The sequence below is a fragment of the Heterodontus francisci genome, chromosome 7 (assembly GCF_036365525.1).
Source record: "Heterodontus francisci isolate sHetFra1 chromosome 7, sHetFra1.hap1, whole genome shotgun sequence".
Classification (NCBI taxonomy): domain Eukaryota; kingdom Metazoa; phylum Chordata; class Chondrichthyes; order Heterodontiformes; family Heterodontidae; genus Heterodontus; species Heterodontus francisci.
Genome location: NC_090377.1, coordinates 40,806,853 through 40,878,941, shown reverse-complemented (window position 1 = coordinate 40,878,941; position 72,089 = coordinate 40,806,853). Strand labels below are relative to the sequence as shown.

At 43.4% G+C, this 72,089-nt stretch overlaps 1 protein-coding gene and 1 long non-coding RNA gene across 7 annotated transcripts in view; one reads left to right on the top strand and one right to left on the bottom strand.

Moving 5' to 3' along the window:
• The window catches only part of thsd7ba (thrombospondin, type I, domain containing 7Ba), a 953,049-nt gene extending 950,023 nt beyond the window's left edge, over positions 1 to 3,026 (top strand). For all 6 annotated transcript variants that reach the window (XM_068035032.1, XM_068035036.1, XM_068035034.1 and 3 more), the window contains one exon: positions 1,610 to 3,026. In XM_068035032.1, the coding sequence (XP_067891133.1) occupies positions 1,610 to 1,691 (82 nt within the window). In that variant the 3' untranslated portion in view covers positions 1,692 to 3,026. The remainder of the gene's footprint in view (positions 1 to 1,609) is intronic.
• Positions 3,027 to 30,898: 27,872 nt separating this feature from the next.
• LOC137371695 (uncharacterized) lies at positions 30,899 to 51,216 on the bottom strand. The gene is made up of 4 exons (XR_010975272.1): positions 50,474 to 51,216; positions 35,080 to 36,785; positions 33,318 to 33,337; positions 30,899 to 31,167 (listed from the first exon to the last, which is right to left on the bottom strand). It is a non-coding gene; the product is annotated as an uncharacterized lncRNA (long non-coding RNA).
• Positions 51,217 to 72,089: the final 20,873 nt, after the last annotated feature.

Below are 72,089 nucleotides of genomic sequence, written 5' to 3'. Positions count from 1 at the left end.
CTGGACACACCAAGTGGATCCACCTGTACAAATCAAACTGTTGAACAATATCAGGGAGCTTTGATAACTTTGTCAATCCGAATCTGCCTGTGACACACCACACTTCCATTCTTTACTTTGATTTTAAAATGTAATCATTAATTTATTAATTATACAGCTTCCTTTAAAATAAAAAAGGGTGTTAAACATTGATTAAATCTCATTGTTGAAAATTCAAACTAGAGTTAATGTGAAAAAGTTGAAGTCTACATTACATCCTGTCTCAGAATTCCTGCAATTGCAAAGAAATACATTATATTTATATATAAATTTAATGTGAGTGAGAATATAAACTTCCTACGCTCAATGGAAACCAGGCGGTACAAGAATTAAAATCAAAGCAGATCACTTACCACTATTCTTCCCGGCCCAAAACTATCCTAAAACTGAGTAGCTAAGTATCCCACCTGGCTAAGGTGGAAACCTCAAGAGTATAAGCTAATTGGGACACTGTTAAAGAGGTATGTTCCCAAAGCTATTATGAAACCTAATGTGTGTTCCACTCAGAAGAAGCTGTCAGATCCTCCAAGGTAAGTGAAACAAAAGAAAAACATTTTTGTCACAGGAGGAGCAGAAGTGCTTCCACAAAAATAGTTAGAGCTGCTCCTGACCCAGACTCCTTCTCTTCCGTATTCCTGAAACCCTCCAAAACCCCCAGAGGCTTGCCTTGCTGCCAGTGAGCTGCTTCTGGATGCCTGTTTGGGGTGCATAACTCACCAGATCCATTTAACTGAGGCCTGGCCAATAATATAGACCAGATCTTCTTTGGCACCATAGGCTGCTCTCCCAGCCTGGTCTGTCAGTCAACTTCCCCTGTGGTTCCATACTGTATTTTATTTATTTTTATTTATTTTATTTAGAGATACAGCACTGAAACAGGTCCTTCGGCCCACCGAGTCTGTGGCGACCAAGAACCACCCATTTATACTAACCCTACAGTAATCCCATATTCCCTACCACCTACCTACACTAGGGGCAATTTACAATGACCAATTTACCTATCACCTGCAAGTCTTTGGCAGTGGGAGGAAACCGGAGCACAGGCGGAAACCCACGCGGTCACAGGGAGAACTTGCAAACTCCGCACAGGCAGTAACCAGAATTGAACCTGGGTCCCTGGAGCTGTGAGGCTAACCACTGTGCCACTGTGTAGTATAACTCCATTTCAGTGCTAAGTTTAAGAAATGGCTCTGCAATTGGTAAGATATTTGTTAAACTTAATATGGAATTTTTTACTGTTGGGAGAAATTTGACACTCCTGCCATCTCATTCAAAAAAAAAGTTAGCTACCTAGGAGTGCAATCCTGTGTATGGATGCAAACTGGTTAGGCAGATTGCAGTATAACTTAGATCTGCACGATCGAGGTACCAGTCTCCATACAGTATCTGTAGTATAATATAAGCCTTCAGAAGAAATTTGAGTAATAGATAGATACTGTTTGTTTCTCTTAGTTAGGATTGATGTACCATGTAGGTGGATCTGAGTTATATTTGAGACATGTTTCTGATATCCAGCAATATTGAAGTTTGAGCAGGATTCGTCATTATTGCCATTGTTTATCTTTTGCAGCAAGAAAACAAAGCCGCAGACACGTCCAGCTCCCCAGCAGAAGCCTTTGACTTTAGCCTATGATGGAGATATGGACATGTAATGAGTTCAAGAGAAGAAACTCCTCCTTTGTTCTGTTCATATTAATAGGATGACAGAAGCCTTAACTTTACTTCAATGCCACAAGCATGAGCAAAGAAGACAAACCTCAAAAGCAGCTTTGAGAACAGTCTCATAAACTACTCTAATTCTGAGGGGAGAAACAATTATCAGAAACTCCAAATGTGCTCTTATATAGAAATTTGAAAGTCAAGAACCCATACTTATTGAAAATGGTTATTCGAATTGTATTCATTAAAATATTTAGTATCTGAAATGAATACCAAGACTGAATATACAGCATATTAGTAAATGAGAGTAAAGTTTGCATAGAATTTCTAGTACAATGGTATGAAGACAATCCAAAAGAAAGCATATTGCATTTACAATCTGCAGACTGTAAATGCATTTCTGAAGGCAAACACTGCTTATTGCTCAACAAGTACTCTGGCCGGAAAGGGACTTTTGAACATTCTGTGGAACACTCTGCACTATATTAGTGTATAATGATTTCTTGCATTTATTGAACAAACAAAAACCTACTATGTACAGTGTATGTATCAAGGATTTCAATATCACATAAAACTTGGTCTTCTCAAGTGACTTCTGTACAAGTCTTATCAGAGAAGAGATGCTAATTGCTACATTGTGGAGCCTTAATGAGTATTTTGTAATGAATGTCTTTTCTCAGATGAGATAAGACCTAATATTTAATTAGAAATTAAAGTGCTCCTGATAAAATAGTAAGAATCCTCAGCAGGTGAAGATGTTCTTTCAATAGAGAATAATAAATGGTTCAAATATTTCTGGCTTCCATTCCATTTCTAACTCTTATGCTGCATAAGACATGACCAAGTGTAAATAATGTGCTGGCTCTACACCAAATGAGATAGCTCAATGAATGATTAAACATTTTGTTCACACATTTTCAGGATTTCCTATTAAGCCATTGTTTTCCATTCCACATGGTCTATCCAAAGTGGCAAGGCCAGTAAGTTATGATTTTCATTTTCCTTTGAAAGTTTATGATAAAATAAAACAATCTCGTACTGAGGGTTGGTACTTTAATGATGCTTTGATTAAATTTTGAGCTCAAAAGATAGCATACTTTAAATTTGGTTTGGTGAATTTGGCCAGCTGCCTGGAAAACAATTATTTAATTATTACATTGGTTGTGCTGTTCATATAACAAATATTAACATAGCTTTTATTGATCGTCATTTGTGAGCCTCAAGAGAACAGTATTAACTGCTGGTAAAGCGTGTTTGTTATTTTGGAATGTATTCATTGCTCCAGTTGGGAACAGATTCAATGTATTTTCTTGAAAATAAACCAGAAAGCAGGTGGTTAGAAGCTGGATGCCTTGTTTTCTCCTGTTACACATTACATTATGGATTACATTAATGCATTTTAGTGATCAATATGAATACTTTGAGTTTCTGATCCTCAGAATTTCGAATTCAGAGAAAACACAAAGTCAAAATTTGAAGTCTGCTTTGGACCAGCAGAAGCTAAAGTGTATGTTATGAAGCTTCTTATTGATACAAGTAAATCAGTTCTTAGAAAGTCATTAGCGAGTAAAATCACCCTGACCTAGAAAATGGGAACAATAAAAAAAAACAAAGTTTTGGGACAGTCTCAATCCACTGCCTAATTGACATGGGCCCACAACACCAAATTGACAATCTCACTCTGTATTACTTCAAGATAGCTTACGTAGGAAATTAGAAGATTGCACATTGGTCTAGTAAGTGGTACTGTGTTAAATTTGAGGCTGGGGCCATTGCAGGAATATAGGAAAGGGAGCTTCACTCCACATCCTTTGCCTGACTTGGGTATCAGCTGAAAGTTATTTACCTGGACTAAAAGCTCTTCAACTTGTTTAGTTCATTGTAGCAGTGACACAATTAGGGATGAACTAGTGCATAAAGTACCAATGCTGCTTTTTAAAAAAAGTTGTACTGCGCTGAATCTCTTGGGAGGAAGAGGCATAGTCCTAATACTTGTTCACGAAAATATTATATTTACTGGGTGAATTCTTACAACAAATACATATTATTTTCTGAATTTAAACATTTAAAATATGAATTTAATGTAGGCACTAGGTAACACTAAAATCCCATTTAACTTCTTGTTGTATATCCTACTTATTTTTGGCTCCCAGATGTCTAAGCAATTGTTTAACTTGTTCCTCAGCATGGTTATTTTCCAACTGCAAACTTTAAACTGCCAAAGTTCACACCTTGTTATGTGTAGCAGGGTCTGTTCTAATTTATTAATTATTTCATCTAATAGCCAGCTTTGCATTATGGTAATAATTTGCCAGTGACTGTTAAATTAAGGATAATAAAATTTCAGTCACTGTTACCAGCTCAATTTCCTTCATGGAGTTAACACAGTCAGATCACAAATAACTGGAATTGAAGACTCTGTCACGTGTAACGAAAAAAACTTCCCTAGATGGTGATCTGTGATATTACTCAGGTGTTACAGTTTGCTGGGAAGAGTACCTAAATAATTTCGAGATCTGGGAATGAGAAAGCAACGCCAATAGTATTAGGGATTTGAAAAATGGAAACACAAGATACAAGAGTAAAGATATTGGGCCGGGTTTTGCATCCAGCTACAAACAAATGGCGCCAACTGATCGCTTCACTTGCATTTTCCCATAGACTTTTTAAAAGAAAAGAAAGACTTGCATTTATATAGCACTCTTCATGACTACTGGATATCCCAAAGCACTTTACAGCCAATTAAGTACTTTTGAAGTGTAGTCACTGTTGTAATGTAGGAAACACAGCAGCCAATTTTGCACACAACAAACTCCCACAAACAGCAATGTGATAATGTCCAGATAATCTGTTTTTGTGTTGTTGATTGAGGGATAAATATTGGCCAGACCCCAGGGATAACTCCCTTGCTCTTCTTTGAAATCGTGCCATGGGATCTTTTAAATCCACCAGAGCAGCCAGTTGGGGCCTTGGTTTAACATCTCACCCAAAAGGCTGCCTCAGAATGAAGGCATCGTGGCTGCTGTCAGAATAGCAGGCATTCACCGAGATTATCATTTGTGCATGGTCGTACACCCACTGCAAATTGATGGAGTGGTAGCCTTTGAGATTCCTGTACCTGTTCTCATTGACTCGGGGGCCCCGCAGAGCCATGTGCGTACAGTTGATGGCTCCCTGCACTATCGGGAATCCCGCTATCCTGGCAAAGCCACATGCCCTCTTATCCTGCTACTCCCTGCTGAGGAAGAAAACAATATTTTTGCCTCTTCTGGCATTGACACCCTCTGTGACCTCCCAGATGCTCTGATGGATGTAATACTTAGTTGGATATGTCGCTTGTTTCACCAAAAAGTTACAAACGTATAAAAGTTCAATGCTTCTTTGACCTTTGCAGCACTGCTCCTGGGTTAGATGGATGTAAGAGAAGTGCTCATGAAAATCCATGGTGTGTAGGACCTTCTGTAAAGAGCCCTCCTCCTCTTACCTTTTCACAAAGCTTCATCTGCTCCTTTTCTTGATCGTGTTGCAGATCCAGAAGCAGCTACAGCTTCCATGCCCCATGCAGAATTGGGTCATCAGATCCTGTGGCCTCCCTGAATGTTTGCAGCAACTTACCACAGTACCTCCAAAAACAAAGGAATAGCACATCCTGTATCTTTGCCACAGCAGAAATAGGTCAAAAGCATATCATCTGCAAGCTGGATGGCAGGCCCTTCGAATAAGAGGGAATAGCATTGGCATTCAGTGCACATGCAGAGACCAAGTTTCTGAAATGTGCTTGAAATCAGCTGACTGACATGATGATATAACTTCTCCTGACCTTTCTGGCATACGTACATATGATATGCACATGCTGCCCTTTCCATCATGTGCACTGCACAGGCCATACCGAACATGGCCGGAAGTGAAGTCTGCACTATTTTTGCACTCAGAGCTTCGCTAGTGCCAGCACTACGCAGCCTAATTTCACCGCCAAGATGTCTTGTTACAGTTGTATAGGGCCTCAGTGAGACCACGCCTACAGTACTATATACAGTTTTGGTCTCCTTGCCTGAAGAAGGGTCTACTTGCCTTAGAGGGAGTGCAACAAAGAGTCACTAAATTGATTTCTGGGATGAGAGGGTTGTCCTGAGGAGTTATTGAGTAGATTCGGCCACATTATCTAGAGTTTAGAAAAGTGAGATATTCAAATATATAAAATTCTTAAAGGGGCTTGATGGGATAGATGCTGGGAGGATGCTTCCCCTGGCTTGGGAGTCTGGAACTGGGGGTCACCATCTCAGAATAACGGATCAACGATTTAGGACTGAGATGAGGAGAAATTTCTTCACTCAGAGAATTGTGAATCTTTGGAATTCTCTGTTTCAGAAAGTTATGGATTCTCGGTCATTGAGTGCATTCAAGACAGAGATCGATAGATTTTTGGATACTAAGTGAATCAGAGGATATGGGCATAATGTGGGAAGATAACATTGAAGTAGAAGATCAGCCATAATCTTATTGAATTGTGGAGCGAGGGGCTGAATGGCCTACATCTGCTCCTGGTTCTTATGTTCATGTGCAGTTGCTGTTAAAGAATTGTATTGTAAATTGTACTATGCCACACTATTACAGTTACCGAACTACAGAATAGTCCTGTATTGAATTAAATTCAAATTACTCAGCATGAAATTTGATTTATTCCAAGACATTAAAACAATGCTAGCACTAAAAGTACTTAATTGGCTGTAAAATTGCTGAGATAATGAAAGAGTCTCTATAAATGGAAATTCTTTCCTTTCTTTATTCAGGCTTGTATTTTTCTGAATTCCTTGTGTCTATTAATTATTGGCATTTAAAATGTGAGAGTAGATTAGGATCAAAGATGTTGCTCACATTTATTGCTGAGGATGACTTTATGTAAGTGAGCTGCAAAACAAATAACAATTTGCTCCATAAGTTCAAGATTTTGTTACGCTCCCTGGTATGTTTTTAGATGATTATCATTTATGAAAAATGACTGTGCTTCCACTTAAGCAGGAGGCTTCAAAGTCTTGGATATTATTTTGAAATGTAGTACCATATCGGAAAATCATCCCAATAACTTGCTTCTACTTGGAGTGTCCTTTGTTTCTTGATACTGTTTACTACCAAATGGTGGCCTGGTGCTTCAATTATATTATGATTGGCATAGCCGGACTCTGCACTGTTACACAGTGAAAAATAAAATCCAATTTTCTGGTTGAAGCACGTTCTTAGTGCAGCTATTCCTGTAATTACATGGATGCAGAGTAAAAGACTTCAAAATTCAGCTCCGTCGCGCCCAGTTTTTTGGCACTATGGATGCCACATTCTTACGTTGCAGACCACGTTGGGCATGATTTTGGTGAGTGTGTTACCATGTGTGCAGGGCCCATCTAGCAGAGGTGTGTCGAATAGACAGATCGTGCCATCAGTGTGTAACACTGATTTGACGCCAGAAGTGCAAATCTGGAGCTCAATGCCTCAGCTAACACCCTCTCTTAACCTTGCACAGCTGAAAACACATTCATCAGCAGGAAAGACAATATGATCATGGCTGATCATCCACTTCAATGCTTTTTTCCCACACTATCCACATATTCCTTATGTCATTTGTATTTACAAATCTATCAATCTCTGCTTTAGAGATACTCAATGACTGAGTTTCCACAGCCCTCTGGGGTAGAGAATTCCAAAGATTCACAACCCTCGGAGTAAAGAAATTTCTCCTCATATCTGTCCTAAGTGGCTTCCCTCTTATTTTGAAATTGTGTCACCTAGTTCTATACTCCCCAACCAGTGGAAACATCTTAGCTGCATCTACCCCGTCTATCCCTTTAAGTATTTTGTAGGTTTCAATGAGATCACCTCTCATTCTTCGAAACTCTAGAGAATACAGGCCCAGTTTCCCCAATCTCTCTTCATAGGACAGTCCCGCCATCCCAGGAACAAGTCTGGTGAATCTTCGTTGCACTCCCTCGAGGTCAATAATATCCTTCCTAAGGTAAGAGGATCAAAACTGCACACTGTACTCCAAGTGCGGTCTAACCAAGGTTCTATACAATTGAAGCAAGACTTCACTACTCCTGTACTCAAATCCTCTTGCGATAAAGGCTAGCATACCATTAGCCTTCCTAATTGCTTGTTGCACCTGCATGTTAGCTTTCAGTGACTTATTGACAAGGACACCTAGGTCTCTTGTACATCTATACTTTCTAATCGCTTACCATTTAAGAAATACTCTGCATATCTATTCCTCCTACCAAAGTGGATAAATTCACATTTTTCCACATTATATTCCATCTGCCATGTTCTTGCTCACTCACTGGGCTGAATTTTATTCGGGTGCCTTGCTTTGTGGCAGTGCCCTTTGACCTAGGCAGGGTGCCCGCATTCAGCGGCCACCATGGAGCCCCTGCGATATTTCACGTAGGGGCTCATTTAAATGGCATCAGGGACCAGTAAAATTCAGCCCACTAAGTCTGTCCAAATCCCCTTGAAGCCACTTTGCATCTTCCTCACAACACACATTCCCACCCAGTTTTGTGTCATCCGTGAACTTGGAAATATTACATTTGGTCCCCACATCCAAATCATTGATATATATTGTGAACAGCTGAGGCCCAGGCATTGATCCCTGCGGTACCCCACTAGTCACAGCCTGCCAACTCAAGAATGACCTGTTTATTTCTTGCCAGTATATTACCTCCTATCCCATGTGCTTTAATGTTGCTAACCAATCTCCTGTGGGGGACTTCATCAAAAGCCTTCTGAAAATCCAAGTATATCACATCCACCGACTCCCCTTTATCAATTCTGTTAGTAACATCCTCAAAAAACTTCAACAGGTTCATCAAACATGATTTTCCATTCATAAATCCATGTTGGCTATGCCCAATCAGATCATTATTATCCAAATGTCCATTTATCACATCCTTCAGAATAGATTTTAGCATTTTCCAAACGGCTGATGTAAGGCTAACAGGTCTGTAATTCCCTCTAACAGGTCTGTAATTCCCTGGTTGGGGATGAATTTCTACTGGCTGTTACTGTGATTGTAGCATTGTTTGGTGGTTTCCGGAGTTGCTTAAAGTTGCTGAAGTCTACAGGGAATGGTATGATACATGCTGAAGGACTTCAAGGATTTTGCACAAACCACCAGATATGGATGCAATAGTTTGCATCCCCTAAGCCTACAACGTGACAGGGAGAATGAGCAAAGGTGACACAGAGCAGGACATTCTGCCAGAAGAGGGAAGAGGAGGAGAGGGAGAAGGGCTCTTAGCAGGAGGCCATATCTGCCCAGAGTGTCCAGCTAGTAATTGTCCTATCTGAACCTAAGGGAGGAACAGTGTGTCAGATGTCACAGCTTCACTAAGGAGGTCTTCATTAACATCTGCCACCTGCTGCAGCCACAATTGCAGTCTCAGAGCAAGGCGAGGACAAAATTACCAGTGGCTGTGATGGTTCTCCAGTGTGATGGAGTCCTAGTGTGCAGATTGCATTCTATACAGCTGACCTGTTGCATGGACTGTTAGCTGCTATGACTTTGGATTCAAAGCTTGTGTTTTATTTCGCTCTGAGACAGTCATTCACTGGAAATGAAACTGAAAGCGACAGAGAGTTCTAGGAAACTAAGGCTGGCCCTAACCAGTTTGAAGCACGCAGTCTTACGATCAGAGACATGTGGGTGGAGCTCAGGTTTCAGTTTAGAAGAACTCTGAAGTGGATGGAAGCAAAAACAGGCAGCTTTTCTTTTAAAGAGACAAGCTGGGAGCTGCAGATTGTTATGCTTCCAGAGAAGCTGCTTGGAATTGAAACAATCTACAAAGCAGCAGGTTGGAGCAGTTGTTTTGGTTGCAAGCAGAGAAGCCTGGACTCTGAGGGCTGACCATTGGTCAATGACTTATGGTCAGCTGTCTTCAGTGACTTAAAGTGTTATCAGTGGAACCACACCATCAGGATGGTTGTGAGCAAGGCTGAGGTTGGTCAAGAGGCAACAAGACAGTACCGTTAAAGGGAAGATTGCATCGCTCACTATCGACAGGGCATCATTACTTCTGTATCTGCATCCTGGAAGACAGGACTTGGAAAACTACCTGAGGAAGTTCCTGATTTTATTGTTTAGGGCTGTTCAGGGCCATCTTGCTGATAGGACTGAGCAGAGGATTTGTAAGAACTATCTTTGTTGCATCTGATAATTAATGAGTAACCTTTAAGATATACATATATCGAAAGTGATTCAACTGTTAGTTCATGTTTAATTTATGTTGATTTCGTTTTGAGTATTAAAGTAAAATTTACAAAAGTGAAATCTTGTCTGTTTGGTTTTTGTTTCCTAAATTGGGGTCAGTCAGTGCTTGGTGATCTCCACAGGGATCATAACATATGGTTGTCATCTTTTATGCGTCTGGCTCCTTTCAAGCTGCAGCTGGTGATATTTGCAACATCTCCCAGTTTGCTGTCGACTGAGGCATAAGGGAGGACATTGAGGCTCTGTATGCAAAGAGAACTGAATTTATTTCATTCTGTCTTGGCAGAGAGAAGCAGGTAGAGTGAGCATCCCACTTTGTGAGGATTGTATGCTTCCCCATGGTGCAGGGTGCCATTCACTACAAGCACAACACTTTTTAGACACCACATGTTAACTCTGAGATGTACTATAACTGGACGGGATTCCACTTCCTCAAAGTCCACCAGGTGTGCGACCATTCACAGTGTATCATGCAGGTCAATGCCCAGTATCCTGGCAGCAGTATGAAGCCTTCATTCTGCAGTAGTCCATTGTACCATCTGCATTTAAGCCACCGTAACCAACCAACTCAGTAGTAAGGTCAACCAACTGATCGCATGGCTCATGACTCTGGTGCACAACCCATATGTGCCTGGGCAGCATGCATACAGGCATGCTGTCACATGGAATGTAATCAAACAGAACACTGGTGTTCTTAAGCAATGTCTCTGCTGCCTGGAACCCTCTGGTGGATCCCTGTAGTATTCGGCAGAGCGCTGTCAAGATTCATGGTGGTCTGCCACATGCTCCACAAACTGACCATCATGAAGGCATAACCCTGTCACCAACTGTGTAGTGATCAGCTGAAGAGGAGGAGAAAGGGAGGAGGCAACCAACACAGCCCCTTTCTGATTGGACTGTCAGTGCTCGTTTCATTTGACTGCGGTACCAGGGAGCGCAACCCTAATTCCCCATTCACCAAAAGTCCCATACATTACCTTCCCTCTGTAACTGACCATCTCAGTATCACCTTGGTCACAATGCTAAAATAAAAGCTATCACAAAACAAACATTCCAAACCAAATTTATAAACCAAACCATCCAATATTCTAAACAAAAGTCAACTTATCGCTCTTGTGCATTCCATTAATACTTCTCTTCCATGTGCCTTTGTCTGTCGTAGTACTGTTATGCAGTGCTGCTCTAGTTGCTGCAGCATGGCTGCTGGAAGGATGCTGATTTTCAGTGGGAGAGACAGCAGATGGCTTTGCAGGATGATTTCGTGCAGCTCTGGCCCTATAAGGCCCGGCTTTGGACTGCATCACCTTAACATGGGCCGCAGCAGTCTGGGATCGTTGGCTGGCAGGCAACAGCAAGGTCACTGGAGGAGTGGCAATGGTGGGTGAGCAAATGCTGTCATCCTGAGAGAGGACAACAGGTTTGTGCTCCATGGTACCACTGCATTCCCCCAAGGCGGTGCCTCAGCAATCCTAGCAACGTGCTGAAGGATGGATTGCTGGAGTGTTGTGACATTCTGCAAGCCCCTTTGCACATGAGTATCTTCAGCAGTCTGAGCATTTCTGGCAGCAAGCTGAGCTTGCTTGCCCTCAGTCTGAGCTTCCACTGGAACACCCAGACGTTGCATGGCTTCTGTTTGTGCTTATGGAAGCTGAGAGATTGGCCGTTAGATGCTACATTATGGATATGTCAGCAAGTGTTCTCATGGAGTTGGCCACCATTTCAATGCTGGAGACTATGGGCTCCAAGCTGTGCAAAAAGCCATACATTAAGTTGGTACCGGGCTCCTCCATGCTCCTCAACATTGATTGTAGGCTTTCGGGAGGCCTGCCAATGCACCAAGCATTTCAGTGTGAAAACCCTCAGATTTCTTCTATACCCTGCCCCATCAAAGTCCTCATCTGGGTCTTCTGCAGCAGAACTCATATACAACCATGCTCTTCAGCGAGCTGGCACCTGTGCTACCCTGTTCCCTACCCTGGCTGAAGCCTGCTCGGACCTGGTGCTTCACCATGTGGAAATCCCACCTTTTAGCTCTTCCCTAAAGTACATGCAGAGTCAGTATCTGAGCTGGTGTCAGTGAGTCTGAGAGCAATTGATGGTGTTTCTTCGACATCATTGTCTTCTTGCTCTTCCACCTCTTTCTCTTCCACCACTGCCTGGCCAGATTGTAGTTCCTGGGTATTTGAAAAGAGAAAGGCACAATGGTAGGGCTGTGGTGAGGGGAGGGGTAGTGGTAGCGGGGCATGGGGGTGGGGGTGGGTTGTAAGAGATGCCTGCCTGCTTACACAATCAGCAACTTGTAAATCAAAGTGATGGATGAGGGGGAAGTGGAATGTGAGATGGAGGACCAGCAATGAGCATAACATCATCTTCGATGGTTTCAGCTCCACTGCTGGTACCGGCCTCAGCCATGGCTATTCCAATGATGGTGAGCACCGTCTCCTCCATGGGGGTGAGGACATGTAGCCACGCCTGCCACCTGCTGGTTATGTGCTGCTACCTCCTGTTATGCATCAACTTATCCTGCAAGAGAAAAGAGAGTCTGTTCGTGAGTGGTGTGCAATGTTTTTGAGTGATGTGTCTATCATGGGTGAATAGCTGGCATTGTGTGCAAGCTGTGAGATGTGGGTATGAGCCTTACAGCAGTGCTAAGTGTGAGATGGTTAGGTGAAGCTATGAATGTTAGGTGTGAGTCGTGATTGATGGAGATTATTGGTAAGTGAGTGAACAGGGGGTAGTGCATTGAGCAATGTCTGAGGCTAGTGCTGTAGTTGGTGGGGTTTGGCATTTGAAGATTCAGGGGGAAGAGGAGCAGAACATTAGTCATTGGGGACTCCATAGTTAGGGGAACAGATAGGAGGTTCTGTGGGAACGAGAGAGACTCACGGTTGGTATGTTGCCTCCCAGGTGCCAGGGTTCGTGATGTCTTGGATCGTGTTTTTGGGATCCTTAATGGGGAGGGGGAGCAGCCCCAAGTTGTGGTCCACATAGGCACCAACGACATAGGTAGGAAGAGAGATGGGGATTTAAGACAGAAATTCAGGGAGCTAGGGTGGAAGCTTAGAGCGAGAACAAACAGAGTTGTTATCTCTGGGTTGTTGCCCGTGCCACGTGATAGCGAAGCGAGGAATAGGGAGAGAGAGGAGTTGAACACGTGGCTGCAGGGATGGTGCAGGAGAGAGGGTTTTGGTTTCCTGGATAATTGGGGCTCTTTCTGGGGTAGGTGGGACCTCTACAAACAGGATGGTCTTCACCTGAACCAGAGGGGTACCAATATCCTGGGGGGGAGGTTTGCTAGTGCTCTTCGGGGGGGGTTTAAACTAATTCAGCAGGGGAATGGGAACCTAAATTGTAGTGCCAGTGTACAGGATGTTGAGAGTAGTGAGGTCAGGGATATGGTTACAAGGACGCAAGAGGGCACTGGCAAGCAAGAACCTGGTTTAAAGGGTGTCTATTTCAACGCCAGGAGCATCCGGAATAAGGTGGGTGAGCTTGCAGCATGGGTTGGTACCTGGGATCTCGATGTAGTGGCCATTTCGGAGACATGGGTAGAGCAGGGGCAGGAATGGATGTTGCAGATTCCGGGATTTAGATGTTTCAGTAAGAACAGAGAAGATGGTAAAAGAGGGGGGGGTGTGGCATTGTTAATCAAGGAGAGTATTACAGTGACAGAAAGGACGTTTGAGGACTCGTCTACTGAGGTAGTATGGGCCGAGGTTAGAAACAGGAGGGGTGAGGTTACCCTGTTGGGAGTCTTTTATAGACCTCCGAATAGTTCCAGAGATGTAGAGGAAAGGATAGCGAAGATGATTCTCGACAGGGGCGAGAGTAACAGGGTAGTTGTTATGGGGGACTTTAACTTTCCAAATATCGACTGGAAATACTATAGTTCGAGTACTTTAGATGGGGCAGTTTTTGTCCAGTGTGTGCAGGAGGGTTTTCTGACACAGTATGTAGACAGGCCAACCAGGGGCGATGCCACATTGGATTTGGTACTGGGAAATGAACCCGGCCAGGTGTTAGATTTAGATGTAGGTGAGCACTTTGGTGATAGTGATCACAATTCGGTTAGGTTTACCTTAGCGATGGGCAGGGACAGGTAAATACCGCAGGGCAAGAATTATAACTGGGGGAAAGGAAATTATGATGCGATTAGGCAAGATTTAGGATGCGTAGGATGGGGAAGGAAACTGCAGGGGATGGGAACAATCGAAATGTGGAGCTTATTCAAGGAGCAGCTACTGTGTGTCCTTGATAAGTATGTACCTGTGAGGCAGGGAGGAAGTTGTCGTGCGAGGGAGCCGTGGTTTACTAAAGAAGTTGAAGCGCTTGTCAAGAGGAAGAAGAAGGCTTATGTTAGGATGAGACGTGAAGGCTCAGTTAGGGCGCTTGAGAGCTACAAGCTAGCCAGGAAGGATCTAAAGGGAGAGCTAAGAAGAGCAAGGAGAGGACACGAGAAGTCATTGGTGGATCGGATCAGGGAAAACCCTAAGGCTTTCTATAGGTATATCAGGAATAAAAGAATGACTAGAGTTAGATTAGGGCCAATCAAGGATAGTAGTGGGAAGTTGTGTGTGGAATCAGAGGAGATAGGGGAAGTGTTAAATGAATATTTTGCGTCAGTATTTACAGTAGAGAAAGAAAATGTTGTTGAGAATACTGAGATTCAGGCTACGAGGCTAGATGGGATTGAGGTTCACAAGGAGGAGGTGTTAGCAATTTTGGAAAGTGTGAAAATAGATAAGTCCCCTGGGCCAGATGGGATTTATCCTAGGATTCTCTGGGAAGCTAGGGAGGAGATTGCAGAGCCTTTGTCCTTGATCTTTATGTCGTCATTGTTGACAGGAATAGTGCCGGAAGACTGGAGGATAGCAAATGTTGTCCCCTTGTTCAAGAAGGGGAGTAGAGACAGCCCTGGTAATTATAGACCTGTGAGCCTTACTTCGGTTGTGGGTAAAATTTTGGAAAAGGTTGTAAGAGATAGGATTTATAATCATCTTGAAAAGAATAAGTTCATTAGAGATAGTCAGCACGGTTTTGTGACGGGTAGGTCGTGCCTCACAAACCTTATTGAGTTTTTCGAGAAGGTGACCAAACAGGTGGATGAGGGTAAAGCAGTGGATGTGGTGTATATGGATTTCAGTAAGGCGTTTGATAAGGTTCCCCACGGTAGGCTATTGCAGAAAATACGGAAGTATGGGGTTGAAGGTGATTTAGAGCTTTGGATCAGAAATTGGCTAGCTGAAAGAAGACGTGGTTGATGGCAAATGTTCATCCTGGAGTTTAGTTACTAGTGGTGTACCGCAAGGATCTGTTTTGGGGCCACTGCTGTTTGTCATTTTTATAAATGACCTGGAAGAGGGTGTAGAAGGGTGGGTTAGTAAATTTGCAGATGACACTAAGGTCGGTGGAGTTGTGGATAGTGCCGAAGGATGTTGTAGGGTACAGAGGGACATAGATAGGCTGCAGAGCTGGGCTGAGAGATGGCAAATGGAGTTTAATGCGGAAAAGTGTGAGGTGATTCACTTTGGAAGGAGTAACAGGAATGCAGAGTACTGGGCTAATGGGAAGATTCTTGGTAGTGTAGATGAACAGAGAGATCTTGGTGTCCAGGTGCATAAATCCCTGAAGGTTGCTACCCAGGTTAATAGGGCTGTTAAGAAGGCATATGGTGTGTTAGCTTTTATTAGTAGGGGGGGTCGAGTTTCGGAGCCACAAGGTCATGTTGCAGCTGTACAAAACTCTGGTGAGACCGCACCTGGAGTATTGCGTGCAGTTCTGGTCACCGCATTATAGGAAGGATGTGGAAGCTATGGAAAGGGTGCAGAGGAGATTTACTAGGATGTTGCCTGGTATGGAGGGAAGGTCTTACGAGGAAAGGCTGAGGGACTTGAGGTTGTTTTCGTTGGAGAGAAGGAGGAGGAGAGGTGACTTAATAGAGACATATAAGATAATCAGAGGGTTAGATAGGGTGGATAGTGAGCGTCTTTTTCCTCGGATGGTGATGGCAAACACGAGGGGACATAGCTTCAAGTTGAGGGGTGATAGATATAGGACAGATGTGAGAGGTAGTTTCTTTACTCAGAGAGTAGTAAGGGCGTGGAACGCCCTGCCTGCAGCAGTAGTAGATTCGCCAACTTTAAGGGCATTTAAGTGGTCATTGGATAGACATATGGATGAAAATGGAATAGTGTAGGTCAGATGGTTTCACAGGTCGGCGCAACATCGAGGGCCGAAGGGCCTGTACTGCGCTGTAATGTTCTAATTCTAATTCTAATTCTAATTCACTGACCAAGACCACCCGTGTGAGGTCGTTGAACTTCTTGTGGCACTGCATCCAGCTCCTCAGGGTTAGAGTCCTGGCAATGACTTGTATGACTATCTAGTCCCACTGTTTTCTCAAAGTTTGTCTGGAATGTCTCCTGCCCCATTGTGGTTAGATGACATTGCTTCTGCTCTTCACTTCCTGCACCAAGACCTTCAGTGCAGTGTCGGAAAATGTTGGAGATAACTGTATATCATTTTATGCTTTTCTTGTGACTTTCCCATTTCAAACTCATTTTTACAATGACTTCCAGCTCCTGCTCCAGCCAAAATTCATCTCCCCTTAAGAGGAGAAGGCTACCTGTAACTTGTGCTAACCTTCCAAGATTTTGTGCCCCTGCTCTGATTCGTAGCCACACAGCAGCACACTTAGCACTGGCTGCATGCTACAATCATTTGAGTGAGCAGGCACCACAAACTTTGGGTGCTCCTGCACCAGAAACAACACGTGTGTGTTAATTGCACATCATAATCCCTGTGCCCATTTTCAGTGTTACTGAATTTTGCAGCCAAAGAATACAAACAGGCCTACAGCTTCATTTTATTTTTGGCGTGGAGTGAGGTGGAGGCTGGTGGCAAAGGGAGTAGAAAAGGGCCTAATGATCAACAGTTTTAAGGTCTGGTTTCCATTCCGTAGAATCAAATAGTTGAGCTCAACTGCTTCACTGCTACATGGCAATAGTACTTATGAAATATTCATTTAAAACTCCAGGCGTTGTTATTTACCCTTTTGAGGAGCAACAAACCTTATTTATTTTTTAATTTCTAGAAAGCCAGATGTGCACAATTCCCAGCTGAAACATTTTGCAGTAATAATAATCATTGGCCAGAATTTAACGTTGATGGCCCTGCCCAGCAGCTGAAAAGTTGGGGGTGAGCCTGTCTCTGCCCGGTTGGAAGCCATGCTGCTATTGTGAGTGGCCCAGTCCCTTAATTGGCCTTGGTCGGGAGTTCTGCCCCTCTGAGGCAGGATGTCCCACCTCCAAGAGCTGTTAGCCAATCAGAGGGCTGTAGCTCTTCAATCCCGGTAGTGCCACCGGGAGTGATGGCCACTGCTGGGACTGCATCTCCTGAGAGTAGCTACAATGGGCGCTGTTCTCGGAATAAGTAAGTGGGGTCTGGGCTTTCTGGGGACAATCGGCTAGTCCCCAGTGAGGGGGGTGCTAGGTTGGAGAGTAGGGCAGGGGGTTAGTTTTAGCGGGAGCGGCCTGTGCTGCTGGAGAGGTGGGGGGGGGGGGGGTGGGGTTGCTCTGTGAGGTGCAGAGTGCCCAATCAGGAGAGGCCACCCTCACCCAGCTGGAAGAAGGCCGCCGAATATTATGCATAAAGGCGATGCAACCAATGCCACCTGCTGAGTAGGACAAACATTGAGCAAGCCATTGGGCTGCTGAAGATGTGATTCCGGTGCCTGGGCCAGTTGAGTTATGCCCCCCAATACCCTCTTGCAAGGATTTTGGTCATTGTGGTGGTCCGCTGTTCTTTCCATTACATGGCCCTCCAGTGAGGCGTGCACCTTCAGGACAATGAGGCACCAAAAGGAGACAGCTCATTGTGGGAGGAGACGGAGCAGGCAATGAGAGTGAAGAGGAGGCAGAGGGAGATAACACCGAACAGAGAGGTGCCCTTGCTGCACAATGAGGCGGCCTCCTCCTCCCATGCTCTGGGAAGAGGACCTTCCCCCCACCTCACACAGCTTCCAGGATTAGATCCAGGTTGGCATCAATGAAGTGAGGAGCTGCCCTGCCCTGGGTGCCAGGCATCTGGCCCTCATCTCCCCCACCCCGACCCCGCGGCATCTCGCTTCCCTCTGTTGCTGTGGAAGGCTTTGGCACAAACCACAGATCTCTCCCTCAGCACAGCCAGCAGCCTCAGCCACAGTTACCATGGGAGTCTAAATGAGTCCTGCACTTAAAATGACCCACCTCCGTTACCACCCCACTGGCTCTAAGTCAGCAGGAAACCCTTTTCTATATAAATTAAGGGCTTCTCCATGTGAAAATCTTAACTTTAATCAGTTTCCCACTGGAGGCTAGTTTCTGACCTGAGAACAAACCCAACTCCTGTTATCTGCCTCCATGGTAAAAATTCAGCCCTCTATTTCTGATGATATTTCAGTAACTTCTCCATCATTGATGTTAAACTGACAGGTTTGTTGTTACCTCGTTCTCCCTCCTTTGCTTCATAAATAATACAATGACATTTGCAATTTTCCAATCCAAAGGGACAGTCCCTGAATCTAGAGAGTGTTGGAAAATTATAAATGACACATCTGCCATTTCCTCACCTATTTAAAAACTCTGGGATACAGAGCATCAGGTTCTGGAGATTTGTCTATCTTAATTTCCATGTTTTGTTACTCATATTAAATCCACCAAATTTCTTCCCTTGACTTATTTTTACGTCTCCTTGTACTGCTGATATTTTGTCCTCTTCCATCACTGTGAAAACAGTTACAAAGTACTCATTTATCAAGTTGAAATTCAATATGAGATGAATGTCATCTTTCTGCATGCCGGAAGGGTCTTGTAGTATTAGTGATAATTGCATGAAATGCTTCAGATCAGGTTTTTTTTTTAGCCACCCAACTCAACTTCTCCAATGCCCTCCTCAGCAGTCTCCCAAGCTCTATCCAATATTACCTTCAACGTGTTAACATATAATGACACTAAATTAAAAACTTCCCTCTATTGGATCACAAGGTTGGATGGTGTGAGAAATCAAACATTCACAGTGATGCATAGTGGCTACACTTTATCCCCAAGGTTTTGAATTAAATGAGGACAGAAATTGCTGTTTGCAATGTATTCGTCTGAGTACTTAAGGAGTTGCTATCAAGTTCCTCTCTGCCATATTAATGAAGGCAAATGGGTTACCATCTGGTAAAGTAGCAGAGAGGAATTCGATACAAGCTCATTAAGTGTTTGAATGGTAACATTGCTGACAGTAATTTCCAAGCCGTAGTTTATGCAAGACTCCATTTGGGGTAACATATGAGGAGGTTATGCATCTTTGTTTGATAAACTTGTATCTGTGACTGATGAATAATTAAACTTGAAAAATATAATGATCTGTGATAGATAGGGCTCGTGCCTAGAACAGCTTTGAAACAGCTTCTACTTTTCCAATAGCAGCTTTCCAGGGCAACACAAGTTTATCTTTATTGAAACTTGAGCATAAAATACATGTGATGAAAGAAAAAAGAATACACATTAACGTTAAGCTATTTGCATAAAATACAGAGACCTGGAATTCCCTATGTATTTGCATCTGGGGAGATATATAATCAGGACACAAAGCAAATTTGTGGTCTAACAGATTACAAAAAATTGGGTGTAAGTGATTTATGTGTGCAATTATAATACGCCAAAATCTCCTTGATCTTTTATGAGCATCTGTTAATCTCTCAGACAGAGCACACCTCAGATAATAATAATGCCTTTCCTCCAAGCTATAGAGGCCTATCCACAAATTACCTGCAATTGCAATTGCTCAGCTGCTTTCTTCAAATTATGAACAGATTTTCAAATGCTCAGGCACCCATAGTTACCTGAAGCAGGTGCAAATCAGCTGCTCCAAGAGGCATTGAAGTCATTTTCAAGCTGTATATTCAGATTGCCATTTTCCAGCCCTTTGGAGAAATAAAATGACTGTTCTCCTGGCTGTAACTCTGCTTGGCATTATCATGGAGGAGGAGGAGCAGGACGAAGAGAACAGAGGCGAGGGAGTGAAGCACCACCAGTAGAGAGCCCACAAACAAGTGCCCAGCCCAGTGACTTTATCGCCTCAATTCGTATTCCCGGAGATTTCTGAGGAGCTGACTGTGCGACAGCTGTGCTTTACAAAGGAGGTCATTGGCCAACTTTGCGACTTGCTCTGCGGAGACTTAAAGCCCTGCTCCATATGCAGCAAAGCCTTGACTGTAGAAATGTTGTCACCATGGCTGTCAACTTTTATGTGTCTGGATCTTTCTAGGCCTCCACAGGAGATGTGTAGGATTAATCAAGACATAGTGAGGGCCTGCATTTCTGCCTTATTTGAAGGGCTAAGCAATTTATCTGTGTTGGCATATGTGCAAGAGAGCAAAGGCAGAGAGCATTGCATTTCTACAGGGTTGCTGGCTTCTCCAGAGTACAGTGAATGATCAAAGGAACACAAAATGCATGAAAGGCACTCCAGCAATATTCCATGAACAGAAAGGGCTACCACTCCCTCAACACTCAGGTGGTCCATGATGCCTGATTGTACATTGCACACCTCAGTTGAATGAGTCCACGCTGGTACCTGGCTGAGGATAGTTGGGTGAGTCTAGCTTTGCTTGGGGAAAGGGACATGGTGTACATACAGGAAAGAAGGGAGGTGGGCAACGCTGATTTTCCATTAGCCCCACATCTGGCAGCTTTTTGGGAGCATGTTGCATGACAAAGCCAAGATCCATGTTATTCAGTTACTCTGGAAGCTGCTTCCACTCCCTCCCACCATTGCCCAGTGTCCTTCTCCTCCTTTGTCACCTTCTTTTTCACAGTGACTAGCTTCTGGAGTCATGACTGATCCGTGGGAAGAAAAATCAGAGGGTTTGAATGATTGCCTTTACCAGTGCTGAGATGCCCCAATGGGTGCGATGAATGGAAAAAGGCTGGGCCAATGTCCTGGAGCATTGAGAGATAGCAAGTGGACAGGTGCTCACCTAGATCTGGGCACTTCTCCTGTGCCCCCTCGCTTTGGGCTCCACCACAGCCACAGTGGTGCAGCAGCTTGGGAGCTTCACTGGCTTCAATTCATGGAAAAAATGGGGGCTCTGAAATATGAGTCCAATCCCACACAAACATTAACTCTCAACTGCCCTCAATTGTATCAAACCACCTCAAGAAGAGAACTAACACAAGCTTCTCCGGACAACAACAATTGAACATCCAATTACATTCCACCCACACTGCCATTAATGACCATTTTACAATCAGACATATGCTAATGAAATGGTAGAAAATTTGACCAGAATTTGACATCGGTCGAGTGAGCGCAGGAATGATCATAATTTGAAGTGCAGCTTCTGGGTTGTGTCCCGACCGGAAATTCCAGGATATAGTTTAGAAATAAAGTTTCTTTTAATTTGATACATTGGGATACTTACACAGTACCAACTCCTTAATTGAGCTGTGGAAAGCAAAACATTTTCTTTGCTTAATTATTTCAGTTTTGCAATTATCATCAACAACATATGTACCTGTCTCAATTAACATTAACATAGTCCCTCCCCACAGACACAAAGGTGTTTTTTGTTGCAAAGAGCAGTTTATTTCCTATAGAAATAATTGATGCATTCTTTTGAAAGTTAAAAAGAAAGTGCTGCCAGATATTATTCGATTAGGTCGCTAATGTGGCAAACATTTAGAAATAATTGCATTGCATTGAAACACTCAGGCTGATGACATTTAATTTGGACACATTTAATAGTGCAATCATTTTGCTGTATTTATGTGCATCCATCATATATGCAATCATCAGTGCATACAATGAGTGAATTAAGTCAACAAACTGTACTATGGAGTGCAGACTACAAATACATTAGACCTTTTTTGGGTTATTGAATGCCATGGACTCCTGGAACCTTAGGAAGTCAAAGCAAAAAGTTGAAGCTTTTCTTGAATTGGACAGAAGCTTCCTTTTTTATGCAAGCTTTTGTTTCTTCCAGGAGATTTTACGGTTAGGATATGGGTACAAAGCTTTACTGTTGCTTGGGTGGGGTGCTTGAGGGTCATTTATCATTGTTTTCACATGTTTATAGAAACTAACATACATTCATAGAACTTTCCTTTAGCTGTTACCCAGCACAAATAGCCTGTAGAGGTTACTTCATAATTAGAAAAGGTATATTGGCTGTCGTGGTGGCACAGAACATTCAAGCATCAAAAGGCAGCCATGATGTGGAGGATTTAAGTTAAAAAGCTCCTATTTGAGATCCTGATATCTGCTGTGAAGATGTACTGAGTACAGAGTATGTACCTTTGTACAAAGAGGATGACAACCTGGTGGATATAGTGAGGTAAGATGCCCTTACTGCCCTATTGAAAAGTGTCCATATTGGATGAATGACTGGCACGACCAGGCTAAGCTTGGCTTTGATGTCCCCCATGACCAAACAACCGGCTGATGCTCAGTATCTGGATCTGTCTGTTGCATGTCAATACAATTAGGTTATCCAAAAATCAATTAAAAGTGTTATCCAAACTGTATGATGCCATCCATGTGTTGGAATGCATCCTGGAGATTTTTGAATTTCTGATTCCTATTGACAAAACACCTTCTTTACACTGTATGCAGGTTTCACTGACAGGAGTTAGAAAAAAATCACAGCCATTGTCTACTTGCCACTTTCAAATTGACTGCCCTTTATGTATATCCTCTAGAAATGGACCGGAGAGGAAATGTAGATGTTGAGACAAAGCAGAAGATAGTAGGATAAGGAGTCAGAATGGCACAAAAGCATGGCCAAAGAGGGCGGTTTTATAGAGGGTCTTAAACGAGGAGATGGAGATGAAGAGGCGGAGGGGTTTAGAAAGGAAATTTCAGACCATGGGACCTTGGTGATTGAAGGTGTAGCTGCTAGTGGTGAGGCAAGGTGGGTGGATGTACAAACAGCTGGTGGTTATTACAGAGATGGGGAGGGTGAGACCATGAAGAAATTTGAACATGAGGGTGAGAAATTTGCATTTGAGGCATTGGGGGATCAGGAGCCAATGTAAGTGTGGACAAAGGTGATGGGTGGGTGGAACTTTGTGCAAGATAGACTACGAGCAGTAGAGTTTTGGATGAAGTGAAGTTTGTGAAGGGAGGAAAATAGGAGGCCAGCCAGGAGAGCATTGGATTACAAGCAGGACATTGGGTCACAGGAGTAGTGTCACGGACTTGTATTTATTTTCTGCTTGGATTAAAAACAGTGTGTGCCTTTAAGACTCTGATTGAAAATAGTGTGCCTTTAAGACTGAGCACAGGGTGACAGCTGCACCTGTCCCTAGGCCACAGCAGGAGAGAGAGGTTGCATGGTGTAATGTTTCGATTTAACTGTGCGTAAAAACTGGCAAAAACACGTCTGAACCAGCCACCAGCAAAGCGTGTTTACTGAAGGAAAGAGCTGTCTATTTCTCTCACCAGAAATTCTACAATGAGCTACAGGCCGAGTTAATTATCTAAGGAGGAAAAAACCCTTTGTATCGCTGGAGTAAAGTTTCAACTGAGAGACTATCGTTTTAAAATCCTAGTGGACCCATTGCTACACTCCTTGTTTAAAGAACAGTTTGATGCCTGCTGCAGCCGAAGTACTTTGGACGCCTATCAAGAACAGACTGTTGCATCAAATCTGTGTGAAGACTTCAAGAAGCATTTGATTATTTTTACACAAAGATACCTCACCCATCAGGAACGTAACCCACAAAGATATATATGCCAGTTATTTATATATTCTTAAGAAACAGCTAATTTTTAAAACCTCATTTTTTTAAACCAGTTAACCAAGATTTTTGAGTGTATATGTGTGAATAGGGGAGTCAGATTAAAATAAGAAGTTATAAGGTTTTTAGACATAGGTTTATCTTAATATTGTTTAAGATTTAGTTTGAACAGTTAATTTGTTGCTGTCTAAAGATACCTGCATTGGTCTGTTTTATTCTGGGGGTTACTAGAGTTTTTAGTTTGGCTGTTTTCTGGTTGGATGGGAAAACTTTAATATTATGCTGCGAACTGTGGAGTGATGGGACAGAATTGACAGTGCATTGCTCCCGCCTCGGTCTTAACAGTAGGAGGTGCTGAAAATCAAGATCAAAAGAATCAAAAATGTAACAAGAAAGTTACCATGATGGTACAACATTTTATAGAAAAACAAATTAGACATAGCCTATTGATCGCATACTTCACCACAAGCAGATACTCTTCCAAAGTAATCTTTGTTGAAACTGTTCCTTCTCCTAATTGAATAAAATAGCATGATTTGGAATGTATTTGAAGGGGAAAATGGAAAGGTGGAAAAGTAGAAATGAAAATACCTTGAATGGAAATGACCTTTGCAATTTGAGCATTATGGGTCATCATCCAACTTCAAAATGCAAACCTTTTCCCTTTTTAAGTCTGCACATTCCTGATAAACATTATAGAGCAGAATGATAACAGTATCTGAAAATTAAGTAATTCTGAAATCACAGTATTGTTGGACAGCATCAAAGATGCGTTATTACACTTTATTGTGCTATGGGGATACTATTGCAGTTCAAAATGGGTTAAAACCTAATGGGCAAGCTTGATTTGTAGTCTCTGGATACACACAGCAAACAGAAGCCTCTGTCTCTATCAGAGTTTTGTTAACTGAGTCTTCCCTGATAGATAGACAATATTGCCAAGATGCTGGAAGGGTTATCAGTGTAATTATCATGATTTGATGTTGTTGAGAAGAGCATTTTAATCAAACCCTTACAGCCATGCCAGCGTGTGATGACTGCACTGAAAACACTTTCAACACAAACTATCTGTTACACAACTCTTTGTAAGTGTTGATTTTTAAAAAATGAGTCCTGGGTGTATGTTCCTTTTTAATTTCAGTCAACAGTAATAGTATATGGAAGTAGTTGAGGTAAAAAAGTAACATTGCAAAAAGGATTTTGGATTCCAGATGAATTAATCCCATCATATTAGCAGGATAAATGGGTATAATAATATGAATGGTTTTAAAAAGTTTAAAATCTAATTTGTTTGACAGCTGGAAAATAATCTTCAGAAATAAAACCTGTAGAGTTAACATTATTTCACACTCCCTGTGAACTCTAAGGCACAAAAACTATTAGCCTCCATGCTTCCTGTACATTTTAAGCAGGAAGTGCTTACCTGCTACACTGGTATCACAGAATCGTTACAGAACAGAAGGAGGCCATTCAGCCTGCCGTGTCTGCACTGGCTCTCCGAAGGAGCAATTTACCTAGTTCCAGTTCCTGCCTTCTCCCCCTAGCCCTGCACATTCTTCCTTTTCAAATAATAATCCAATTCCCTCTTGAATGTCTCAATTGAACCTGCCTCCACCGCACTCTCAGGTAGTGCAGTGCAGATCCGAACTACTCACTGCGTGTAAAAGATTTTCCTCATGGCGCCGTTGCTTCTTTTGCCAATTACCTTAAATCTGTGCCCTCTTGTTTTCAGTCATTCCACCAATGGGAACCCTTTTTACCTATCTACTCTGTCTAGACCCCTCATGATTTTCAACAGCTTGATCAAATCTCGTCTCAATCGTCTCTTTTCCAAGGAAAACAGTCCCAACTTCTCCAATCTATCCACGTAACTGATGTTCCTCATCCCTGGAACCATTCTCATTAATCTTTTCTGCACTCTCTCTAATGCTTTCACATCTTTCCTAAAGTGTGATGCCCAGAACTGGACACAATACTCCAGTTGAAGCCAAACTAGTGTTCTATACAAGTTTAACATAACTTCTTGGCTTTTGTACTGTATACCCTTATTAATGAAGTCTAGCATACTACATACTCTATTCACCACTGGGCTGGATTTTAAGAAGCCCTTGACGCTGGGATCCATGATGCGGGGTGCCTGAAGATGGCCCCGGATGAGGCCTGCCACGGACCTTGATGCCAGCAGTGCCTGGCCCAATCCTCCCGGCGGGATTGAGGCACCGTGGTGCCCTCCCCGCTGCTGAGAGATGGGACTGCAATTTTAATAATCAAATCAATTAAATTAATTAATTTACATATACTTACATGGCCTCTTGATGGTCCGTTGCGATCTTTGGCATGGCGGCCGGCATTCCCGCGTCGTCGGATCCCCGTCCAGGGAAACAAGGCACAACACTGGTGGGGAGGGGGGTGGAGGTAGGTTTATCAGTTATCAGTGCAGGGATTGTGGGGGGTGATGGGGTCAAATAAACATCATGGGTGTAGGGGATGGTGGGAAGGGTTGTAGTTGAAAGTTTGTGCAGTTTGGGGGGGCATGGTCAGAAGGTAAGTGTTTGGGGGGGGGTGGGGAGGAAAGGGCAAATAATTAATTTAATTAATTGTTATTGGGGGGTGGGAGAGGGGCAAAAGAGATTATTTATTTTAATTCAATTTACCTTTAAATATTTAAATTAGCTGGTAGGGTTGACAGTCCTTTAAAAATGGCGTCAACACCTGCGCACAGGCAGCTGACATCATTGCTGGTGACAGACAACCTGCCCCCTCCACGTTGAGGGGGGGGGGGGGGTGCGGCCTGCCCCAGGAATGCAAATGAGCCGCTGCACAGAAGATTAAGGCAGTTCTATGTGTGCCGCCAGCGCAGGCAGGCTGCCGTTTTTTGATTATAAAATCCAGCACAAGGTGACACAGGGAGTTCAGATTCTGTGGTCCATGCTCTCCTTGAGCATTTTTCTCCATGGAAGTGCTGGATTGCTTCAATTTACCCAAAGATGTCTGTCATGGAAGTATTCCATTCCCTAATACTGAATTTGTCTCACCTTGATGAGAACATATTCACTTAATAAAAAACACATTCTGATTCATATTCATGCTGTTTTTTTTAATATGACATCAAGATACTTTGAAATGTTCTGAAATGTCATTATCAGTGATTTCTGTTGCTGAATTCCATGCAGAATAGGAAGAGTGAATTTGTAAACTATACACATTATAGTGGGAATTAAGGTCAGCACTTAACAACAGTGCCCTAGGTCAAGAGCAAATTGAGATTTGATTAGAAAAAATGTTGCTTGTACATCAAACTTTGCTGAAATGTGTTGAAATAAGATTAGCATTGATGTGCTTCCTTTTGTATTTATATATGAAGGGCAAAGGTTCAAATGAGCCCTCCATTTAATTATTAATTAATATTCCTTCCACAAAATACATTACTGTTTCTCAGTAAAACACAAAAAAATCCTTAACATCTAATCCACTGAATGAACAAGAATCCCTAAGAAAAAACATCAACTATTGCAACTAACACTTTAAAAATTATGTTTTTAATTCTTGATGCTAATTATAAATGTTAATACTTTTTATACATTTGGAAGGATAGGATAGAAAGAAAGGAAAAGGAGGTGGGGTAGCTCTGTTAATAAAGGATGAGATCAGGACAGTAGTGAGAAATTGGCTTGGAAGATCAAATTGTAAAATCAGTTTGGGTGGAGATAAGAAATAGCAAGGGAAAGAAGGCACTGGTGGGAGTAGTTTATAGGCCACCTAACAGTAGCCACACTGTAGGACAGAGTTTAAATCAAGAAATAATGGGGGCTTATAAGAAAGGTACTGCAATAATTGTGGGTAGTTTTAATCTTCATATCGATTGGGAAAATCAAAATGGCAAAAGAAGTCTGGAGGACAGAGATCATTGAGTGTACTTGGGACATTTCTTCGAACAATATGTTGTGGAATGAGTCAGGAAACACGCTATTTTAGACCTGGTAATGTGTAATGAGACAGGATTAATTAACCTCATAGTAAAGGATCCTCTAGTGAGGGGTGATCAGAACATGATAGAATTTCACATTCATACGAACATACATACAAACGTACGATTAGGAGCAGGAGTAGGCCATTCAGCCTCTCAAGCCTGCTCTGCCATTTGATAAGATCATGGTTGATCTGATTGTGGCCTGAACTCTACTTTTCTGTCTACCTTTGACTCCCTTGTCCATCAAGAATCTAACTAACTCAGCCTTAAAAATATTCAATGAACCTGCCACCACTGCTCTCTGGGGAAGATAATTCCACAGCCTAACAAACCTCTGATAGAAAAAAATTCTTCTCATCTCCATCTTGAATGGGAGACCCCTAATTTTTAAACTGTCCCCTAGTTCTACCTCTCCCAAAAGGGGAAACATCCTTTCAGCATCCACCCTGTCAAGACCCCTCAGGATCCTATATGTTTTAATAAGATCACCTCTCATTCTTCTAAAGTTCAATGGATATAGGCCCAACCTGTCCACCCTTTCCTCATAAAATATCTCCCTCATCCCAGGAATCAGGCGAGTGAACCTTCTATGAATTGCTTCTAATGCAATTATATCCTTTCTTAAGTAAGGAGACCAAAACTGCACACAGTACTCCAGATGTGGTCTCACCAACACCCTGTACAACTATAGCAAAACTTCCCTACTTTTATATTTCATTCCCCTCGCAATAAATGACAACATCCCATTTGCCTTCCTAATCACTTGCTGTTCCTGCATTCAGTTTGAGGATGAGAAACTTTGGTCTGAAACTAGTGTCTTAAACTTAAATAAAGGGAATTACAAGGGTATGAAGACAGAGTTGGCTACAATGGACTGGGAAAATAGGTTAAAAGGTAACATGTTAGATAAGCAGTGGCAGACATTTAAGGAGATATTTCATAATATTTATTATTGAGAAAGAAAGGCTATGACATGAATGTCCAACATACGGCCTGCGGGCCGGAATCCGGCCCTCCAAAGGTTTCCATCCGGCCCGCCAAATGTAAACTACTGGAATGTCAGGCACCGCGGTAGGCAGCTATAGGTTTGTTAGGACCCCGCTCCCATACAGCATGGCTGCGCCCAGTGGAGAGGTGACATTTACAGCCTGCCTCTATTATCCACATTTATGGGGAGCAGGGAGAGGCGGGGGAGTGGAGGGAGGGGGTGGGGGTGAAGGGAGTGGAGAGCGGGGAGAGTGGGAAGTGGAGAGTGGGGAGTGGAGGGAGCAACGAGTGGAGAGGTGACATTTACAGCCTGCCTCTATTATCCACATTTATGGGGAGCGGGGAGCAGGGAGAGGCGGGGGAGTGGAGGGAGGGGGGGGGGGGGGGGGGGGGTAAAGGGAGTGGAGAGCGGGGAGAGTGGGAAGTGGAGAGTGGGGAGTGGAGGGAGCGACGAGTGGAGAGTGGAGGGAGGGGACAGTGGGGAGTGGAGGGAACGGACAGCGGGGAGCGAGGAGTGGGAAGTGGTGAATGTGGAGCGGGGAGTGAGAGAAAGAGAGATGCACAGAAAGATAGCAGAGTGAGAGAGAAGGGGAGAGAGAGATGGGGAGTGAGACAGAGAAAGAGGGGGAGAGAGACAGAGAAAGAGGGGGGAGATAAGTGCAAAGAGTGGAGAAAGAGAGAGAGAGAGAGGAGGGAAAGAAATCAAGATCACTCCTGACATGGACATCTATCTGGAATACTCTGCATCACTACATCAAGTATGCAGGCAGAGATGGAGTACTTATGCAAGCAAAAACAATGTCAGGTATGTCTCTAAAAAAGTGTTCAACATCGTAGCGAGAAAGTAAGTCAATAAATTAGTCTTCTCATTTAAAGCTTCTTCATGAAAATGTACATTTGTTATTGTGTTGATTAATAGTGAGATACATTTTTAATTCCTTTATCTTTCTGAAAATTTCTCACTGGCCCCCTATTTAGGACAAAACTTGTAATGTGGCCCCCCACATGAAAAGGTTGGACACCCCTGCTCTATGAGAAGGATGCACCATCTGTGAACTAAGGAAGTTAAGGATGGTATCAAATTGAAAGAAAAAGCATACAATGCTGTGACAATTAGCGGTAGGTAAGAAGATTGGGAAATTTTTTGAAACCAGCAAAGGATGACGTAAAAAAAGGGGGAGAAATTAGAATAGGAAAGTAAACGAGCAAGAAATATTAAAAGACAGTAAAAGCTTCTACAAGTATGCAAAAAGGAAAAGAGTAGCTAAAGTAAACATTGCTCCCATGGAGGATGAGATTGGGGAATTAATAATGGGAAATAAGGAAATAGCAGAAACTTTGAATAAATATTTTGTACCTGTCTTCATGGAAGAAGACACAAATATAGCCCAAGAATAGCAGAAAGTCGAGGCAAAAGAGAGGGAGGAACTTAAAACAATCGCTATTGCTAGAGAAAAAGCACTAGAAAAACTGATGGGACTAAAGGCTGACAAGTCCCCTAGACCTGATGGCCTGCATCCTGGGGTCTTAAAAGAAGTTTCTGCAGAGATAGTGCATACATTGGCTGTAATCTTCCAAAATTCCCTAGATTCGGGAAGGTCCCAGCGGATTGGAAAACCAAAAATGTGTCACCTCTATTCAAGAAAGGAGGGAGACAGTAACAGGAAACTATAGGGCCAGTTAACCTAACATCTGTCATTGAGAAATGTTAGAATTCATTATTAATGAAGTAGTAACTGGACATTTAGAATATCATAATACAATCAAGCAGAGTCAACATGCTTTTGTGAAAGGAAAATCATGTTTGACAAATTTATTAGAGTTCTTTGAAAATGTAACGAGCAGGGTAGATAAAGGACCACTAGATGTAGTGTATTTGGATTTCCAAAAGGCATTCAATAAGGAGCCATAAAAAGTTACTGCACAAGATAAGAGCTCATGGTGTTGGGGGTAATATATTAGCATGGATAGAGAACTGGCGAACTAATGGGAAACACAGTGTTACGACCAGGTGAGAAAGAGGTCTAGGGGTTCCCTTTCAGCCTTCACCTGGGCTTACTGTAACAGGGTTTTATTTTTAAACACACTGTGTTTTTAGCTCCCCCTTGGTGAATCCTTGTTCATCACTTTCCAATCAAACGGCAAAGAAATGAGCACAAACAGGCTTGCTTAGGTTTAAAGAAGAAAGGTGAAATTTATTAAAACTTAAACTATAATTCGGTTAACGCCTACGGATACATGACACGCCCTGCTAGCATGCATACGCGATACACACATGCAGATAGGGACAGAAAAGAGCAGAAGAAAAAATAAAGAGGTAAGGCTTGAGGCAATATCTGAAGCGTTAATACGTTCTTTGAGCTCATTGTAGAGTCCTTGCTTGTAGGTAATTCTTTCTTTTCATTGGGGCCCAGTATTCTTCTTAAACCTTGTTTGCTCTAGGACACTTTTCTCTCTTGAGGTTCATGTGTCTCCAATGGATTCCAAAGCTGGTGAGAAAGAGATAGGAGCAGACAGGAGCCAGGAGCTTTCTGTATTCAAACACTGTTTCTCCAATTTAAACTCTCAGTTCAAAACTATGCAACAGCCAATTAGTCATGTGACTAAACTGGTCTGACCACGATTCTGTGTATTGGGAGCAGGGACTGGTTATTTTGTTCCAACACTGTCTGTTAGCATGCAAAAATGTATTTCCGGCTAGGGGCCTGGCAATTCCTTGTAATAGGCCCTCTTTTCTTCTCAGCAACAATTTGAAGTTTAATGTCCATGTGGTGAAATTAATGTGCCTCATTCTTGGCAGGTGGGGGCCTGCATAATGAGTCATTTCCAGGTTGGCAAACTTTAACTAGTGCTGTGTCACAGGGATCAGTGCTGGAGCTTCAACTAGTTATAATTTATATTAATGACTTGGATGAGGGGACCAAGTATAATGTAATCAAATTTACTGAGAATACAAAGATAGGTAGGAAAGCAAGTTGTGATGAGGACACAAAGGCCAGTATTTTACAGAGCCCCCGCATGCGGGCCGCCATTTATTTTGCCCGCCACTGCTCCCGGTGACGGGTGCATAAAATCCAGCCCAAAGTGTCTGCAAAGGGATATATATAGGTTCAGTGAGTGGGCAAAAATTTGGTAGATGGCATATAATGTGGGAAAATGTGAGGTTGTCCACTTTCGTATGAAGAATAGAAAATCAGAATATTATTTAAATGGAGAGAGACTGCAGAATGCTTTGGCACAAAGTGCTCTTGGTGTTCTCATACAGATATCACAAAAAGTTAGCATGCAGGTACAGCATGTAATTATGAAGGCAAATGGAATGTTGGCCTTTATTGCAAGGGGGATGGAGTATAAATGTGGGGGAAGTCCTGCTACAACTGTACAGGCCGATGGTGAGACTATATCTAGAGTACAGCATTCAGTTTTGTTCTCCTTATTCAAGGAGGGATATACTTGAATTGGAGGCAGTTCAGAGAAGGTTCACTAAGTTGATTCCTGGGATGAATGGGTTGTCTTATGAGGAAAGGTTGAGCAGGTTGGGCCTAGACTCATTGGAGTTTAGAAGAATGAGAGGTGATCTTGTTGAAACATATAAGTTCTGAGGGGGCTGGACAGGGTGAATGCTGAGAGGATGTTTCCCCTAGTGGGTGAATCTAGAGCTCGAGGGCACAGTTTCAATGGGGGCGGGACTCCCATTTAAGATGGAGATGAGGAGAAATTCATTGATCTTTGGAATTCTCCAGTGGAAGCTGGGTCATTGAATCTATTGAAGGCTGAGTTAGACAGATTTTTGATCTACAAGGAAGTAAAGGGTTATTGAGGCAGGCAGGAAAGTGGACTTAAGACCACAATCAGATCAGCAACGGTCTTACTGAATGGCACAGCAGGTTTGAGGGGTCAATGGCCTACTCCTGCTCCTAATTTGTATGTTCCTATGGTGTTGAAAAGAAATGACATAACAATCAAGCAGTTATCATTCTTCCATGTAGCACCTTAATTAAAGTGAGGTCTCCTTTGTACAACTGTAAAGCTTTGGTTATAAATGATCCTGAAACAAGATATCACATTTTTCACTAGCTAGTAGATTTTTTAAAAATGTATTAAATTAAATTTTTAAGTTCCTACATCTTACTTTTAGCATAAGTCTTACTTTTTTAGTAAAGTTGCCTGTTAGAAAATTACTTATGTGTCTCATTCCTTTTCATTTTCCTTTTTAACAATTTTATTGTCTTATCATTTACTATTTCACTAGTTTTTAAAAAAAAAAGTTATTTGTTCCTCCATTTTTTTTCTATAATCGCTCTCATCTGATTTCCTTTATTCATTTTCTCTTAATATTTATCTCGCTCCAAAATTCAGGCACGATCTGTTGTCCTTGACGAACAACAATCCTATCCACTACCCTCCTACCCCTCTCACGTTCCAGTAATACCTGAACGACTCTGTCCCCTGGCTTATTTGATCTCCTTCATCAATCCTAATCCATTTCCCAACAATTCTCTCTTTTTGCCTCTAAACCCATAAGCCAAGGACTTGGTTGTCCCCTCATTAGCACATAACTGGTTCTGTAATGTTGGAAACATCAGCTGCTGTTTCAACAAACTCTACATTGTTATTTAATATAGTTTTCAATCCTTACCTCCTTGGAGTTGAAGATGCCTGAGAAGAAAGAGAAAAGAGTTAGGATGTGAGATAGAAGCTGTACATGATCAGATACCAGTCTGGAGAATGCAAGTTGAAGCTGCTAAGCTTTCTACATCTGTGCTGAGTTGAATGAGGGAATATAAATAATATGCAGACACTCTGCTTGGGTACACCACCAGCCTCTCCTCATTCACAGCCATGCCTAGGCCAGTGATGTCCAGGGTTTCTTGCTTTGCTTGTGTGAGACTAATGATGTTGGAGACTCCTCCACCTAGCCTGTTTCCCTGGTATTATGCGTGGCCTTGTCTTGCAGGAAGAAAAGGTGGAAGTGAGCGGCTGTTGAGAAGGCAAGTCAGCATGCATAGACCTGGTGCATGTAGTGGGTGTGTTGAGGGGTATAGAAGATGGAATGGTGAGGAGGAGGTGCTGAATGTTAAGGGCAGTGTGTATGATGTGAAGTGAGTAAGAATTGGTGAGGGTTGTTGGTAGCTTTGCAAGTGGTAGTATGTGGGAAGAGAATGTGCCAGTGTGTGGTGTGAAGAGAGAAAAGGGGGAGATGAGCGAGTTTGAACTGAGCAAGAGAGATGTCTTTTTTATTGTATGGTAAAGGGTGTGAAGGAGGGGAGGTAATAGTTGAGAGTGTTGGAGATGGGGCTAAGAAGCATCTTCTTGGGTGGTGTTGGAAGAGGTGGAGGAATGAAAAGGTTTTTTTTGTATTTTATACTTGCTCATGGGATTGGCATCGCTGGTTAGGCCAGCATTTATCTCCCATCCCTAACTGCCCTTGAGAAGGTGATGGTGAGCCGCCTTCTTGAACTGCTGCAGTGCATGTGGGGTTGGTACATCCACAGTGCTGTTCGGAAGGAGGTTTTGCTCACCCTTGCTGTTCTTTGAGAGTTCATTAAACACCCTTCTACATTCCACAAGGTGATGTTGCTGGCACTGAGCCTCTCAGCCATCTCTGTGCAGGCCTACCTCATAGAGGCTTTGAAATGCTGCCTATGGGAACTGTGGAAGAGTACTTACCCCCACTAGGACTTCCAGGGATGTATCAGAAAACTGGGGGGCTTGGGGTGGGTTGGGTGGGAGTTGGACAACACATCATCTCCTCCCTGCAGTAGTTGACTGCAAGAAGCAAACAAGAAATGCAACCGCACCATTCTCCCCTCCCAACACATACACAATACCCACCCCATGTTGCCATGTGAGACAGAGACAGACAGAACAGGGAAAAAGGGAAAATTGCAATATCAGAGGTTATATATTGAAATAAATAAATACACTGTCCCTGGAAATGGTGAAACATTGCCAACTGTAATTTATTCTCATCACACGTTCAAAACCTGTCACAGGATCTTCATGCTTGAAAACATGTCTTACCAGCACTTTCAAAAACCAAATTCAAAGCAATCAAGATAACTGCAGTGGAAAACCAGTTAACAGCAATATCTGTTGATGTTGATAAACTAAGTATATTTCTAAATTCCTAAGATACTAGATAGATAATTTAATCTTTTGAAGGTTTCCTCTCCTACAGTTCTGTCTTTTTAAAATGAATTTCCTGTCCATCTGTCCAGCACAGTCTCAGACATATTTGATATGATGACAACATTCAATTTTCTTCGTTTTAAAACAGTTATCTAAGAAAAAGATTGGGTACAGGACACTATTCGAAAGATTTTTCAAAATACCCGCGTGAGTGTGCATTCACTTGAGAACATTAAAGCTTCAAAACACAGTTGTAATAATCATGTTACCTGGAATAAATACATTTTCATGAGCAATGTAGCAATGGAATCTGATTGTGTTACATAAACTGACATCTGTTGGATTACAATGCTGAGAAAGACGACATGGTGTCTCGATGTCTTTATGTGTCTTCTACGACCAAAGCGCGTAACAATCCCTCTGCCACAATTTGTCCCTATCCAACAGGTAACCAAATATCTCAACACAGTGGGAGGTGTCTGTCCTGTTACTAATTGTAGCTATTGGCATTAGTTTGCTACAGCTTTCTTTATTAGTCAAAATTTTCTTGTGCTTCGTTACTGATAACAATCCAGGATTTATGCATGGTCAATTATTTCTAAATAACCAACACTGCACAGAATCGCCTGTCACTGAACCATATTGAGTTGTTATTGTAGTATCATATAAAAGCAAATTAGCTCAATTGCGATTATTTTAATAATTTAACTATATTCTCATCTGTGTTATATTTTATTTCTTTCTTGTTACTAGAGCGAGAAGTTAGTAATCACCTATTGACTCAAGAATCTGCTTCTCATTTCTACCTGATGGCCTCTGATTCTAGTTCTTATCTTGTGCCTCATCCATTTGTATCCTGATAATGTACCATACGCTTGTCCGACACCTTATTCAGTATTCACCTGACAGCTTAGTTGTTTGCATAGATGTGTTCCTGTAACACATATATTGTGGTGCTCCTGTGCCCCACTCTCAGCAAAATCTCTCAGACCCTAATACCTAACCAATACTCACCAACCCAGACTGTCTCTCTCAATGGACCCAGATCCCATGGTGTGCTTTGTTGTTTCTAGATCATCCCTATTCAATGTTCTAGGAGTCCCAGGATTTCCTCCCAAGGTTCCTAGACTTCAGGGTCCTCTTTAAAATACAGTTAGACCCTTATATCCCTGTGCTCTGGACCTTCGTCCCATTGGTCTCAGGGCTGCCCGTGTTGCTGATAAGTCAACTTGTAATACTAGAGGCATAAAGCCCTTGTACTTATAACAATATGGGAAGTAATTCAGAATGTAATAAATGCAACAGAAACTGATCAATCTATAGTAGAATAAATGCATATTTTAACAGTAAATATTTGGGAGATTCTTCTTTGGCCTCCTTATCTCGAGAGACAATGGGTAAGCGCCTGGAGGTGGTCAGTGGTGTGTGAAGCAGCGCCTGGAGTGGCTATAAAGGCCAATTCTAGAGTGACAGGCTCTTCCACAGGTGCTGCAGAAAAATTTGTTTGTCGGGGCTGTTACACAGTTGGCTCTCCCCTTGCGCCTCTGTCTTTTTTCCTGCCAACTGCGAAGTCTCTTCGACTCGCCACACTTTAGCCTTTATTGCTGCCCGCCAGCTCTGGCGAACGCAGGCAACTGACTCCCACGACTTGTGATCAATGTCACAGGACTTCATGTCGCGTTTGCAGATGTCTTTAAAGCGGAGACATGGACGGCCGGTGGGTCTGATACCAGTGGCGAGCTCGCTGTACAATGTGTCTTTGGGGATCCTGCCATCTTCCATGCGGCTCACATGGCCAAGTCATCTCAAGCGCCGCTGACTCAGTAGTGTGTATAAGCTGGGGATGTTGGCTGCCTCAAGGACTTCTGTGTTGGAGATACGGTCCTGCCACCTGATGCCAAGTATTCTCCGGAGGCAGCGAAGATGGAATGAATTGAGACGTCGCTCTTGGCTGACATATGTTATCCAGGCCTCGCTGCCAAAGATATTTGGGAGATTAATTGTTAAAAAAAGATATAAAAATACAATGCAAGAACAGAAGATCTGAGATCACAGCAGGGATAAAGCAGCAGTGGAGAGAGAGAGAGAATATGTTTCCACTGATGGGGGCATCTCAAACTAGGGGACATAGTTACAGAATAGGGGGTCACACATTTAAAACTGAAATGCAAAGGAATTTCTTCTCTCAGAGGGTGGTGAATCTCTGGAATTCTCTACCTCAGAGAGTTGTGGAGGCTAGGTCACTAAATATATTTAAGGAGGAGTAGATAGATTTTTGAAATCTCGGGGAGTTGAGGGTTATGCGGAGCAGGCCCGAAAGAGGGGTTGAGGCCTGTGACAGATCAGCCTTGATCTTATTGAATGGCGGGGCAGGCTTGAGGGGCTGAATGGCCTACTCCTGCTCCTATTTCTTATGCTCTTATGTTCACTGCGATAAGAAACCAAGAAAAATTAGAAAAAAATCAAAGTGTGACATCGCAGGAAAGCAGGTAAGTGATTGGTTAGTGAGTATTTCTCTTCTCTCTCTAAACTAGAGTAGTCTTTCAAATTAAGAACTGGGAAATTAGTAACTTCAATCAGGGTGAGTATAAAAGTGAGTGAATTAATAAGGTGAGTAGGACAGAGCAGCTCTAGAGGCATTAATTAAAATTAATAGTTTAAACAAAGTACCAACCAGATTCTAAAAGAGGGAATAATTTTTTTTAGATCATGGATGGGCGCTGCGACCTGTTGCTTGCAATTCCTGTGCCATGTGGGAACTCCTGGACACTTCACGTGTCTTGGGTGACCACGTGTGTAGGAAGTGCCTTGAACTGCTTCAGCTCTAGCTCAGGATTTCCTAGCTTAAGGGGCAGCTGGGATAACTGCAGAGCATTAGGGAGCAGGAGAGTTTCCTGAATTGTGCATTCCAGGAGGTGGTCACCCCACAAGCAGTAGGAGTTTGGGATACTAGTGGGTGGCCATCTGGAATATTAGGAAGAAAAAGGAGGAGCAGGAGTCTTTGGGGTGTGTGCCACTCTCAAACTCAGCATTGGAGACTTCTGAGAGTGCTGATACCCTGAAGGAGTGCAGTCCAGACCATGACACCAATGGACAAGGGACTGTACAGGAGAGAGAAGCAAAGTGTTGAAGTGCAGTTGTTATAGGAGACTCCATAGTCAGGGGGATAGCCAGGCATTTCGGTAATCGTTTTCATGAGTCCCGCATGGTGTGTTGCCTCCCTGGTGCTAGGGTAAAGAACATCAGGGAGAGGGTGTAGGATATTCTGCAGAGGGAAGCGAAGGAGCCAAAAGTTGTGGTACATCTTGGTATCAACGACATAACAATGGCAGGTAAGAGGTCCCACGGTCAGATTTATCAGTAATAACCTGCTCACAGATGTTCAGTTTGGGTTCTGCCATGGCAACTCAGCTCCTGACCTCATTATAGCCTTGGTCCTGACAAAAGAGCTGAACTCCAGAGGTGAGCTGAGAGTGACTGCCCTTGGAGATCAATCATCTCAGGCCCAGGACATCACTGCAGGAGCTTTTCAGGGCAGTGTCCTAGGCTCAACCATCTTCAGCTGCTTCATCAATGACCTTCCCTCCATCATGTCAGAAGTGGGGATGTTCGCTGATGATTGCATAATGTTCAGCATCATTCGCGACTCCTCAGATATTGAAGCAGCCTACGTCCATATGCAGCAAGACCTGGACAACATCCAGGTTCGGGCTGATAAGTGGCAAGTAACATTCGTGCCACACAAGTGCCAGGAAATAACCATCTCAAACAAGAGAGAATCTAACCATCTCCCTTTGATGTTCAATGGCATTGCCATCACTGAATTCACCACTATCAACATCTTCGGGAGTCACCATTAACCAGAAACTGAACTGGACCAGCCACATAAATGCTGTGGCTACAAGAACAGATCAGAGGGTGGGAATTCTGTGCCAAGTAACTCACCTTCTGTCTCCCCAGTGCCTGCCCACCATTTCGAAGGCACAAGTCAGGAGTGTGATGGAACACTTGCCTGGATGGGTGCAGCTCCAACAGCACTCAATAAGCTTAACACCATCCAAGACAAAGCAGCCCATTTGATTGGCACCCCATCCACCACCTTCAACATTCACCTCCTCCAGCACAGATGCACACTAGCAGCAGTGTGTACCATCTACAAGATGCACTGCAGCAACTGACAAAGGCTTCTTCGACAGCCCCTTCCAAGTCTACGACCTATACCACCTAGAAGGACAAGGGCAGCAGATGCATTGGAACACCACCACCTGCAAGTTCTCCTCCAAGCCACACACCATCCTGACTTGGAACTATATCGCTGTTCCTTCACTGTCGCTGGGTCAAAATCCTGGAACTCCCTTCCTAACAGCACTGTTGGTGGAACCCCAAGGAATGCAGCAGTTCAAGAAAGTAACTCACCATCACCTTCTCAAGGGCAATTAGGAATGGGCAATAAATGCTGGCCTAGCCAGTGATGCCGACATTCCACGAATGATTAAAAAAAATTCAGGAGCTAGGGACGAAGTTAAAGAGTAGGACTTCGAAAGTAGTAATCTTTGGATTACTCCCAGTGCCATGTGCCTAGTGAAAGTAGAAATAGGAAGCTAGGGAGGATCAATGCGTGATTTGAAACATGGTGCAGGAGGGAGGGCTTCAGATTCTTGGTGGATTGGGACCAGTTCTGTGGCAGAAGTCACCTACTCAAAAGGGAGGGTTGCACCTCAAATGTGCTGGGACCAATGTCCTCATGAGGAGGTGCACTAGTGCGGTTGGGGAGTGTTTAAACTAAACTGACAGGGAGATGGGCACCAGCATATAGAAGTAGAAAAAAGGAATAAGGTGCATTTTGTGGGAGTGTTGGACAGTACTGGAGAAGGGAGTAGTTGCGTAGTAGATGGGAGTGGACTGAAAAGGGCCACACAGAATGCAAAGACAGGATTACAATGCATGTATGGAAATGTACTAAGTGGTGAATAACATTGGTGAGCTACAAATACAAATAGTAGTATGGGAATATGATGTAGTGGCAATAATGGAAATTTGGCTTATGTCAGGCAAGCCCCACCTGCCAAGAATGAGGAAAATTTATTTTGCCACATGAACATTGATTTTAAACTATTGTTGGTGAAGAAAGAACTTGCTTTAAAAAACAATTGGAGAATTTGGCTGGAAAGCGACATTAGCATATCAACAGACAAGTACTTCAAAGGACAAAGGAGCTATTCCCTGCTCCAATTTAATCTACAATGGACTTTTGATTACCAGACATTGAAGGCGGAAAGGCGAGCTTTCCAGGTTAACTACTAAGATGGCCGAATACACAAACAGATGCTTCAGGTACAAGCTGGGTACATTCCAACAAGGGTAGGAAAGGTAGGGGAACCAAAAACAGGACCTCCTGGAATACCAGGGAGAAAGAGATTATGATGAAATAAAAAAGAATGCATGATGCATGTCAGGTGAATTACAAATACAGTAAGTTGAAAGGGGAGGTGAAGAGGGAAATAAGACTGACAAAGAGAGAATATGAAAATAGAATGGCAGTCAACATAAAAGGGACCCCACATATCTTCTACCGGCATGTAAATAGTAAGTGGGTAGTTAGAACTGGAATGGGGCCTATTAGGGACAAAGAAGGTAATATACGTTTAGAGGCACAGGGCAAGGATAGAATACTTAATGAGTACTTTGTATTGGTGTTTATTAAGGAAGAATAGAAGCGGAGAGAGCAGAGGCCATAGATAGGGTAAAAATTGAGAGGGAGGAGTACTGGAAATACTGGCTTTGCTTAGAGTAGATAAGTCACCTGGTTTGGATGGCTTGCATCCCAGATTGCTAAAGGGAGTGGGGCTGTAGATAATGGATGGGCTTGCCATAATCTTTGAATCTTCCCTAGATATGGAGGAGGTGCCAGAGGATTGGAAAGTGGTAAATGTGACACCATTATTCAAGAAAGGGTGTAAGGAAATCTTAGCAACTACAGGCCAGTTAGTTTAACATTAGTGGAGTGGTAAGGTTTTAGAAACAATAATCAGGGAAAAAATCAACAGGCATGTGGAGAGGCTCGAGTTAAGTAAAGATAGCCAGCACAGATTTGTAAAAGGCAGATCATGCTTGATTAATCTAATTGAATTTTTGATGAAGTAACAGAGAAGGTTGATGAAGGTAATGTGGTGGATGTTGTCTATACGGATTTTAAGAAAGCATTTGCTAAAATTCCACATAAAAGGCTGCTTAACAAAATTGAGGCTTATGGAATCGGAGGGTCAGTGTCCAATTAGATTTTTTAAAAATGGCGTAAGGACAGCAAACAGTGAGCCATGAAAAGGGTAAACAATGGTGTTGTCCAAGGGTCAGCGCTAGGACCACTGCTTATTTTGCTATATATAAATGACTTGGATCTTGGAATACAGAGTAGAATTTCGACATTTGTTGATGATACCAAACTTGGAGGTGCAGCAAGCAGTGAGGATGATGTGAACTATCTGCAACAGGACATAGATAGGCGAGAAGAATGGGCAGACAGTGGCAGATGAAATTTAATACAGACAAGTGTGGAATGATGCAAGGAAATATTGAGGCAATATAGACTTAATGGTACAGTAGTAACAAGTGTGCAGGAACAGAGGGACTTGGGGATGCATGTGCATCGATATTTGATGGTGGCAGGACATATTGAGAGGGTAGTCAGCACAGCATGTGGGGTCTTGGGCTTCATAAATAGTGGCATTGAGTACAAAAGCAAAGAAGTTATAATGAACCTTTATAAAGCTCTGGTTAGTCCACAATTGGAGTATTGCATCTAGTTCTGATCTCCACACTTTAGGAGGGATCTGTTGGTCCTTGAGAGGGTGCAGAGGAGATTTACCAGAATGGTTCCAGGGCTGGGGAATTTTAGTTACAAAATTAGGTTGGAAAAGCTGGGGTTGTTCTCCTTGGAGCAAAGGAGATTGAGGGAGATTTTGATGTGGTGTACAAGATTATGACAGGCTTGGATAAGTTAGACAAGGAAAAATTGTTTCCATGGTACAAGGACTAGGGAACACAGGTTTAAGGTTTTGGGCAAGAGATACAAGGGGAATGTGAGGAATAACTTTTTTACACAGTGAGTTTTAATGGCCTGGAACTCACTGTCCACGAGGATGCTGGAAGCAGAAACAATTAATGATTTCAAAAGGAAATTGAATTGACACTAGTAGGAAATAAACTTGCTGGACTACGGAAATAGTGCGGGGGAGTGGGACATTGTTGTAAATCAAGATGTTTGCAACCAATGGTGTGGATTTATGGATTAGAAACTGGACTGAAATAACGACATTCGAGCTGCTGTACATAGTTTTAAGATGTTCTTTGCACTTTTTAATTTGCACTATGGGTAGGTAGAGGTTTTTAATCACCATTCTCACTGATGACTGGATTGCTACATGGATAGCCAGCATGGACTTGATGGGCCAAATGGTCTGCTGCTATGCTGTAATTGACTCTATGAATTGTTCATTGTTTTATCCACTAAATTCATTCAAATCGCTAGACTCTGTTAAAAGACATTTGGAAAGTCAGAAATAGACTGTGTTTAAAGTTCATAGATGTATAAAGCAAAAAATTATATATATATATTTAATAATAATTTCAAATCTTCTATAACATACCCAGTCCCTTTAATTTTCATTTCTCAACCTTATACTTACATCCCTTTATGGTCGCACTTTTTCATATCTCTCAAACTTCCTCCACTACATTTATGCCTCCTCCCCAGAACATTCTTTCTCTGACTCTGGGCTCTTGTCCATTTCCCCACCTTTGCCCTGCTATTGGTGGCTTTGCTTTCAGCCACCTCCCCTCTATGCTGTGGAATTTTCTCTCTAAACATCTTTGCCTCTCCAGCTCCATCTCCTCCTTTAAGGCCATCCTTAGAAACCACTTCTTTGACCAAGCTTTAGTCATCCCTCCTAATATTTCCTTCAATTGCTCAGTATCAAATTATTTCTAATGTCTCTTTGAAGCACCCTGAGATTTTTTTGTTGTTAAAGGTAGTATATAAATGAAGGTCATAATTTGAACATTTGAGGCGGAATTTAATTTGAACTGACCCACTTGCAGCGGGTTGGGAACCCAATTGTTTCAGCAACTCTTTAACTTAGCCAATCATTAGCATTCCGCTTCCAGGTTTCCCAACCAATCGCAAAATGTGGGTGTGATGACGATCCGCAGCTGTCAATGGAAGGAACTCTATTGGCTTAAAGACAGAAAACAGCGAGGCGTGGTAAATGATTATTTTTCATGCCGAAGGATGGTAGACAGTGGTTCCTCATGGTTCAATGCTAGGATCACTGCTTTGTAACTGATTTGGATATTAGAAAACAGGGTAAAATTTCAAAATTTGCCAGCGATATCAAACTTGCAGGTGTGGCAAACTGTGAGGATGATACAAATTGTCTGCAACAGGACATAGATGGGCTAGCAGATTTGACAGACAAGTGGCAAATAGAATTTAATACAGAGAAGTGTGAGGTGATGCATTTTGCCAGAAGGGTTAGGGAGAGGCAACATTGACTTAATGGGACCGTTCTAAAGAGCGTGCAGGAACGGAGGGACCTGGAGGTGCACGTGCATAGACCTTTGAAGGTGACAGGATATATTGAGAGAGTAGTTAGCAAAGAATGTGGGATGTTTGGTTTCATAAATTGCAGTATTGTGTACAAAAGCAGGAAGGTTATGCCAAACCTTTATAAAGCTCTAGTTCGGCCACGAATAGATATTGCATCCAGCTCTGGTCACCACACTTTAGGAAGGATGTGAGGGTCCTTGACAGGATGCAGAGCAAATTTACCAGAATGGTTCAAGGGATGTGAGATTTTAGCTAGAAGATTAGGTTGGAGAAGCTGGTGTTGTTCTCCTTGGAGGAAAGGGGATTGAGGAGAGATTTCATAGAGGTGTACAAGATTATGACAGGTTTAGTTAAGGTAGACAAAGAAAAACTGTTTCCATTAGCTAATGGGATAAGGATTGGGGTCATAGATTTAAAATTTGGGGCAAGAGATGCATGGTGGGATGTGAGGAAGAACTTTTGTATTCAGCAGGTTCGTAATGACCGGGAACACACTGCCCATGAGGGTGGTGAAAGCAGAAACGCTCAATGATTTCAAAAGAAAATTAGATGGATACTTGAAGGCCTCCTCCTGAAGTCCCCAGCATCACAGATGCCAGACTTCAGCCAATTCGATTCACCCCACGTGATATCAAGAAACGACTGAAGGCACTGGATACTGCAAACGCTATGGGCCCTGACAATATTCCGGCAATAGTACTGAAGACCTGTGCTCCAAAACTTGCCGCACCCCTAGCCACACTGTTCCAGTACAGCTACAACACTGGCATCTACCCTGCAATGTGGAAAATTGCCCAGGTATGTCCTGTACACAAAAAGCAGGACAAGTCCAACCCGGCCGATTACCGCCCCATCAGCCTACTCTCAATCATCAGTAAAGTGATGGACGGTGTCATCAACAGTGCCATCAAGCGGCACTTGCTTAGAAGTACCCGGCTCAGTGACGCTCAGTTTGGGTTCCCCCAGGGCCACTCAGCTCCTGACCTCATTACAGCCTTGGTTCAAACATGGACAAAAGAGCTGAACTCAAGAGGTGAGGTGAGAGTGACTGCCCTTGACATCAAGGCAGCATTTCACCGGTATGGCATCAAAGAGCCCTAGCTCTTTGAGGTCAATGGGAATCAGGGGGAAAACACTCCGCTGGCTGGAGTCATATCTAGCTCAAAGGAGGATGGTTGTGGTTGTTGGAGGTCAATCATCTGAGCTCCAGGACATCACTGCAGGAGTTCCTCAGGGTAGTGTCCTAGGCCCAACCATCTTCAGCTGCTTCATCAATGACCTTCCTTCAATCATAAGGTCAGAAGTGGGGATGTTCGCTGATGATTGCACAATGTTCAGCACCATTCGTGACTCCTCAGATACTGAAGCAGTCCATGTAGAAATGCAGCAAGACCTGGACAATATCCAGGCTTGGGCTGATAAGTGGCAAGTAACATTCGCGCCACACAAGTGCCAGGCAATGACCATCTCCAGCAAGAGAGAATATAACCATCTCCCCTTGACATTCAACGGCATTACCGTCGCTGAATCCCCCACTATCAACATCCTAGGGGCTGCCATTGACCAGAAACTGAACTGGAGTAGCCATATAAATACCGTGGCTACAAGAGCAGGTCAGAGGCTAGGAATCCTGAGGCGACTAACTCACCTCCTGACTCCCCAAAGCCTGTCCACCATCTACAAGGCGCAAGTCATGAGTGTGATGGAATATTCTCCACTTGCCTGGATGGGTGCAGCTCCAACAACACTCAAGAAGCTCGACACCATCCCAGGACAAAGCAGCCCGCTTGATTGGCACCCCATCTACAAACCTTCACTCCCTTCATCACCGACTCACAGTGGCAGCAGTGTGTACCATCTACAAAATGCACTGCAGCAATGCACCAAGGTTCCTTAGGCAGCACCTTCCAAACCTGCGACTTCTACCAACTAGAAGGACAAGGGCAGCAAATACATGGGAACACCACCACCAGCAAGTTCCCCTCCAAGTCACATACCATCCTGACTTGGAACTATATCGCCATTCCTTTACTGTCGCTGGGTCAAAATCCTGGAACTCCCTTCCTAACAGCACTGTGAGTATACCTACCCCAAATGGACTGCAGCGGTTCAAGAAGGCAGCTCACCACCACCTTCTCAAGGGCAATTAGGGATGGACAATAAATGCTGGCCTGGCCAGTGATGTCCACATCCCACGAATGAATTAAATAAAAAATAAACTTGCAGGGTTACGGGGATAGAGCAGGGGTATGGAACTGACTGGATTACTCTAGTGAGAGCTGGCTTAGACGCAATGGGCCAAATGGTCTCCTTCTGTGCCGTAATGACTCCACGGACTGGATTTTAAGAGTCCACCGCCAATCCTGGCAGCGAGATCAAAAAATGGTGGCTCTCCCGTGCGTCCCCGGCAATGGCGTCAGCTGCCTGTGCGCAGGCGCCGGTGCCATTTTTAAAGGGCCCAATTTAAATTTTTAAAGTCCTACCCCCCAAAATTAAATAAATACATTTCTAACACCCCTTTCTCACCTCCCCCCCATAACAATTACATGAATTATTGGCCCTCCCCCCCCCACCCTAAAACACATACCTTTTATATCTGGCCTTTCCCCCCCCAAACTGCACAAAGTTTAAGTTTCACCCCTTCCCACCATCCCCTACACCCATTAAATATATTTGACCCTGTTTCCCCCACCCCTTGCACTAACAAACCTACCTCCTCCTCTCTCCGCACTCGTGTGGTGCTGCATTTTTCCGGATGATGATTTGAAGGTGCGGAAGTGCCGGCTGCCATGCCGCAGATTGCCACTAAGTCCATGCAAATTTATTAATTTTATTGATTTGAATATTTAAATTGTGGACTTGTCACCCAGTGGCGGGGGTGCTGCCATGGAGCCTCGCTGCCACTGCGAAGGTCAGGCCTGGCCCACCCGTTGTCGAGGTCCATGGTGGGCCTCATCCGAAGCCATTTTCAGGACCCACCGCCATTGAGCCCCGCGCCTGAGGGAGAATAAAATCTAGCCCCGAAGACTTTATTTAAATGGTCCCCAGCAGGGGTCAGAATGGCAGCATCCAACATTGTTTCTGAAGGCTGCAGGAAGAAAGGTGGAACAAAGGTGTGGGAAATCCGCCCCCCAGCCCCAACCCCCATCCTGTTCTCTGACTCTTCCCTGGAGGTGATGCTGGAGATGTGAGGGTCCGGAAGAGTCGTGCTGTTTCCAGCAGACAGGAGGAAGAGGCCAGCCATGCAAACTAAACTGGCATGGCTGGAAGTCTCTGAGGCGGTCAGCAGCAGGGGTGTGGACCTGAGAACATGCATACAGTGCCACAAGAGGTTCAATGACCTCACAAGGGCAGCAAAGGTGAGTGGCATACTCTTTCAGGTGCTATCCACGACTCTGATTTCCCCAACATTTTGTTGCACAGCAATCCTCAGAGCAACACAACTTGACACTCCGTTCATTCCTCGCTCTCCAGGCTGCTTCTCATATCTCCATCTGGACACACAACACTTACACTCAACTTCATCTTACTACTGTCTCAAACCCATCCCCCATGGTCAACCTCCACAAATGTTATCATTCTATCATTGTCACACATTCCACTTCTCACGCTCATACCTCGCTGTTTTTTCTCCTTGTATCAGAGGGGAGTACACAACTCCAGAGAGAGGCAGAGAACCAATGGTGCAGTTGCAATTGTTGCTGCATTGACCGCTGTGGATTTTGGCAAGGTGGCACTGTCCATGGGTGTTGGCGATGGAGAGATGGGAGTAACCCAATATGTGGTAACAGCATTAGATCTCACACTGCCACTTGGCACATAACAGTCCTTATGTTGCATTGCTGTCACTACTAACTGAAATCTCAAGATCTGCATAATGTAGACTTTGAACCTTTTACACATGTCAGATCTAATTCATGTCTTTGATCACCCACAGGTCTTTCAAGAGTGATGGAGGAGCTAAGGCAGAAAAGGCCGAGGAGGATGAGGAGTCCTCAGAGGAAGATGCGCATTTTGAGTGGGCACCATCACATGACTCATGCATACTCTTCACCAGCACAGAAACAGACACCTCAGTGGGTACTACAGTGAAGATCGCTATGTTGTCACATGGTGAGGTACACATCACATGTGAACAGAAGTAGGTGTTGGAGACAGGGACAGCAGTGGAGAGCCCCTGTCTGAGGGCGTAGGACACTCCAAGCTCTGCTCAGCTGGATGCAGATGCTGAGTCTCAGGGGTTATCCATGAATAGGAAATCGTGAAGCAGCAACAGGAAATGTGTGTGCTTCTGTCAGCATTTCCAGCAGTGCGCACTCTTGGAGAGAGATTGGAGGAGTTCGTCATTACCATAAGTTCCATGATGTGGCAGGCGTTTGTGCTGATATCGGCCTCCATGGAAGGAGTGGCCAGCTGCATGGAGAATCAGACACAGCAGGCAATCGAGTGTATGCTGTCCCAAACCAATGGCCTGCACCCTCAGTCTGCCACTTTAAACAAGATGGAGGAAAACCTTGTTTTGACCATTCAGTGCCTCACTGAAGAACAGCAAAGTGCTCTCAGGTTCTTGGGTAGCTGAGAAGTGCAGATGGGCCATGAGAAGGAAGATGGAGAAAGGACACATGGAAGTGGGGACTCTTCTCAAGGCACTCCCACTTCTCATCCCCTCAGACAGCATCTTCCATGCTCTCTCTCACCCTGATGAGTGAGTCTGCCCCTGCACAGTTGCAGGTGGGGCAGTCTTTGGCAGTGTCCTCACAGGCTCCATAACCCAGAGGACGTCCACCACGGACATCTCATCTGTCCGAGAAGGGGAACAAGCAGCCTGCTGCCAGCTCTGCTGAAGCCACATGAGTAGCACCATGTAGGAGTAATAGAAAGCATTAAAGGAAGACTTCTTAGTTGCACTAAGGGACTCAGTTGGGTGTTAATAATAATATCAATGCTGTTATGTAGGTGGAATTGAAAATGAACCAAGCACTTTGTTTCAATTCTCCAGTGTCCTGCCATCTCCATTGTTGCATACTGAAATCCAAATGAACATTAGCCTTTGGGAGAATGATATAACCAGAGTGAAGAATGAGAAAACTGTGTGAATGTGATGGAAGGATTTATGACTGGGTATGATTTTATGTGTGGGGGAGAGGGAGGTGCAGAGCGTTTAACATTGTTGTGCTATATGGCTTCATGCACGCAGTTTATCTGAAGCATGCCTGTATGAGTCCAGCACGGGCCTCTGGCAGCTGCTCTTCCTCCCCTTGTCAGAAGAGGATGCTGATTGGTCTGCACCTTCCTCTTACTGCAGCTCCAGTCCTCTTTGCAGTGCAATGTTGTGCAAGGCATAGCTGACCATTGCCATTCTCGAGACCCTTGCTGGGGCATACTGAAAGGCGCTGTCAGATCGTCCAGTCACGTCAATTGCATCTTCAGAAACCCAATTGTCATGTGGCTGCTGTTCGACCTCTCCTCTGCATCAGTGGTAGGGCCCTTCAGAGGAGTCATCAGCCAGGTCCTCAGAGGGTAGCTCTTGTCTGGAGGTGCGAAAACCTATGGGAGATGTGACTGTGGCAGAATGAATGAATGATGGCAGCTTGCAAGATATCTTGCAAACATGCATGATAACATTTTGGCGGTCACAAATGAGCTGAACATTGAGGGAGTGGAATCCCTTCCGACTGATTGATAAACACTCCAGACTGATCTGAGAGAGTCTTGATTGCCACATGACACTCAATGCACTCAGTGATTCTCTTTACCTGTGGGAAGCCAGCAAATCCGTCAGCCCTCTATCTGATCGGCCACATCAGTGTCAAAGTGGACATAAGTGGGGCCTTGGCAAACATGGTAATCTCTGATATGCACTTGTGGGCAGAAGATTGTGAAATCCTGCCGATGTCGCCAGCAGATCCCTGGAAGAAGCCAGAGGTGAAGATATTCAGGGATGTGGTGACCTTGATGGCCAGTGGCAATGTGTGCCCTCCTGATCCTCTTGGAAGGTGCTCTTGTTCCATTAGGCTGCAGATGTCAGCAACGACCTGTCACGAACGACTGAGACTCCTGAGGCACTGTTGTTTCTTCATGTGGAGGAAGCTGAGCCTGTGCCTGTATACCCTGTGCTGGGGTTATTGTCTCCTTCAAGCTAGAGCTCTGTATCCATCCCCTCTGTCCTATAGAGTTGCATATGGCTATGGAGAAGGCGGCTTCTGTTGCTGTTGTTGCTGTTGTTGATGCTCCTCCTGCTGTTGGTTTTGGTGGTGTTGCTGTTCCCCTGCTGCTGGTGATGTTAGTGTAGTTGCTCCTGGTTTTCCTCATTAGTGGTCCATGCTATGGCAGTGTAAGCAGCTCCCATGCTGCAGTGAAGGCTGACAGCAGAGAAGTTCAGATCAATGTGAGTAATGTCCAAGGTAGACAAAATGACATCTAAAAATGTGGAAATCACCTGTGAAGCAGTGAAATCACTCTCCAGAACAAGTGCTGTGAGCACATGCCTTTCCCATAGGCAAAACAGCAGCTGTGCAGTTTCATTGTTTAAAGGTTTTCCAACCTGTCAATTTCATTGATCAATGACTCCCCACTATGTCTTGCCTTGATAACCCCAGTGGGTTCCAGACAGCTCAGGAAACCCGTGTGCTGACTTTTATAGCGAGAATTCTGGGTTGAAGACTCAAATGATGATTTGAATATTTCAATGATTGACCCGATATCTCTATGGGGGTTTCTCTTTTGCTTTGGAATGTGCCCCAATGAAACCTAGAAGTGGGTGGGATCATGTCGGGTTTCCAATACATTGGCATTTCTCAGCCATTTAAACCCTTGGCCACACCCAAACTCGCCTTGCTTTGGCAGTTAAAATTCTGCCCTTGGATTTTAAAAGAGTTTGACAAACAAAATCTTAGGTTTGATTTTTCCAGTGTGATGAAGCAGATATTATTCAAACAAATTGTTAGACCCTCTACCTAGCCTTTACTCTGGGTATCAATGGCACACAACAACTTGGATATTGTTCCAATAGATGTGGTACACCTTTCTTACACCACTAAGCAATAGTACATACTCACGATAATATCTGTTGCCTAGCAGCCCTTCGAGCCAGAATCCATCTCAGTGGTCAATCGGCCAACGAATCTTTAGTGCGTGACTTCCGGATAGCCGACCACACCACCCTAACCACTGCAGCAAAGGTGCTCCTGTGGTCTCTTTCTTTATACCTTTTTTGGCTATGGCCTTGTTCCATATAAGGTGTAACCTGTTTTTAACTCCTTCAATTAGTCTGCAATTACCTCAATGTTCTTTTGGAAAAATAAAGTATATGGCTACAGGCTTAGGCTTCATGTAGGAATTTCAAGGCCCACGACTTCAGATAACAAAGACAGTTTCTCTAACACCGTTATTAATCTTCAGCCTGGTACAGACAGACATTTTTTTAAAGCTCTGAACAAGCAAGGCCTGGATCTCTTCCCAGATGTTAGCGCTTTGCAATTTAATTAGTTTTGCAGACCTTGCCAATTCTAACGAGGCACTGTCAAAACCATCTTGCCTTTTGTTTTCAAGCCCACGATACAATTCATTAGATATCATCGGTCTCGGCACGCCGATGCTCCATGTTGCCACCATGAGACAGACTCAGGACTCCACCACAACTGGTCTACATTCATTAATACAAAAGAAATAAAAAAACAGTTACATGGTTAAAAAGTAATTCTACATTAAAAGGTAAAATAATACATTGGCTTATAAAATGCAGGCGAAATTCTTAAATTATTCTGAGATCCAAGTGCAGCCAATTGAACTGGTGTACAGTTTACAGCTGGGTTCAATGCGATGTCAAATGCCTGTTAGCAGATGTCCAGAAAGGTGCCAGGGCTTTGAAATCGGAAGGGCTGGGCATGATCTTTCTTCCTGACCTTTCAAAATTCCGTTATTTTGGTTAAGTTTGAACTGATGCCAAGATAAAGGTTTCCTCTTGTGGGTGCCGTGCAAACCACATTTTCATTACGCTATCAGAGTATTGTGAAGGTCAAGACTGAACGCCTATATACTGAAACGATGTTTGCTTAAAACTGCATAAAATGATTAATAAATCATTTTTGTATCTTCGTCCAAGCAATATATTTTTTCACGTGATTACTAAATTTTCTAAATAATACATTAAAAAAAATCATGATTGGAGCAAAATCTTGATCTCTTCCAATCTCATCTGGGCAGCAGTTGGGTGCTACTATTAAGATTCAGCACGACTGACAAGGGAGGGGAAAATAAATCAGTCAGGATTTCTCTGATTGCTATCCAATAGTGCCTGCTGGAAACTGTGCATGTGTGGATAGCAGATAAAGAAACAATTGAGCTTATCTGTCAAGCTCCGCATGGTAGAATAACTTACTGGAGCTCACAGACAAGGTTCACATTTTAAGAATGGCAATTTTGATCAGATATCACAGGGCGCCCAGGATCCATGGCCCACACCACAGGAAGTATCTGAATCTTTAGGGAAAGGGACTGTCCTTCCTTTGCTCACCAAACCAAACCTCGCTGTCTAAGACCTATTCCTGTAGCTTTCTTTATTTTCTCTCCAATGTCCACCCACCCTCTTGAAACTCATCTTGCCTGTGTGATCCACCTCCTGCTCCCTTGATCTGGTTCGCGCTAAAATGTTGACCATCCAACTTCCCTTCCTGACTTCCGTGCTCGCTGTCACGATAAATAGTTCACTCGTTTCAGATACTGGTCCTCTCCCTTACATAATATCCATCAACAGTACCCCTCTCAAATAAATCACTGTTGACCCCTCTCTTCTTGCAAACAAGTGCCCCATCTGTATTTTTCCCTTTTCTTTCAAAGTCCTTGAATGTGTTGTCACCTCCAAAATCCATGCCCATCTTTCCTACAGTTTTATATGTGAGTCTCTCCAATCAGCTTTAATCTACAGCATTGAAATACCTTAATCAAAGTTATCAAACAACATCCTCTGTGATCATGGTGCATTGCCCTTCTTTGACTTGTCTGCAATCATTGACATGGTCCACACGATGCCCCTCCTGCGCAATGAGTGGGGAATGACTTCACTTCATTCATTCCCTTCTTATATATTCAATCATACCCAGACAATCTCTTGTAATTATAATTCATCCTATCCCAAACCTTTACATCTCGAGTCCCTCAAGGATCTAATCCTTGGACGGTTCCTGTTTCTCATCTACAGGCTGCCCATTGGTAGTGTCATCTGAATACATGATGTTAAGTTCCACATGTACGCTAATAACAGCCAGCTCTACATCACCACCAACTCTTGGATAGCAGAGGCTGGTAATGTAGGATTGGTGTATCAGTGATTCAGGGAATGGGAAGGCTGTGGGTTGCTGCTTGGGATGGGGAACCCCTATTAATACATAGCTTGGGAGGTGGTCTGCATCCCTTGTGCCACCTGACTTTTTCTTCCACCATACTCCAATTTTTTTTTGATTTTTGGATTAAGCAGTATTGTGCACTATTTTTGTACTGTATGTCATAAAGGGATTTTTGATAAGTTGCAGTGTAGAATGAAAATGGGAGTATGTTTTGAACACAGTGGTTCAAAAAGAAGGCTCACCACCACCTTCTCAAGGGAACTTAAGGATGGACAATAAAAGCTGGGCTTGCTAGTGGTGCCCACATCAAAAGAATGAATTAAAAAATACTCCAAGGTAGAATTTACATTTTTTTCATCTTAAGTTTGATACATCTTCAATATCAAGCTTTTTTGCTCCTCCACTTTCAGTTCCTAAGTTGGGATGAAAGCTGAGGCATATTGCCTGCTGCTCCACATTCATGCAGTTACAGTTTCTAGAATTTTCTGCCATGTGCTCGCAATGATTTTTGCCAATTGAAAAGTATATTTTTTTAACAAAAGACAGTGCATTATTTATCTTTGCAGATTATTTTGGCTATCGATTTTATTTTGAAACCAATATTTTGCTGTACTGTACAAAAGAGAGAATTTGCATCTCAGGATGTCACATGGTGCTTCATATGCAAAGTACCTGTCACTTTTTTTGACATAACAGTGAATTGCTTTGATATGCCATCACCATTGTTATACAGACAATTATGGTAGCCATATTGGGCACAGCAATGTGCGGAATGACTGATTAATCTGTTTTCGTTGGTGTTGCTCAAGGAAAAAATACTAGCCATGAAATATTCAAAACTGTACGATTTTCTTCAAGTAGTGTCATGGTATCTTTAATTCCCTCCTGAAGCACAGGAATAGTTCTATAATTTTGCATTAAAATGGTGCCTGGGTCATAAGTACGTCATAGAATCCTAATTTTCATAGTAATGAAACCCCTGCCTCTCTCTGGAAGGTGCCTTTCCCAACTTAAAAAAAGCTGTGCAGTTAAAATGGCAGCTGGTGAGAATGGAGCAGTACGTATTTTACAGCAATTTTAACTGTCCTCCTGCCCATTCTTGGAGGGCAGTCTGGGTTAAAATTTCTCCTGTAGAAATTGTTGTGTTGAAGGAGCATACTCAGCCTTTTGAACTCTTATTTTTAGAATTGAAAGTTCCACACAATATGGATAGCCGTACACTAATCTCATAGAATTAGCAATTCTAATATTTGTCTAATGCTAGCAGTATGGCTGGATTCTTAGCATTCATGTTGTAATAATGAAGCAAAGGGGTGTAAATGTGGTTCACAATCTTGGCTCTATCTTCTAAAAAAAAACTGCTTAAAAGGGAAATATACCGTTGGAAATGTATTGCGCCATTACACCAATAAGTTACATGATGTGGTCCCAATGGAGCTGTAGAGGAAATTAAAAGGAGAAGTTAATCAAAAGGATCCTATTATACAATGCTTTGTGGTCATCTTTCTCATCAAAAATAGGATACACCTTTAGGTTATGTGAATGTGTAGTTGTCAACAAGTTCATTATCAGAGTGTCCACATTTATCCATGGCCTATATCCTTAACAGCAAAACGTTAGGAAAGATAGCATGTCATATGGGAACATTTATTTTGATTCTGGGTGATGCATAAATTACTCGAATGTATTTGTTCCAACTTTTCTCTTTACCACAATGGAAGCAGATCTGTGGCAGGGTGGGACTTTTGGCCATTCATGCTTGCACCTCTTCCCCTGTATATTTCCTGCAGTCAGAATCATTAATATATTGAGGGTTGGTGTCTTCCTCAGGTCATGACGGTGGGAGGGCAAGATTATTTGCTGCACTGCCTTGCTAGTGGTAAGGGCAGATTCCAAGAAAGTAAACACTTTGGGCTTGATTTTTAATCTGGGGTCAGGAATCCGACACCCAGATAATTTCCAGGTCCCAACCCTGCACTCTGTTGCATCGCTCATGCAACTCTACCTTCATATTCAGATGACCTAATTGGGCTGGAGTTGAGCTAGCACCGAGCTCAGCCAGGAGGCGGGAGCTGCTTGCTGAGTACAATCCTGAATGGCAGATGGCAGCCATAATAGGTTTTGCTGCTGTCTTGCAGAATAGAGCATGCAGAACTTTGGAGGGCCAGCAGCCTCACAGTGCAGAGAAACGGCCAAATGGCCAACTAAAAGGTGCTGATCCCCATCTGAGGCAAAAGCCCTTAGTGCCAAAACCTTTTCATCAGCGAAAACATTGCTTGATGGTTCCCCACATTGCACCTGACAGCTGTGCACTAACATGTACCAGACTGTTTGGGTTCGGTGATCTGCAATTTGAAAATCATCTTGCGGCCCTCCCCAGCCCGTTAACAAGTTCCTCAAGGGGCTTAACAAACAGTTAATTGGAGCCGAGTGGGTTCTCAGCTCCCCACCCCACCATTCACACCATCCTCCCTTTGAAAAAAACAGTGCATTGCAGAAGCATCGGAACACTGACATGCCATCCAGGAGTTTCTATTTTCAAAGCGTGCCCGCTCCCGTTCTTGCCCCCAAGGGCCATTGGAAATCCCGGCCTTTGCATTTATAAAATTCCATTTTTCCTAATGCAATTATTTGCTCTGCTCTGGCTTGCACTGCATTAGAAATTAGGGAGATACTCCTGCTGGATGAAATGGACAGAATGGCAAGTGAGCACCTACAGAGAATGCTTTAAGAATGAACAAGGCAGCTGTATTGCTATAAAAAACTGTTGTTAAAGGTAACACAATTAAAGAAGCACATATGTATTTATTTGGAGAATTGGAGTGTTTGAAAGTGCATCGTGTGCTATCAATTGCCTTGGGTTCTTGTAACTTACCAGTGAAATCCATCTCATATAAATGAATCCAAGTGATTCAATTATCTTTCTTAGTTCCTCACCGTATATATTCTGTCATATAAAGTGTGCTGTTGTATCATTCAGCCGTAAACTAACAGGACACACTAAAGTGAATATTCCAGCCGGTGGGATCAGTACCCCAAGCAAGATTCTTGGAATCATAGAATCTTACAGCAGAGAAAGAAGTCAATCGGTCCATTGTTTATGTATCGGCTCTTTGAAAGACCTAAAAAAAAAGGAAAGACATGCATTTATAAAGCGCTTTTCATGACCACTGGATGTCTTAAAGTGTTTTACAGCCAATGTAAGTGTTGTCACTGTTGCAATGAAGGAAACAGCTTTTCAATGAGTCCCACTCCCTTGCTCTTTCCCTCTAGCTATGCAAATTTTTCCTTTTTAAATATATATCCAATTCCCTTTTGAAAGTTTCTATTGAATCTGCTTTCAACACCTTTTCAGGAAGTGCATTCCAGATCATAACACCTCTCTGCTTAAAAAAATTCTCCTAATCTGCCTTCTGGTTCTTTTGCCAATTACTTTAAATCAGTATTCTCTGGTTTATGATCCAAATAATATAACCATCAGCCTCAAGAAAACGAACATCATGGGGCAGGACGTCAGAAATGCTCCATCCATCAATATTGGCGACCACGCTCTGGAAGTGGTTCAAGAGTTCACCTACCTAGGCTCAACTATCACCAGTAACCTGTCTCTAGATGCAGAAATCAACAAGCGCAGGGGAAAGGCTTCCACTGCTATGTCCAGACTGGCCAAGAGAGTGTGGGAAAATGGCGCACTGACACGGAACACAAAAGTCCGAGTGTATCAAGCCTGTGTCCTCAGTACCTTGCTCTACGGCAGCGAGGCCTGGACAACGTATGTCAGCCAAGAGCGACGTCTCAATTCATTCCATCTTCGCTGCCTCCGGAGAATACTTGGCATCAGGTGGCAGGAACGTATCTCCAACACAGAAGTCCTTGAGGCGGCCAACATCCCCAGCTTATACACACTACTGAGCCAGCGGCACTTGAGATGGCTTGGCCATGTGAGCCGCATGGAAGATGGCAGGATGCCCAAAGACACATTGTACAGCGAGCTCGCCACTGGTATCAGACCCACCGGCCGTCCATGTCTCCCCTTTAAAGACGTCTGCAAACACGACATGAAGTCCTGTGACATTGATCACAAGTCGTGGGAGTCCGTTGCCAGCGATCGCCAGAGCTGACGGGCAGCCATAAAGGTGGGGCTAAAGTGTGGCGAGTCGAAGAGACTTAGCAGTTGGCAGGAAAAAAGACAGAGGCGAAAGGGGAGAGCCAACTGTGTAACAGCCCTGACAAACAAATTTTTCTGCAGCACCTGTTGAAGGGCCTGTCACTCTGGAATTGGCCTTTATAGCCACTCCAGGCGCTGTTTCACACACCACTGACCACCTCCAGGCGCTTACCCATTGTCTCTCGAGATAAGGAGGCCAAAGAATATCAGTGGAAACAGTTTCTTTTTATTTAGTATGGTCAAAACCTCTCAGAATTGTGAATATCTTATAAAATCTCCCCTTGGCCTTCTCCCCTGTAGGAATACATTCCCAGCTTCTCTAATCTTTCCACATAACTAAAGTCTCACATTCTGGAATTAATTATCATTCTGGAAAATCTTTGCATCCTCTCCAATGCCTTGCCGTCCTGACAGCCATGCCATCCTTTCCTAAAGTGTGGTGTCCATAATACATTAGCTAAGGCCTAACCAGTGCTTTATAAAGGTTTAGCGTAACTTTCTTGCTCTTGTACTCTGTCTCTATTTATAAACCCAAGGAATCCATACTTTTGAAAAATCTGTCCTCATTCTTCTTCCCAAAATGCATCACTTCACACTTCTCTGATTAAATACTTTCTGCCACGTGTCTGCCCATTTCACCAGTTTGTTTCTGTGCTCTTGAAGCCTGCTACCAGTTTCCTAATTATCTACTACATTTCCAGCTTTTGTGACAAACGTCCCACTGAGTTTTGCCGTGCTTGGACTGGCATCCTGCCCAGCATCACTATTATCATTCTGAGCAGTAAAGGGAAGCTGCTCGGATATATTCAAATTTAAAGGCACATTGGGCAGTAATTTAACTATAAAGAGAGGATGGGTTTGAGAGCGAGTGGTGGGCTAAATCCCGAAAAGTGGCATTAATTTGGGAACCCGACATGACCCCGGCCACTTTCAGATTTAACCCGAATGGGTTTCACCAACAAGTGGAAAACCCCATTGCAGTTGTCAGGAAAATCATTGTAATATGCAACAGATAATTAATTTTGAACTTAAACCAGCATTCTACCTTTACCAGCCAATGCACGGAACTCATCAGGATCAACCAGGCGAGAGCACAGCCGGGAGTACTTCTCCAGTGAAACTTTTTTTATTATTTGTTCGTGGGATGTGGGCATCGCTGGCTGGGCCAGCATTTATTGCCCATCCTGAATTTCTCTTGAACCGAGTGGCTTGCTAGGCCATTTCAGAGAGCATTTAACAGTCAACCACATTGCTTTGGGTCTGGAGCCACATGTAGGCCAGACCAGGTAAGGATGGCAGATTTCCTTCCCGAAAGGACATTAATGAATAACCAGATTGGTTTTTACAACAACTGACAATGGTTTCATGGTCACCATTGGACTAGCTTTTAATTCCGGATTTTCTTATTAATTGAATTCAAATTTCAACATCTGTCATGGTGGGATTCGAACCCATATCCCCAGAGTATTAGCCAGGGCCTCTGGATTACTAGTCATTGCCACTATGCCACCACTTCCCACAACTGAGGAAGCCTTTAAAGAGTGAAACTGAATAGTTGCAGCCCAACCTAGATGGGAGGCTGGTACTCGCATCACTTCTTCTGAGAGTGTGCTCTTACAGGTTGACAGATGATTTTCAACTTCTTGGAACTCACTTCACTCCCTTGATCTGCACTTCCCTGCTGTCAGCCTTTACTGCAGCATGGGGGTGGGTTATGTAGCTCTACCTTGGACCTCTAATGATGAATAAGAGGAGCAGCACCAGCAACACCAGCACCAGCAGCAGCAATATTGCTAACAGCAGCAATGCCAGCAGCGACACCAGCTGCCTTCTCCTTAGCCACATGTCACTCCACAAGACAGAGGGGATGGAAACAGAGATCCAGCTTGTAGGACGCGAGACTCCTCAACACAGTGCCTTCAGACAAAAGATCAGCTCTCTCAATGTGTCTGAACAACAGTGTCTCAGGAAGCTCAGGCTTTCATGGTAGGTCACTGCTGACATGTGCAGCCTTTGGATCAAGACATCCTTCCCAGTGAACCAGGAGGGCACGCATTGCCAGTGGCTGTCAAGGTGGTTATCACTGAAGGTTGCTCATGCACCCCCCACCAAGTTCTCTACCTCCCCCTGAAGTTGTGCGGTCTCTTCTGCAAGGTGAGTAAAAGAAATGGATTGTGTGAGAAGCGGGGAAGGATAACATTTGTGGAAGGTGACTGTGAGGCATGGGTGCGAGATGGCACAAAGATGAAGGTGAGTGTGAGTCTTGGCTATTCAGATGGGGATGTGAGGAGGTGGCTGGAGAGAGAAGAATGAGGTGTGTTGTTCTGAGGAGTGTTTAGCATGAGAATTGGGGGGAAGTCAGAGTTTGCGGGTTGGCAACCAAAAGTGGTATTCCACTCACTTTTCCTGTCCTCTTGAGGTCCTTGAACCTCTTGGGGTACAGTCTCCAGGTTTGAGGGACCTGCTGCTCATTTTCTTGGCCACTTCCATCCGCACCCGCTTGGTTGTAGAGACCGGCCTCTTCCTTCCGTTCTTGGGAGAATTACCTCACATCAGTCACTCAGATCAACATACAATTCAACTATTCTGATCTCTGCTGGGGTCCCTTTAATTAGAAACTCTTCCTTTGACAGATTCGGCACATCATCCTGTCCACCCTCTCTGATTGCCCAGGAAACCCAGGCATGGGCTTAGTTAAACAGCCACTGCAAAGCCCAATTCAATTGCAAACGGGTTCCCAACGCGCTATCAGTCTCCCTGCTGCGTGTAGGTCTATTCAGTTGAGGTTCCACCCATTGTTTTGTTTTAAAGATAATAATTTTGACTAGATTTTTCCTGTGATATGTGGATCAGACCACGATGGAAATGTTTATGTCATGAGAGAATTATCAGAATAAATATGTTACAGATTGTTTTATCTTATTTCAACATTCTGGAGGATGGATGGATTCTGCAGTGTTTTTGTGCTTCCATTGCTGCCCAGAGGTCTGCTCCAATGCGCATCATTAGACATGCTGAAAGAATGCTCAAAGGCAGTAGCAAGGTTGGAGTAGGCTTGTTAGAAATCCAACACCGCTGTAACAGCAGCCTGAGCATTCACAAGAGATATTATTGACTGTGACTATAGCAGATAAACATGGAGTTGCTAGATACTTTATACTGGACCGCAATTTCTTTTAAGTGGTCATGTGCTTCTGCACAGATATGGCTGGTGGATTCCACACAGTCATATCAAACCTTGCAGGGTGTTTGACTTGGCATACTCTGTCTAATAACTGAAGAAAATATGATGCTCAAATAGTAAATGCAGACCCTCTAAGGTCCAAATCCTGGTTCTCTGCAGCTGAGGAAAGATGTAAAGTCCTATCTCCACTATTATTACATGTTTCTCCTTGTTTGAGCTCTGTGTATCTCACAGCACACCTACTTTAAACGGAGTTGAAATCGCTTGTACTTTTGTATCTGCGCTCGTGCTATCGTGGGCAGAGTGAGTGCTGAACAGTGCTTTGAGACATTGGCTTTCCAGGTGCCAGTCAAACCCATGCCTTGTGCTTCAACAACAACAATTTGCATTTATATAGCACCTTTAATGTAGAAAAGTGTCCCAAGACTTCAGGAACACAAGAAACAGAAAAGAAACATATTTGCAAAGTAGCTGAAAAGCATTTCTTCAAACAAGATTTTGTGTGCCATGCCAGGGGGAGAAAGACTTACAAGGAAAGTGTTGCGTTCTATTTCCAAATGTTAAAATACTAGGAGGTTACTTAACTTGGTGTAGAATATTAACTTGGTACATATCGACCAACAGTAAAGGATTATTAAAAGGGACACCAAGAACAGAGGAGTTAGAAACACTGGCCGGAATTTTGTCTTGGCGACGGGGATCTTGACCACCGGCAAAAGTGCTGGCAAGAGCCCCACGTCATCTCCTCTGGGGAAGGCCCGCCAAATCAAGTGCCAATTAGACACTTATGTGGACAGCAGCAGCCTTTCCCTGGGATCAAGGACCCCAGCGATGGAAGTCCCAGCTGCTGAGAGCTGTCGGCCAATCAGAGGATGGCAGCTCTTTTACTGAGCAGCACTACCATGGAGATGGTGGCTGCTGCTAGTACAACATTCAACTGAGGCCCTGGACCCAAGCAACAGTTAAGTCCCAGCCTGAGGGGTTTTGCGAGGTGGGGTCGTGACAGAGGGGGGTCGGCAGCAAGGGTGGGGGGGGGAGGCCCTCTACCCAATGCTGGGTCCCTCGTTCAGGCACTGTGCCTTTTAACGAGGGACCCCCCAGCCCCTGGCTGGCAAGCAACCTGCCCGCGGTTGTTTGGCGTGGTCCCCGTGCAGAGACAGGCCCGCCTGCTGCTGGAATAATTCCAGTGGTGGGAGGGGGGAGGTGGTTGAGGCCCTTAATTGGACATTAATTGCCCACTTATGGGCCTCAATTGGCAGTGGGCGAGGAAGGCCATTCACAGACTTAATTTGGGTGGAGGCAGGAAGGTGGTGCCTCCAAACCCGACACATAAAAGCATAAAATTCTCCCCACTGAGAATTTATCTTTTACACTTGCAATCCTGATTTGATTGCAGACTGATAGTTTTTATTAATTAAAATAGTTAATCAGCAGGAATTTCCCAAAAGCGTTGGTTTATGTCTTCTTCCTCTGGCAGTTTCAGAGAAAAGAAAGCAGCCCACCACCACCTTTTCAAGGGCAATTAGGGATGGGCAATAAATGCTGGCCTAGCCAGCGACGCCCACATCCCACGAACGAATAATAAAAAAAGTTTCACCTGTCAGGCTGGGCATGATCTTTTGATGCAAAAACAGAAAGTGCTGGAAATACTCAGTAGGTCTGGCAGCATCTGTGGGAAGAGAAACAAAGTTAACATTTCAGGTCTGTGATCTATGATCTTTTGAAGCTTTTTTAATGTTCAGAAGGTGTCAAATGCCTTGGGCTTACTGCATTAAAAGTGCTATATTAGTGATTATCCTACTTTTGGTCTCTCTAAAGGTTAAAAACTTCTTCTGTATGACTAGTTTATTGCACCCTTTCATAATCTTAAAGACCTCTATCAGGTCACTGTTTGGCCTTCTCTTTTCCGGCTTAAGGGCAGAAAACAGCGAGTTGTGGTAAATGGTTGTTTTTCAGATTGGAGGATGATCGACTATGGTGTTCTCCAGGTTCAGTGCCAGGACTACTGCCTTTTTTGTTACACATAAATGACTTGGATATTAGAATACAGAGTAAAATTTCAAAATTTGCCAATGATGCCAAACTTGGAGGTGTGGCGGACAGTGAGAATGATACTAATTGACTGCAACATGATGTAAATAGGCTAGCAGAATGGACAGACAAGTGGAATTTAATAGAGAATTGTGAGGTCATACATTTTGGCAGAAAAGATAGGGAGAGGCAATATAGATTTAATGGCACAGTTCTAAGGAGTGTGCAGGGACAGAAGGACCTTGGGGTCTATATGCACTGATCATTGATAGATCATACTGAGAGTAGTTGGCAAAGCATATGGGATCTTGTGCTTCATAAATAGACTCATTAAGTACAAAAGTAGGGAAGTTATGCTGAACCTTTATAAAGCTCTGGTTAGGTCACAACTAGAGTATTGTGTCCATTTCTGGTCACTACACTTTAGGAAGGATCTGAGGATCCTTGAGAGAATACAGGGGAGATTTACCAGAATGGCTCCAGGAATTAGGGATTTTAGCTACAAAGTTAGGTTGGAGAAGCTGGGAATGTTGTCCTTGCGGAGATTTGATAGAGGTGTACATGATTATAATACATTTGGATAAGGTAGACAAAGAAAAGCTGTTCTCATTAGCTGATGGTACAAGGGCTGGGGGACACAGAGTTAAGGTTTTGGGCAAGAGATGCGGGGGAATGTGAGGAAGAACTTGTTTATGCAGCAAGTGGTAATGACCTGGAACTTGCTGCCTACGAGAGTAGGGGAAACGAAGACGTGAATGATTTCAAAAGGAAATTGGAATGGCACTTGAAGGAAATAAATTTGAAGGGCTATGGAGATAAAACGGGGGAATGGGACTAATTAATTGTTCTAAGGAGAGCCAGCATGGACTCAGTCGGCTGAATGGCCTCCTTCTGTGCAGTAATGACTCTATGCCTCTATGAAAAGAGCCCCAGCCTGTCCGGCTTTTCCTGATAAGGGTAGGTATATCCTCTCAGTTCTTTTACATCCTCGTGAACCTTTTTGGCACTTTCTCCAGTGACTGTATATCCTTCGGCACCCCGACACTGGGATCAAATGGCCGTTCCAAGTCTGCACTTGCTGGGAGCAAGACTGGCACAGGGATATTCCTGGAGGCAACCTCCTAATTGACGACTTCTGAGCTTACCGTACAATTAAGGAAGGTGGACAGACCACTGATGCTGTCAGCCCAATCAGGCAACCCCACCAAGAGAGGTGGGTGCTGTTGAGAAAGCTCGGTGAAAGTGAAGACACCTCCATCTTGTAGACTAAAAAATAAATGTTAATTTAAGAGGTGGAAGGTGGCAGACCCCTTAAATCAGTAGGGAGCTGCTCTGGCCGCAGCATTTGGGCCACGGGTGCAGTCTTTGCTGCCAACAGCCCCCTTTTGGGCAGATGTGGCTCCAATGGCCTCCCAGACATCTGCAGGGAGGCTGCCTCCATAAAGCTGGCAGCTTCCCCACCCGGCAGGGGGGGCCGCCCCGGTGCCAGCAAAATGCCAGCTAGTATGAAAAATCACCCATAATTGGGGCCTTCATTACTTCAATTGGCTGCCCGCCACTGTGGTGTGGGCACCCGATCTGCCTTATGGCCCACCCCTGGGAAACTTCCCTGGTGGCATGAATGCTTCAGGGAGCTATCTTGGCGCGGGTCCCCACTATTTTCTTGGCCCCACCGCCTGTTAACCCGCCCCCCTGGGCCCAGGGAAATTCCACCCCAAAACTATGAATATACTCCAAGTGTGGTCTAGCCACCACAAATGTTTGTTTTTGCATGTAGCATTCGAAATAAAACAGATGAACTGAAAGCGCAAATAGAAATAAATAAGTATAATCTGATAGCCATTACAGAGACATGGCTGTGGGATGACATAGATTGGGACCTGAATATTGAAGGGTACATGACATTTAGGAAGTACAGGAAGCTAGGAAAATGTGGAGGGATGGCTCTATTAATTAATGATGGTTTTAGCACAATAAAGAGGGATGACCTAAGTTCAGGAAACCAGGATGTAGAAGTGGTTTGGGTCAAGATGAAAAATGATAAAGGCAAGAAGTCACTTGTGGGAGTGGTGTACAGGCCCCCTCAGGGTAACCATATGGTAAGACGGGGTATATAGGAGGAAACAATGGGAGCTTGTCAGAAAGGTATGGCGATAATCATGGGGGATTTTAACCTACATCTAGACTGGAAAAATCAGATGGACAACGGTAGCCTAGATGAGGAGTTCATAGAATGTTTTCGGGAATAGTTTCTTAGAACAGCACTTTCTGGAGCCAACCAGAGAGTAAGCTATATTAGACCTGCTATTGTGCAACGAGATAGGATTAATTCATGACCTCATAATGAAGGCACCCCTGGGCAGCAGTGATCATAATGTGATTGAATTTTAGGTTCAGTTTGAGGGAGAGAAGAGTGGGTCTAAGATTAGTATTTTAAACTTAAATAAGGGCAATTATGAGGGCATGAGAGCAAAGCTAGCAAAAGTGAACTGGCAAATTAGTTTGTGGGATATGCCAATAGAGATGCAGTGGCAGACATTTAAGGGGATATTTCATAATACAGAGAATAAATATATTCCAACAAAAAAGAAAAATTCCAAGGGGAGGACCCGCCATCCGTAGTTAACTAAAAAAGTTAAGGATAGTATCAAACTTAAAGAAAAAGCATATAATGGTGCAAAGATGGGTAGCAGGTCAGAAGATTGGACAGAATACAAAAAGCAGCAAAGAACGACTAAAAGATTAATAAGGAGGGAAAAATTAGAGTATGAGAGAAAGCTGGCTAGAAATATAAAAACAGATAGTAAGAGTTTCTATAGATATTTAAAGAAGAAAAGAGTTAACAAAGTGTATGTTGGTCCTATCGAAAGTGATTCTGGGAAATTAATAATGGAAAATAAGGGAGATGGCAGATGAATTGAATAGGTATTTTGCATCAGTCTTCACCATATAGGATACATGTAGCATCCCAGAAATAGCTGTAAATCAGGAAATGGAAGGGAGGGAAGAACTCAAGAAAATTACAATCACCAGGGAGGTAGTACTGAGCAAATTGTTGGAGCTGCAGGCTAACAAGAACCCGGGTCCTGATGGACTTCATCCTCAGGTCTTAAAAGAAGTGGCTAGTGAGATAGTTGATGCATTGGTTTTAATTTTCCAAAATTCCCTAGATTTGGAGAAGATTCCATTAGATTGGAGCCTTCTAAATCCTTTATCCAAAAAAGGAGGGAGACAGAAAGCAGGAAACTACAGGCCAGTTAGCTTAACATCTGTCATAGGGAAAATGTTAGAAGCTATAATTAAAGACGTTATAGCAGAGCACTTAGAAAAGTTCAAGTAATCAGGCAGAGTCAACGTGGTTTTTGAAAGGGAAATCATGTTTAGCCAATTTATTGGAGTTCTTTGAAGAAGTTAACATGTGCTGTACTTAGGTTTCCAGAAGACATTTGATAAGGTGCCACATCAAAGGTTATTGCGGAAAATAAAAGCTCATGATGTAGGCGGTAACATTTTGGCATGGATAGGAGATTGGCTACCTAAGAGGAAACAGAAAGTAGGCATAAATGGATTATTTTCTGGTGGGCAAAATGTAACAAGTTGTATGCCGCAGGGATCCGTGCTGGAGCCTCAACTTTTTACTTTTTATATAAATGACTTGAATGAAGGGACCAAAGGTATGGTTTCTAAATTTTATGGTGACACAAAGATAGGTAGAAAAGTACATTTTTGAAGAGCACATAAGGAGGCTACAAAGGGATATAGATCAGTTTCGTGAGTGGGCAAAGATCTGGCAAATGGAGTATAATGTGGGAAAATATTAAATTGTCCATTTTGGCAGGAAGAAGGAAAAAGAAGCATAGAAACTAAATGGTGAGAGATTGCAGAGCTCTGAGATGCAGAGGGATCTGGGTGTCCTAGTGCATGAATTGCAAAAGGTTAGTATGCAGGTACAGCAAATAATTATGAAATGTCATCATTTATTGTGAGGAGAATTGAATACAAAAGTAGGGAAGTAATGCTTCAGTTATATAGAGCATTGGTGAGACCACATCTGGAGTCCTGTGTACAGTATTGGTCTCCTTATTTAAGGAAGGATAGAAATGCGTTGGTAGCAGTTCAGAGAAGGTTTACTAGACTAATACCTGGAATGGGCAGGTTGTCTTATGAGGAAAGATTGGACAGGCTAGGCTTGTACCTGCTGAAGTTTAGAAGAGTAAGAGGTGACTTGATTGAAACATATATGATTCTGAGGGGTCTTGACAGGGTGGATGTGGAAAGGATTTTTCCACTTGTGGGAGAATCTAGAATTAGGGGTCACTGTTTAAAAGCAAGGGGTCACCCATTTAAAACATAGATGAGGAGAAATTTTTTCTGTCAGAGGGTCATGAATCTTTGGAACTCTCTTCCTCAAAAGGCAGTGGAAGCGAGTCTTTGAATATTTTTGAGACAGAGCTGGATAGATTCTTGATAAGCAAGTAGGTGAAAGGTTATTGGGGGTAGGCGGGAATGTGGAGTTGAGATTACAGTCAGATCAGCCATGATCTTATTGAATGGCGGAGCAGGCTCGAGGGGTTGAGTGGCCTATTCCTGCTCCTAATTCGTATGTTTGTATGTTGTCTGGAGCTTGGCCACTCGAGTGGATAGTTAGCTCTTCATATGTTTCATCTATTTATTACACAATTCCTCCAGCTTAGCTGTTATCTGTTCTTCTTAAAGCAGGTTATTTATGTGTTCATTTTCACACTTTCAACAATGGGATTCAAACTCAGACTTTAAGGAGTCCTCCTTGTCAGTCTTTTAATTGAAATATGCCTTTGTGATGCTGATCAATATTATGGATTCTTACAGTTCCCACCCAGCTTTAAACAACAAAACTATAGCGAGCATATACAAAATACTACTATCTTAAACAATTAAAATAAACATGATATAGAATTTTAAAAAATGTGCAGCATATTATACATCACAATAAAAGAATGGTCTTAACCATGAGTATAAGGAGGGTATCTCAATTCACCATGGCCTACTCTTTTTATTCGTTCATGGGATGTGGGCATCGCTGGCTTGGCCAACATTTATTGCCTATCCCTAATTGCCCTTGAGAGGTGGTGATGAGCTGCCTTCTTGAACCGCTGCAGTCCTTGGGGTGTAGGTACACCAACAGTGCTGTTAGGAAGGGAGTTCCAGGATTTTGACCCAGCAACAGTGAAGGAATGGCGATATAGTTCCAAGTCAGGATGGTGTGTGGCTTGGAGAGGAACTTGCAGGTGGTGTTGTTCCCATGCAGCTGCTGCTCTTGTCCTTCTAGGTGGTAGAGGTCATGGGTTTGGAAGGTGCTGTCGAAGGAGTCTTGGTGCGTTGCTGCAGTGCATCTTGTAGATGGTACACACTGCTGCCACTGCGTCGGTGGTGGAGGGAGTGAATGTTGAATGTGGTGCATGGGGTGCCAGTCATGCGGGCTTCTTTGTCCTGGATGGTGTCGAGCTTCTTGAGTGTTGTTGGAGCTGCAGCCATCCAGCCAAGTGGACGGTATTCCATCACACTCCTGACTTTTGCCTTGTAGATGATGGACAGGCATTTGGGTGGCAATTCACCGTGGCCTACTCATTTTACATTTTCATGCAGCAGGAAGTTGAGCATTGCCTGGTCAGAATACCTGACAGATCCAAAACTAGGAGACTCTCCTATTCGTGTCTGCTGCTTCCAGTTATCTGCTGCCTTGACCTAGAAGGAAACAAGGAGAATTGACATGTTAGAAAAGCACCAAGATTGGCTGCAAGTGTTCAGGCTGCAACCCAAACTTGTGTATATGTCAATAAACTTGCATCATGCAGGCGTTTGTGCCTCAGTTGTGGGCTTATCTTTCCAAATGTTACTATAAGAGTTTTGAAGTGGCACTTATACAGGGGTCCTGCTGCAGTATAGGTATGTTGATACAATCTGCAAATCTGGTGAGCTCTTAGCATGCAGCCCAGCAAGAGGTAAAGGGGTGGCATGCATATTTTGCCAATCCACTTGCTATCACAAAATACCAACCAGCCTTACTTTGGCATGCTTCCAAAGTGATTAAACTTATTCCTCATCCCATGTCCATGTCCTCTGTACTTTTGAAACTGCAACTTCTTCTTTGAAACTCGTGATGTGCATAAAATAATAAATATTTGGAATAGCTGTATCCAACAAGTATTCACAAGACAACACAAGCAAAATCAATGACTTCATTACGAATGAGATAAAGTTTACAAAAGCTTAATGATTTCAAAACAAATAAATCCCAGGGATAGATGGTATTTATCCCGGAAAGCTGAGAGAGACTAAGGAGGAAATCTATAAGGCACTGATAATGTTTACGAGGGAGTCACTGAACAGTTGTGAGGTGCCAGTAGATTGCAAATAGGCCAATATGGTGACCTGCAATGAAAAAGATTGACAAAACAGACAATGGCACTTACAGACCCATTAGCTTCATATTCATTCATATAAAATAATGGAATTGATTAACAGCAGTAAACTTGAGGATCCTCTGTAGAATAACCTATTTTAACATTCTGGAAATAGTGGGGAACCAAGGGTCAAGTGAGAATGAGGAACTTCAAGAAATGGGTGGCTCAGCTGTGCAGTAAGGGAGGAGAAAAGACAGGAGAGCAATAGTGGTATGGGATTCTATAGTTAATGGAACAGACAGGCGTTTCTGTGGTCGCAGACATGATTCCATGATGGTGTGTTGCCTCCCTGGTGCAAGGGTCATGGATATTGCTGACTGGCTACAGAGTATTCTGGAGGATGAGGGTGCTCAGCCAGAGGTCGTGGTCTGCATTCATACCAACGATATAAGTAGAAAAAGGGATGAGTTCCTGCAGGCTGAGTTTAGGGAATTAGGAAAGAGATTAGCAAGCAGGACCTCAAAGGTAGTAATCTCTGGATTACTCCCATGGCCACGTGCTAGTGAGCACAGAAATAGGAGAATACACCAAAGGAATGCATGGCTGGAGAAATGGTGCAGGTGGGAGGGCTTCAGATTTCTGGGGCATTGGGACTGGTTCTGGGGAAGGTGGGACCTGTACATGCTGGACGGTCTACACCTGAACAGGACTGGGACAAATATCCTTGCAGGAAGGTTTGCTAGTGCTGTTGGGGATGGTTTAAATTACTTTGGCAGGGGGATGGGAACCTGAGGACAGTTTCAGATAGGACAAATTCAGAGCAAGGAACTGGAGGCTGGAAATTAGCGAGTGACTCTGAAAGACAGAAGAAGTAAAGATTAAAAAGTGTATAGCATAGGAATTTGGCAGTGCTAAAAGGTATTGAATTAAATTCAACAAGTATAGCAAATAAAGCCAATGAGCTGAGGGCACAGGTAGACACATGGCAGCATTGTATCATTGCTATACTGGAAACAGCTTAAAGAGAGACAAAAATGGCAGCTCAACATCCCTGGATATAGAGTTTTCAGGCAGGATAGAGAGGGGGATAAAAAAGGAGGGGTGTGGCATTATTGGTTAAAGAAACAATTACAGCTGTGAGGAGGGATGATATGCTAAATGAACCATCAAATGAGGCCATATGGGTGCAGCTCAGAAATAAAAAAGGGGCAGTCATACTACTAGGAATGTACAATAGACCCCAAATAGTGGGAGGGAGATAGAAGTACAAATATGTAGGCAAATTTCTGAGTGCAAAAACAATAGGGCAATAATAGTTGGGGATTTCAACTATCCTAATAGCAACTGGGATACAAACAGTGTGAAGGGCACAGTGGGCTCAAAATTCTTGAACTGCATTTAAGAGAACTTTTTTAGCCAGCATGTAGCAAGCCCAACAAGAGTGGGTGCAATTCGCGATTTAATCTTCGGAAATGAAGTGGATGAAGTAACAGTGGGTGACCATTTTGGAGACAGTGACTATAATACAGTTAGATTTAGCATTATTGTAGAAAAAAAAAAGGATAGAACAAGAGTAAAAGTTCTAAATTGGGGGAAGGCAAATTTTACGAAGCTGAGAGGTGATCTGGCGAAAGTGGACTGGATACAGCTACTTGAAAGAAAATCAGTAGCAAACCAGTGGGAGGCATTCAAAAGCGAGATTCTATGGGCACAGTGTCCCCACAAAGAAAAAGGGTGGTACTGCCAAATCTACAGACCCCTGGTTATCTAGAAGCATACAGGGTAAGATAAAGCAGAAAGACAAAGCTTATGACAGTGTTACGACCAGGTGAGATAGGAGTCTAGGAGTTCCCTCTCAGCCTTTGCCTGGTCTAACTGTAACAGGGTTAAATTTTTAAAAACACGTGTTTTAGCTCGCCCTCAGTGAATCCTTGTTCACCGCTTTCCAGTTGTACGGCAAAGAATCAATTAGACAGGTTTTCTTAGATTTAAACAAGAAAGGTGGAGGTTTATTCATCTTAAACTCTAATTCAGGTAAAGGCTACGAATACGCGACTCGACCAAGCTAGCACGCATACACGATAAACGCACACGCAGATAGAGACAGAAAGAGTAGAAGGAATAAAGGGGAAAGGTTTGAGGCAATATCTGGTAGTTATTTACAGTCCTTTAAGTTCAATGTTGAGTCTTTGGTTGTTGGTAAGTCTTGCTGTTCGTTGGGGCCCAGTGCAAGCTTTAACTTGTTTCGATGTAGGAGTCTTTTCTCTCTTGTGGTTTAAGCGACTTCAATGGGTCTGGAGGCTGGTGAGAAAGTGAGAGAGAGCCAGCCAGGAGAGAGGCTGTCTTGTTCCAGGTTCAGTTACAATCTGCAGTCTGAATTCAAACTGTCCTGTGTCTAGTTCAAAAAGCCTTGACCAGCCGGTTAGTCAATTTAACCACTCCTGCATTTATGGATTCCAAAGCTCTTGGTGGGGGGTGGGGGTGGGGGGAGGTGGGGTTGGTGGTGTAGTGCTGCCTCTTACCCCGACAAGATGTGGATCACCATTGCCCAGATCAATCTCTGTTAATTGAATCAGTGAGCAATTCTTTTGTGTCTCCAAGCACTGTCTCTTAGTATGCAAATGTACTCCAGCCAAGTGTCTGGTGATCTCTTTTTAAACAAGTCATTTTTTCACTCCAGCAACAATTTAAAATTAATGTTCATTTGACAAAATTAATATGCCTCATTCTTGGCAGGTTGGGGTCTTCATGACAACCGTCGCAAAAAACATAAGCCTAGAGGATTGTAAAAAGTGCAGGGGTGAAGTAAAAAAGGAAATTAGGAAAGCAAAGAGAGGACATGACAAAATATTGGAAGGTAAAATCAAGGAAAGCCCAAAGATATTTTATCAGTACATTAAGAGCAAGAGGATAATTAAGGAAAGGGTAGGGCCTATCAGAGATGTGTAAGGTAACTTATGCGTGGATGCAGAAGATGTGGGCTGGGTTCTTAATGAGTACTTTGTCTCTGTCTTCACAAAGGAGGGGGATAATTCAGACAGTGTTAAAGAGGATTGTGAAATATTAGATACGATAAGCATAATGAGAGAGGAAGTACCAAAAGGTCTGACATCCTTGAAAGTAGATAAATCACCAGGGCCGGATGGATTGTATCATAGGCTGTTAAAGGAAGCCATGGAGGGAATAGTGGATGCTCTGAGGATCATCTTCATATCCTCACTAGATACAGGTGAGGTATCAGAGGATTGAAGGTCTGCGAAAGTTGTACCATTGTTTAAAAAGGTTGCAAGGGATAGATCAAATAATTACAGGCTGGTCAGTCTGACCTTGGTGGTGGGCAAATTGTTAGAATCAATTCTGACAGATATGATAAACTGTCACTTAGAAAGGCATGATTAATCAGGGATAGTCAGCATAGATTTGTTAAGGGAAGGTCATGTCTTACTAACTTAATTGAATGTTTTGAGGAAGTAGCAAGGAGGATTGATGAGGCTGATGCAGTAGATGTGGTCTACATGGATTTTAGTAAGGCATTTGACAAGGTCCCACATGGCAGACTGGCCA